A 69165-nucleotide genomic window follows, 5' to 3' on the forward strand; every position below is an offset into this window, starting at 1 on the left:
GTGATGGGAACCAATAGGGGGTGGGTTGGGTGGTGGTGGCTGAGAGGTGGAGCCTGGGTGGGGGTGGTAGTGTGGACTAGGAGGTTGCTGGGGTAGGGGGGTCTTCGCTGGTTGGGGGATCATGGTCATCATCGTCATCACCAACACTCTTGCTGGCAGGATCTCCCACATGGGTAGCGACCATGCATTTGGAGAAGAAGAAAGCCTTCACCTGGTGCACCTCATCATCGAGAGTGAAGTCCTGAGCAAAAGCGACATGGGAGTCGTCAAATTGGAGGATGCTGGTGGCAGTGGCACGATGTGACTTGTAAACTGGTGGTAAACATGGGTGTAGAGCACAAGGAGGCCATATGGGGAGTAGGCTACAAGAGCGCGGTGAACAGAGGGCGAGTAAACGGTGATCCAGCTCTATCGATCCAAGTAGGCGAGGGTGGTAATGGATTTTGATGAGGCGAAGGGGTGCGGACAGAGACCAGGGGGGACGATAAGCTCGATGGAGGTGTCTGTGTTGGTGGCGTGTCCGTATCATAGAAGGTTGGCCCAATTGGATAGGTTGGCACAGTGAGAAGATAAATGAGAAGGCTGAAGAGGATGATGGGGTTATCGAAGGAAAGCTGAGTTTGGAAGAAGAGGGTGACAAGGAGGTAAATGGAGGAGGGAGGGATTTTGGTGATGAGGTAGGAGAGGGTGGAGGTGTTGAGAGGGTCATCAAGGAAGATGTTGTGTTGTATGAGGTTGAGATGGAGTGCTCGAAAGTGGAGCTCCAGGAGGGGTAGGGTTTTGGGGGTGGAAGGGAGAGGTCGTGCAGCTTGATGGCAGCATCCATCAAAGCATCAACTTTGTGTTTTGTGGTGATGGATGTCTACCTTGGAGCTGTGTGTTGCACTTGAGTCACGCGTTCCTTGGTCACCCACAGCTACAAATATCTTTTCCTGAGTGTTTGCTTCATGACGTTCTTGTAGGCTTCGAAGGAGGTGCGGATTTGGTTACAACCATCTTGGGTGGTTTGGGCTAATCGTGCATATCATGGGCTTTGTACTTAGCTAGGGAGCATTTGTTATGGGCGACCTTGGTGTCCTCATGTGCTGTGTGGAGATGCGCCTGTAGTAGCTGGGTGACGGTGTACATGGCTTCAGCGATGTTACGCTCCTGGTCCTCTAGGGAGGCTTGCAATTGGGTGTTGGCAACAAGGAGAGCGGCTTGGAGATCTTGTTGGCTCTGCACATGAAATCCATGTGGGCCAGGAGCATGGTCGACTTGGAGGATGTGTCCTGCTCATACTGCTGTTGCATGTAGTTGGTCATGGAGGTAAGGAGCTCCTTGGTGAGGTTAGAGAAACCTTCAGCAAAATTGGGGAGGGTGCCATGGGATGACTTGATTTCTTTGGAGAAATCTTGTTGGGAGCGAAAGTAGTTGGCCTGCACCCAGTGGAAGGTATCCATTGTGTGGCACTGAGAGGTGGGGGTGAGGCAGACGGCCCTTCATCGAGGTGAGCTGGTGAGGGAGAGGGGAGAGGCTGGCCACTAGGGGTGTTGGGTGTAGGGTCTCTTCAAGGAACTGCAAAGTTTGGTGAATCTCCTCTTCCTCGATTCCTTTGTGGTGTGCCTCCTCCTCCTAAAGGTCGGAATGGTGGTGCTTGGAGGGGGGCATGGTAGAGGAAGGCTATGGCTCATGGATAGGGGGAGGGATGGTGGTGTTTCCCTATATAGATGGGCAAGTGGAGGAAACTCCTCCCCCAGCCGACTGCATGGTATAGGACCTTGGTGAGGAGGGACAAGGGCACCATCTTTCCCTATGGGTTGGACTTGACGGCATGGAGTTCTTTGTGGAGGTATTCACCTAGTTCAAAGGCACACCTTGATGGATGCGCGTGAGGATGGAGAGGTTACACTTGTTGAAGCGGTTCGCCTAGCCTGTGGTGGTGAGGAGGAATGAGAGGGCTCCAGCAGGCATCACCAACTCCTGTTTGGTAATGTTTTGCCACTCCATGCCATCTTTGGTCATAGGACCCTGGAAGATATCGCGCACATGGCGCATGATGTGGCTATGGCGCACATAGGGATACTCGAGTCAGGAAACTGGAGCGTGTCTCGGACCAAGTCAAGGCTTAGGTGCACTGTAAGGGGAGCGCCTTTTGAATCCAGCACCTACCCTATAGCATAGCTGGCATAGTACATCTCGATGAAGTAGAGACAATTTTTAGGAGGTTGGGTCCCTAGGGTTGCATGGTGGGCAAATTGCCCAAGCCCAATTTTCTCCAAGTGGGCGATGACTGTGCCGACTTAGCGATGGCATGGTAGCAGGGCTCGATGTAGTAGAGAAACGTGTCTCCACTGGTGTTCTTCATAAGACTGTGAATGGCATAGCTTCATCAATGGCTCGCCTAGATGGGAGAGCTAGGTAGGGTGCTTGCCATACTCCTTGAAGCAGTGGCCTGTGTGCCTTCTCTTCTTCTAGGAAGTGTGAGCAGCAACAACCTCGAGAGAGGAGTCACAATGCTCGGGAGTGGCCATCTAAGGTGGCAAGATGGCAAGGGGGTAGGAGATTGTGAAAAATCTCAAGAAAAAATAGCAAGAGTTTGGCTAGGGAGCAAGAAGAAAAGTGAGAAAAATGAATGATGGTGGGCTCTTATATAGATTTGCCTGGGAGGTACGACTGTGGCTTTATAGAGGAATGATCATGGCTCTACAGAGAGGAATGGCCGTGGATTCATGAAAGGGAATGGCCACGACTTGGGGTAAGTGTGAACGGTCATGGCTGCATTTAGAAAACGAGCGTAGCTTGGCAGACGAACGGCTGTAGATGGTGATGGGTCGTGGCTTGTTGGCAAGAGTGAACGACGGCCATGGCTTGGCAGGAGTGAATGTCCGTTCACTTGCCCTTAGAGAGATTTTATTTTTTATTTTTTAGTTTTTGTTTGGGGTGCCCTATTAATAGGTTTTGTACCCTTGGACTATGTGGTTAACACCCCATTGCAAGTTTTGTACTAACTTCTTGCCCAATTTAGCAATGGCGAGAAGTCGGGTCCAATTGGGTTTGGGCTAGGTTGGAAACTCTTCTATAAAACATGAGAGTTGTATGATAAGGGTAAGGGAATGGCTAAGGTTGAGGGAATGTCAATCATGGAAATAGTTGGTGTGGAGGCTCCTTGGCTCCCTCCTAGCCTCACCTAGCCTCACCTAGCCTCATAGTAACCTTGTACGATGAGGACCTTTTTGGGTACCCAAGAGTGGGTATTAGGGTGGGTCGCCGGGTGGAAGAGGTGGGAGACAGTTCCTACGCAGTTAGTGGTGTTAGCAGTGTTTCTAGGTTAGCAGGCAGCGTTGGCGAGGTTTGACATGCTGTGGAGTTTGTCGGCTCTGATGAGGCTTTGTTGGATGGGGGATATTTGTAAAGAAGAGGCCTCTTTTTGGGTGTCACAGTCAAGCGAGCATGCATATACACAAGCTCACTGCCATAGCCACAAGAGAGAAAGAGGGAGAGAGGAGAAGACTCAATTGTGATAATGGGATTGTGTATCCTTTTGATATTTCGGAAGTCACTTATATACATGAGCTCTCTTTCTACAATGGTGGGCCGGCTGGCTTATTGCTCATGGCTAGCATTACACTTATCATAAGCTCGGTCATCCCATATCTTTTACATGAAACGCTTAGTGTGGTTTTGCATAAAAATGAATTATTATGAAGCGTAACCACGCTTAAAATAATGTTAACCATTGTGGTTAATAGTTTTAGTGATAGAAATTGGATAAGGTTTGGTATCTACTTACTCTACATGCTGTTAGAGGCTTTTATTCATTGAAATCTCATACTTGTCCTAAGAAGGAATCCAATTGTCTATTTTAGATAATTGTTTTTCATCAAACATTAAAAAAATATTTTTTATTTTTAGTAGCTTACACATGTTCAAATGACTCATGCTCTTATACTAGGCTTCTCTATTTTTATTAGATCCTATCTCCAAGATTTTGTATTGGCCACTAAAAGGGGGTCTTTATAAATCCTAATCAAACACTCTAATTTTATGTGAGGTCCTTTACAATGTTATGCATAACAAGAGACAGGGGCTCCTCTTGTTAAGGAATTAATGTCCTTTCCATGGTTCAATATGCTACTATGCTCATCAAAGATATGTAAATTCATATGATGCCACCACGGCCTAGAGGAGTGATAAAATATTTAGGTGTATCTGAACTCTTAACATGTGACTCATAAGAATAGTCATTTATAAAAGCCTCTGAGGTACTTTCCTCTTCCACTCCTACTTGATGAATTAGGGTTACTCTCAATGGTGCCAGTTGAGGGGGGAAAATAGGTGGTTGGTTTGGTCCCTCCTCCTGTAACTACTAGACCTTGAGTTCCACAATTGGTGGTGCTCGTAAAGAAAGCAGCCTTTGTTGAAATATGCAGCAAAATACTCATGTATTTAGCCTAGGGGATAATGGTCCAAAGGTTACTTATATTCATTGGCTCAGTGGAATATCATTTACTAGAGAGTCTCTACTTTTGCAAGTGGTCAAACTCGCCAATCAGCCCACCTTGTATCTAGGAAAGCTAGAATCATAGGAGAGAGAATAGCGAAGTGTGGAGAGATTCAAGGAGGAATCTATGGAAGAGAACCATGGAGAGATTTGTAGATCTAATTAGTAGCTAATCTTGATCAACTCATTGTAATCACTTTTCTACTTGCCTATTTAAAGAGGCACACTAATGCAATAGATACGCTCTCATTCTCCATCATTACCTTGTCATCATGCTAAATCTCATGTGTTTAAGCTAATCTCATTTCACATAACACTAATCTCTCATCATTATGCTTAAGCATAATGATGAGAGATTAGTGTTTAAGCTAATCTCATTTCACATAACACTAATCTCTCATCATTATGCTTAAGCATGTTGTTCATTGATCATTATGAGCCATCGCTGTCATCGTGAATGCTAACATTTGGTATCAGAGCATGGTTTGTTGCACTGCTCCTATCTACTACTCTCACCCAGTCACCTGTATTTAGTGCTATGCAACACTTCACATAGTTTTCCTCATCAGCTATACTATAGCTACGCAAAGCTCATAGCTGTCTGTGAGCCATCTCTTCCTGTATTTAGTGCTATGCAACACTTCACATAGTTTTCCTCATAAGCTATACTATAGCTACGCAAAGCTCATAGCTGTCTGTGAGCCATCTCTTCCTCCACCTACTAATTCGGCACTTCATCTTCTAAGTCGTCTATCTACATCAGCTCCACGCGCAATTCCATCTTTTTACATTAGCTTCACATGCACCTCGGCCTGTGAACATTAGCTTTGCGTGCCACCTGTATGTCTACATTAGCTTTGCATGCCACTTTTGATCGGTGCACTACTAGAATTTGTCTATTTTTCCATATTCTCTACCTATGTTGTTGCATGTACCTACTGCTGCTCTGCTGACATCTACTCTGCTGATGTCCAATGACATGCTCTACTAACAGTCCGATCACTTGTTGTTGACATTCGATGACTTGTTATTGCTGATAGTCAATGACCTGCTGACTGCTAGTGACCTGCTACTATTGATTGCCAATCACCTACTGACTTTCTTTTTCGGGTTTACTAACTTAACCGGGTTTACTTTTTCGGCCAAGTTTATTAAATCAACCGCCGGTGAGATCAAAATGCTAAATCCACTATTTGAATCATCTATCTAGTTGAATCAATTCTCGAAGTCAGCTATCTACATCAGCTAGCTGAATCAGTTCTCGGATTCAGCTATCTACATCAGTTGGCTAAATCAGTTCTCGGAGTCAGCTATCTACATCAGCTGACTAGATCAGTTTATCAGAGTTAAAGTCTCAGAGTTAGCTATCTGAGTCAACTCTCAAACTTAGATGTCTAAGTTAACTATCTAAATCAGCTGTCTAAGTCAGCTCTATCAGACTGAGCTAGCTGCATCAGTTGTTTGAGTCTGTATCGAACTCAAATGTCTGAATTAGTTGTCTGCATCAATTGTTGAAATCAGTTTTTGTTCCACATTTTTGGAATTTGTTCCACATTTATTCTCATGCATATCTAATTCTAGGATGGCTCATTACTTAAATCATTTAGGATTAATCTTTACATTAATTAATTATTTTCTTGGAAAGGGACTAGACACTGCCTCTCTAAGGTAAGGCCTTCTCTAATGGCTACCAAGATAGATAAATTTGAAGGAACAAGCTTTCATACATGGCAGACTAAGATCAAATTTGCATTAATGAGAAAGGGGTTGTAGAACATTGCTAATGGTGGGAAGGAGAAAAAGCCTAACACTAGGGAGGGAAAAGCATTGTGGGTTAGTAAGGATGAAAAAGCTCTTGCCATCATAGCTTTGGACTTAAGTGATCAATTAATCTGTCACATAGATGGAAGAAGCACTTCAAATGAAGCTTGGGAAGAGTTGGACACATTGTTTGGTGCTCAAGCTAAGAGCTCAAAGATCAGCCTTCTAATTAAATTCTTGCCTCTCACCTAAATCTCATGAGAAGCCTAACCATACAGCTTGCAAGGATTAACTTAAATATGGAAGAAGATGTATGCATTGCATTATTGTTAAAAAGTTTGCCCCATGAGGACTATGGTAGTAACACCCTCACCAACTCGTCTTCTCCAACACTAGTTGACATCACTATAGCTCTTTTGGAGAGGAAAAGAAGATGAAAAAGCAAAACACCTTGTCTACATTCCAAGATGAATCCTACTTCAGTGGTTCATTCAAGAAAAAGGGTTCTTTCAAAGGACCATAGAAATGACCCACGAACAAGGAATTTCCAAAGAAATCATGTGATTTCTTTGGAAAACCTAGAAAGATTATTTTTTACAGGAACAAGGCTCAAAAATCCTATCTTGTAGTAGAAGGAGATTCAAATGAAGAAGAAGTTAAGCAAGAAGAGGTCTCATATGAGGTCAACTATGTTGAAGATGATTGGGCCTTATAGATCAACAAGGGCTAGCCCTACTTGTTGGCTACTCCCGTATTCTAAGCATAAATGTATACATTGTAAGCATAAATAGTCACTCACATGGTCATACCAGCATGGTCATTGTGTTGTAACTAGCATTGTAAACCCAAAGAGGTCATCAACTAGCATCATAAACCTAACTGGGACTTCCTAACGGGTCTAGAATTACCATCATAACATCATCATTGCCATGACTATTTTGTTTAGAGAGGGTGTTGAAATATGCACCAAAATACTCATGTATTTAGCCTTAGGGGATAATGGGGCATATGGTCCAGACTTGATCAAAGGTTACTTATATTCACTCACTCAGTAGAATGTCATTTACTAGAGAATCTCTACTTTTGCAAGTGGTCAAACTCATTGTTAGCAAATCTATGGACCTTGTATCTAGGAAAGTTAGAATCATGGGAGAGAGAATAGTGGAGTGTGGAGAGATTCAAGGAGGAATCTATGGGAGAGAATCATGGAGAGATTTGTGGATCTAATCAGTAGTAGCTAATCTTGATTAGCTCATTGTAATCACTTTTGTACTTGTCTATTTAAAGAGGCACACTAATGCAAGAGATACACTCTCATTCTCCATCATTACCTTGTCACAGTATGCTAAACCTCATTTGTTTAAGCTAATCTCATTTTACTTAACACTAATCTCTCATCATTATGCTTAACCATGTTGTGCATTGATCATTATTATGAGCCACCATAAATGCCAACATTTAGTATCAGAGCATGGTTTGTTGTTGCTCCCATCTACTACTCTCACCTAGTCATCTGTATTTGTTGTTACGCAACACTTCATGCCATTTTCTTCATTAGCTACATCTACAGCTATGAAAATCTCATAGTTATTGCTGGCAAGCCGTCCCTTCTACAGCCAACTAATCCACCCACTTCATCTTCTAGAAGCTATATGTCTACATCATCTCCACACGCAACTCTATCTATCTACATTAACTTCACGCGCACCTCGGCCTGCCAACATCAACTTCGCGTGTCACTTTGTGTGTCTACATCATCTCCACACACCACTTCCAATCGTGCACTGCTAGAAGTCATCTATTTTGCTACCTTCTCCACCTATGTTGTTGCATGTATCTGTCTACACATCAGCTTCATGCGCACCTCGGCCTGTCAATATCAGCTTCGCACGTCACTCCATGTGTGTACATCAGCTTTGCATGCCACTTCCAATCAGGATACTACTAGAAGTCATCTATTTTTCTTCCTTCTCCACATGTACTGTTGCAAGTACTTGTTATGTTAACATCTACTGATGTCCAATGACCTACTCGCAGTCCGACGACTTGCTGACATCTAACAATCAATGACCTACCTCTACTCCACACCCTGGCCACACTATCACTATCGTTGCTTCACATTCTGTTTACCTGCTACTGTGAGAGGACAATGCACGAAGAAATCCTCCTAGGAAAAGGATGCTTGGGCCACAACCAATGCCATAGTGATTGGGAGGCAAGGACAGCAACACTACAACTAGCCTTAGGGCAAGTTAGTGTCCTCATGATAGACAAAGAGCCAGAGTCGCCGATCTCACCTCCATAAGGTGTAAAACCCTCTTCACCAACCCCATGAGTCCCTCGATCACCACAAGAAATTGATTGTATGTGTGTGCTTGTAGGTGATGCTCCCTTTCTTGCCTCTTCTCCTTCTTCTTGCTCTCTCACTCTTGCACACACCAAGGCATTAATATAGGAGTTGAGCTTTCCATAGCCCCTTCTCTCATTTCTTCCTACCTAGTTTAAGGAAAGCTCCACTTGAGTGACACAAGTGGTGATGGAGTGAACCCCTAGCAGTTTCACATCAAGGAGTTAACCCTCATTAGGGTTGGCTAAGTGCATGTTCCTGAACTTACCCTTGCATTGTCTCTTTTTTCTTCTCTTCTTCCCCTCTCATGCAAGGATTATGCTCATCTAGGTGAACATCTTTGGCACCACTGTTGGGGATAGCACTTAGCTTAGGGTCCTCTGGAGTCTTGATTTACCCATATAGAATGCAAATCTACCAGTAGGGGTTGGTTATGAGATGTTTGTTTGATTTGTGTTATTTTTTTTTCTTTATACAATGGAGTGCCATGGAGAATTGGGAGCATGAGGAGCTTCGGAGGCTACACCAAAAGCAGAAGCTACAAGTAAGTGCCCGAATTTCGCTATTAATTCCATTAACTTTGGTTTTTTCTTTAAGTAGTTAGAAAATTACATGTTAGCTTAATCCCTCTATTAATCATAGGATATTAGAATTAATTGGACATTCCTTGCATCATTAGGTAGCTTGAGAATAGCCTAAGTCCATAAAAACAAAACCTTAAAAAATCATAATTGCGGGGGAGAAATCGGTGAAAGACCAGGAAAAATTTGGGCGTAGTTCAGTCGCGGGGTTGCATCTTCTCAAGTGAACGGCCGTTCACTTGAGAGAGAGAGGTATGACCATACCTTGTTTAGCCACACCCATTCAAAAAATCTCTCCAAACCTATCTCATAAATGAGAGCAAAGGGCATTAAAAGAGCATAAATGTGCATAAAAGAGTTACAACTAAATTGTTAGGAGAATATTTGAAGGCAGTTGTTAAAGGATATGCCGTTTTGATGCAGTTAAGATACTTGCCCCAGTCAGTCTGTGAGCTTACATCCATACCTTCATAGACGTATGTCCGTTCCTTCACTCACGAGTATACGTCCGTACCTTCACAAACGTATGTCTGCTGCTTCATGAGTGAACAACCATATCTTCATGAGTGAACAGTTGTATCTTCACAAGTGAGCACCCATTTCTCCCCATTGGTCAAAGTCTTTGCTGACACAAGATAAAACGTGTGAACAACTGTTCCTCAATCGAGGAATGCCTGTTCTTCTATCTATCCACCACGGCCATACCCTGCTGATGTAGGAACTCTTGTTCCTCCACAAGGGAATGCTGTGAACGAATGGCTATTACTAAGCTTCCATATACGATAAAAATTTCCCTTTCTAGAGCATGACTCTACACAATCACTCCACACATTCATGCACCTACATTGAGGGAAATTGGTGTGAAAAAACCCCTTATTTGACGACGTTAAACCATCCTATGCATAATCTTTTGCTAGATACGATTCCATGATGCTTGAACACATGTGCAAGATATATTTTAGCCATATTCTCAGCTTTTATGGTCTTCTTGATTGGCAAGAAGTGAGCTTGCTTGCTAAACCTATCCACAATTGTCCAAATAGCATCATTACCCGGTTGGGTCCATGGCAAGTCCGTAATGAGATCCATTCTAATACTTTCCCATAGGCAATGAATGATGCAAATTTGGTGCCTTTTGCCTATCAAATTTCATCTTTTGACAGGTGACACATGCATGTACATGTGCCTCTATGTCCTTCCACATACCTGGCTAAAAGAAATACTGCTCAATCATGTGTGTAGGCATTATGCCTCTATGACTAGCATATGAAGGAGCATGGCACTCATCTAAAACCTTTTGCCTCATGTTGGACACCACATAGGCAATTATATTTCATAAGATAACCCTTTTTTTATCACATATGAGGCATGTACATGACTAGCCAATCAAATCACCCAAATAGTGGCAAAATCAGCATCTGTATAATACAAATCGTGCATGGCAGACCAAGATAGCTGTTACATATAGCTTTCATATGACAATGCAATTGCCACTACGTTCTTCTTTCATGGGGTGTGCAAAATCTGAAAATGAAACATAGAGAGTGATTTGGCCATTCTCGTATGCTTCTCTCACAATTTAGTTTGGGGAAGAAAATTCCTCAAACTCTGGTGATCTATCTTCACAATGAAATCATCCCCAAGAAGGTAATGTTTCCATATGGTAAGTGCATGAATTATAGCCAAGAGCTCTTTCTCATAAATGCCAAGGGAGAGCTATGCATCATCCAATCTACGACTCTCATAAGCCACATCATGTCCCTCTTGATTTAGGATAGTTTGTATGCAATTCCCAGATGCATCACATTCCACACTCAATGACTTTTGCAAATCTAGAATGATCAATAGTGAACCATGTATAGTTTACATCTTTCAATTTGAGGAATGCATCTCTCTCTACATCATGTGACCTACCTTCCACATTTTATTCCTAATCCTCCGGCAGCACCAACCACTATTGCATCGGCTTCAATTTGAGGAATGCATCTCTCTCTACATCAGGTGACCTACCTTCCACCTTTTATTCCTAATCCTCTTGCACCAGCCACTATGGCACAGCCCCCATTAACCGTCCTACTTGCCCCACCCTCTCCTAATGGGAATATGGTCACTACCAAAGCCGATTGTAAGATTCCTCTCTCCAATTTTTGAGATGTAAAGATGTAAGAACCTCCCCTTCAGTCTCTTGTAATCATCCCCCCCTTCAAAATGAGAAAAAGATCTTGTTTGACCCTGTTTTGATCTAGAGAGAGAAAATATTCTAGAGAGAGATAATACAGTTTTGAAATATTTTTAGATAAATATTTTCTTCCATACAATAGGAAGTGATCTCCTAAAACAGAATTTCAGTCTAAAATTCCTAAGTTGCATTGGATTTGGACGATGGGTGAACCAAGGAGTCCCCCAAGTTCAAAGTTCTAAGCTTTATTAAATTCTTTTAGAATTAAAAATGTGATATCCTTATTCATTTAGGTTGGAGAATAAAAATAAAAGAAAAATGGAAAAGTTTGGAGATATCTACAAGAAAATAATAAAGAAAGACTCACATAAGGTGAAGGTTCCTCAATTATAAATTTTCAGATATTTTAGAAGACTTTTTGGAGGTTTTCCATCAAGGAGGCGCCTAGAAATCACATCAAGGAGGAATTTTTTTAATTCAAAAATATCATAAAGTGGCTAGATATTTCATCTCTCCTGTTCCAAACTAGATCAAAAAGTGGGCAAAACTAGACTAAAACTTGTCCAAAATGGATCAAACTGAAGCTGGAAGCCTCTAAATCCCAGTTGGGCTTGGTTGGTGGCCTCCCTCACCTATAAATAGACCCCCATTCATTTGTATTTTCATATTGGAGTAACCTTTTCTTCTCTTGGAGATTACCCTCTCCTTCTTGGTGGCCAAGTTTCTTCTTGTGGGCTTCACTTCTCTCTAAAGAATCAAACCAAAAACCAAGGGTAAGCAAAAAGCAATGGTGTTTTACTCTCTTCTTCAATGGTAATCTTCTTCCCAACCTCTCTAATGCTTGGGAAGCATTTTAATCCATGGTTTCTTCTTAAAACCATGCTTTTATTGATTTATATTGTTTAAATGGATTAATGTTAATCTTTTATGCTTAAATGTAATATTTTTGATTTGTAAATCTCTCTTTTTGTAAGAATACTTATCTTTATGGATTAATCCTTCTTAGAAGGATAGTCTTAATCTCATTCTCTTAATCAAAACTCTAAGCCTAACAAGCTAGAGATAGAGATTAAGTATTTTTATGATTTTTAATTTAATTAAAATGAGGATTAATTCATTTAAGCTTGTTTTATGTTAAAAAATTCATATTTATTTATTTTAAGTTTAAAGAAGATTTATGCATAATAAATTTTATTCTAAAAGTGTAATTTTAACCATTCTCATTTCATAGAAAATATGGGGAAACTATAGCAAAACTTTTATCATTAAAAAATGAAGGTTTATTCATAAATTCAATTTTATGCTAAAAGTGTAATTTTGGGCATTCTCATTTCATAGAAAATGTGGGGAAGTTATGACAAAATTTTATTATTAGAAAATAAAGGTTTATGCTTAATAAATTTTATTCTAAAAGTGTAATTTTAAGCATTCTCATTTCATAGAAAATGCGGGGAATCTATGGCAGAATTTTATTATTTAAAAAATAAATTTTATGCATAATTAATTTTTATGCTAAAAGTAGAGTTTTAAGCATTCTCAATTTATAGATAATGTGGGGAAGCTATGGCAAAATTTATATCATTAGAAAATAAATTTATGCATAATAATTTTTATGCTAAAAGTGGAATTTTAAGCATTATCATTTCATAGAAAATGCAAAAAAGCTATGGTAAATTTTTTATCATTAGGAAATGAATTTATGCATAATAAATTTTATGCTAAAAGTGGAGTTTTGAGCATTATTCATTTGCCAAAAAAATAAAGAAGGTTATGCATACATTTTTAGAGAGAATTATGGAAAGGATTATGAATATATTTCATTTAGATAAAAAAATGAATTAGTATGTGTGCATAAATATTTTATGATAAAAGAGGAGTTTTCATGATATTTTATTTTGAGAAAACTGAGAAGAGAATGTGAAAATAATTCATTGGGGTGCATCGAGAAATCATGGATAAATTTTAATCAAAAAGAGGAATCACGGACATAATTAACCTTTAGAATTATGAAGAATACGTCTAGATTCTCAAGAAATAGAATCTTGGGTACATTCTAAACGGGAAAAGAATTTCCCAGAGAAAAGACCAAAAACACGCGTAGTTGGATGAACATAAACATTGTGACTGACTTATTCCTAGATTCCCTGGGAAAGGAATATGGAATTCTTGAAAGGATCGAGGATCCAAAAGTGAATGAAAATTTAGACTTAATTAAATTGAGCCGAGAAAAAGTTTCCTTTAAGTAAGCCAAGTAATGGTCGAGATTTAGAAGTTCTGTCAGTATGAAAAGCAGAGTAACTGTACTTTTAATCTGGTTGATTGTGGGATAAAAATTTTGATAATAACTAGATGAAGTAAAGTTAATAATCAAACCTGATTTGCTCAAAGCGAAAAGAGACTATCCTGTTTGTAGAAATTTGATTGAAGTGGATTGATAAGGATGATGTGGGCGATGTGTGAAATCATGTGGATTGATGTGTAGAATGATGTGAAGTGATGTGGAGTGATGTGGAAATAATATGGGATGAATGTGGAAATGATATGGGATGATGTGAATGAATGTGGAAATGATGTGGGGTGATGTGAATGAATGTGGGAATGATGTGGATGATGTGAATGGATGTGAATTGATGTGGGATGATGTGAATGAATGTGAATTGATGTGGGATAATGTGAATGGATGCGAATTGATGTGAAATGATGTGATGTGAATGGATGTAAAAAAATGTCAAATAATGATAAATGGCGTGGAATGATATGAAATGATGAGAGACGATGAGGAATGATGTGAAAGGATGTGGAATGATGAAAATTTTGCTTGAAAACTGTACTTGTATGTAAAACCTATTTTAAAGATTGTTTTACGTCAAGAATGCTGGGGGAAGCATTTTGAGACTATCTTATGTAATGAGGTCGTGGAGACCTAAGTGGATAATGTTGCAACAGCTGACGGAGAGTCAAAGAAGGACGTCTCGCATGGCAAGGTCGGTCGAGGTCTTGACCAACCTCGGTTCGATTAAAATGGTGAGCTTTCGGTACGGTGGATGAGGGACCAAGGAAGCGGCCTATGAGTGAAGTGCTAGGTGACCTGCGAAGGAGCCTAGAGGGTGCTGACCATACGGTGCTCGGGCTCTGGGTCACCCAGGATACCCATGCATGCGACGAGGAAGAAAATGAGTTAGAGTTATTTTCTGAACACGCGCATGGATCTGGTTGATTGGCCTTGTTGGTCTTCAATAGATGAGTTCATGGCTCTTTTACATGGATTTTGTTGATTGACTGAGCTGATCTTCAATGGAGAGTCCATATGGATTTTATGTGATTATACTCCTAGGTACTATGGGCTAAGAACTATTGAAAAGGCCCCTGAGTAAGCAGGTGGTGAGTGTTCTGGTTGCCAATGATGCCATAGGTACGCTGAGGAAGGAATGATTGAAATTGGATTTTATGGTTGGAAAGTGAAAAAGTTGGAAATTGGACCTGGAAATGGAATACTGAGAATTAGGATGGAAACAGTGTGGTTTTATTGCAATACTGTTTTAGAAATAGTTAAATCTAAGAAAAGATAATTTCATATTGGGTGCATAAGTGGTGTGTCTATTTAAATTTTGCATGAGTGCCGGCTAGGGGACCTGGGACAAAACATTACCAAATTTTCATAATGGATCCTATTAATACAATGGTTGGGCGGTTAGCTAACCCATGGGATTGGATGGGGTTAGGCTGGATCGATGGATTCCTATAATAAAATTCAATTTTGTTCAAGTTACGATAGTTGAAGTAAGTCACAGGATAATCCTTGTTCTATGAAAAAGAATCAACGGCTATGCCTCTTTTGATGGGGGAAAAAGCGTTGGTCTCCTATGAACCAAGTGCAAGTTCCTCCTTTGATTCGGCCATGTGACCCGTGGGTTTGGTCAGAATACAAAGGATAGATAAGGCCTTGACAACGTTAGAATATTTTCCTGAAGGAATCGCCTATGCTTTTTGGGCAAGGGATTTTTTTTCGGGTTCGATTTTGGAAGAACCGCCGGATTAGTCTCTTGTCCAGACATTTGTGGTGGGCAAGGCCTCGAGTGGGAAGCTCTGCCCTGCGTGCAAGGATGCTACGTCCGCTCTGCCAGCACTCCAAAGATGATGCACAGAGGGGGCATGGATCTCACATTGATTCCCCCTTCTTGAGGAGCTCCACTGTGTGTAGGTACTATCTAGAATCCAAGGATCATAAACCTTGGGATTACCCCAAGTAAAGGGCATCCACTTCATCCAACTTCACATTGCCACCAGCCCTGACCACCCACTTGGTCTCAATAGGACATCCACCATCCACTTGCTCCCTTTTCACTCACAAAGCTTTGGGCTTATTTCCATTTGGAGATTGATCAATGATATGATCCTTGTGCATGTTTACATCATCACTACAAGAGGGTTTTATAGCCATTATATAGTAGTGATGTGTGGATGAAGGCTAATAATGAGCTAGGGAACTTTTTCTCTCTTTCATAGTTTTTTTCCCTGAGCATGTGTACACACTCTTATGAGTATGTGTAAGTAACCTTACCATGTCACTTTACTTGTACTTCACTTGACATGATAAGGTTACTTGCACACACTCTTATGAGTGTGCTTAAGTGACCTTATCATGTCACTTCACTTCTACTTCACTCGTTTTCTCATCAATTTACTTTGAGATTAATGTGTCTCTCTATCTCTTTACTAGATCATCTGTGTGTGTGTGTGTGTTGCTACCTTTATCTTCACTCTAACAAAATTGGAGTAGGGGCTCGTGTAGAGAAAACAAAATTGAAGCCTGGGGTTTATGTAGAAATCTACTTTGAGTGTTGTGATTCTCTCTATCTCTTCTGACTTGATGCATCATGTTTGTGTTTGTGTGTGTGTGTGTGTGTGTGTGCATTGCTACCTTTATCTCCACTCTAACAAAATTGAAGCAGGAGCTCGTGTAGAGAAAACTAAGCTAAGATAAAATGGAGTGTACATAACTAAGACCAAAGCCATTCCCCTCAACTTTGAACATGAGTGGTGCATTTTTTGGCGAGCAATTACATGCGAGCAGTTTTGTGGAATTGGCGAGCGGTTGAAATCATACCATTACTCTCTCTCTCTCTCTCTCTCGGGTTATTGACACATGCACTTACCAATGCACATGAGATATTGATAAAAGCCACTTCCATACATGAGACATTGAATACAAAATCCATGGAAAATATCAAAAAGTGATCTTGGTAACCAATGACATGGTCATCTCCATGACTCATGTTCCATCTGGGGCACCAGCACTACTTGACATTGCATGATCTTACTGTTTAGTGTTGGGATGTGGAGGTCCCTCCCAAGATATGGGTTGGTCATGTTAAGCTATGGTATACAATAAGGGTATTATGGCATCATTGCTTGTGTCATTTCTACTCCAAGTGGTGGTAAATAATAAGCAAGTTGCCAGGTTGTATTAGTAGCTCCAGGTGGTGGATGATAGGCTTTCAGCGTCAACATGGACTGAGCGTGGAGGGAGGTGGTGAGTTCAACGCATCCAGACAAGAGCCACCTAAGTGGGGCAGTGTCTTGAAGGTTGCTTTTTGCATGCCCTGCAAATGACGAACCCATCGCTTACCAGCCAATCGACTCAGAACACGGAGCAGGAGCTCATCACTAAGGCTTCTTGTTATATTTATAGGAGCGGCTGCGAGACAGCAGCAAACGGAGCCCTTGCTGGGATCAATCTTGTTGCCGCGACCTGCTTTCAGCCGCATCCTTTGCTGCACTCAACGCCGAGAACAAAGCAGTGAAGCGCCCATTTTTGAAGAGACGTTATATATATTGTCAAGAGTCTGCCATGTAACTGCGACCTGTAGAGAGAAGTTTTCAACGTGTCTTAATGAATGACATCATCGAGAGCGGTCGAATGGAGAGGAAGTAGAGGGGCGGGGTTCGAAAATGAAGACGCTGACCTCCCTAATGGGAGGACGGCAGCCTCACAGCCAATATGACGTGGAGTGCTACATCATATTACCAAGGTGTTGGACATGGCTGTTATTTGCCACATCAACCACCACCATAGCTAAGGCCGTGTTCAGATAAGGCGGCAGCCAAGCTGCCGCCAGCCTGCGCTCCAATTATTGAGCGCCCCATGGCACTAATGGTTCATACTGGGCGGTGGAAATCCACCCCCCCTTGCCACGTATAGGAAGAAGAATTCTGATGTTGTGCCGACCCCCCCCCTCGCCCAAACCATGCTCCACCCTCCACCTCGACTTTTTTGCAGGAGGAGCCCACCTTTCCCAACGTCCCAATTCCCAACGTCCAAATTTCCAACGTCCCAATTCCCAACGTTCCAATTTCGAACGTACAAACCCCCCCCCCCCCCCTCACACCCTTCAATTTCCTATAAATTAAAGGGTTTAGGGTGAGATTTTGTACCCTCTAGAATTTCCAGAGAACAGAGAACAAACATAAGCTTCACAAGTTCCATTCTCCAAGGTGCTTTTGCATGCACTTCAATCACGCTTTCTTTTTATCCACCCATTTACCTTTCTTTTAATGTTTTTGTGGTACACTTGCCATGCCTTTGACATTGTGTGCTTATGGTTTTCTTTTAGGGGTGTGCGAAAAGCGCGGGAGGCAACGTGAAGCGAGCGCATAAAGTGACCCCTCACAAACCGCATTGCCATTATCATGACTTATCTATGTGTTTTTAATTTATGTGGTGCTAATATTCTCTTCGTGTTTGATGTAGGTACTATGGATTCCAACACGAGCCATGAATTTGATTCATCGCAACAACGAGGCGACGATGATCCTATTTTCTCCCAAACTTCTCCCCCGCACTCTAATTTCTATTCATTTCCCCATCCTCCTTTTCATGTGCCACCTCATGGCTTCCAAGCCATGCTCAATTCTCCTTCCTTTTCTCCAAACTCTCCCTTCATGTTTCGCCCCCCCCATTCACCTATGGTAGCGCAACCTCCTAATCGATCATCCCCCCTAGGTATCCCAAACATGGGTTCCATTCCCAATTCCCCAGGAAGCCAACCATCACCCAACTCGCTCAATAACCCCCCTTTATCTTCTCAACCAAAGCGAGGTCGTGGCATGAGGAAGGAGCCTAGCGATGAGGAGATTGTGCCAGAGACCCAACCTGCGCCAAAGAAACCCAGGAACTCCAAAAAGAAGGTGGTGGTGGACTTGGGGGAAGATGACGACAACGACAATAAGAAAAGCAAGTGGCAAGACTTTTGGGTTGACCAACTCATTCATGTCAGGGGGGGGCATGAGTGAGGAGTTCAACAATCCTGGGAAACAAGGGGTCAACTTGTGGGCAAAGGTGGCCACAAAGCTAGCCGGCATTTACCCTGATCTCGATAAGGATAGTGAAAGTTGTCGCAAGAAGTGGCAAGCGGTGCTAGCAAAATATAGAGTGGACAAAGCTCACAACTCGGTATCTGGCAATGACAGGAGGCACACATGTAAATGGTTCGATGTGGTGGATGAGTATTACCACGATAGAGCCACGGTCACTCCTCTTAGCCACGCTTCTTCATCAACAATGGATGATGCTACTTTCCCCGGCGGTGACAAGGATGAAGTAACTATAGCACTAGATGATGAGAAGCCACAAGCACCCATGTCCTCAAGTCGTCGAGTGACTCCCAAGTATGAGGGACCTTTGGCCACAATGGCCGATACTGGGAAACATCTATTGGACCATCTCAAGGAGACCTCTAGCCAAAATGTTGCCTTGGAGAGGGAGCGACTGAAGATATTGGCAGGATTGCATGCCACAATGAGTGAATTCCTTAAGGAAGGAAGGGGGGGCAACAAGTAGCCTTGGCGGAGGAAATTCTTGTTATTATTCTTGTATGAGTTTTTAAAGTTTGGGATCTCGACGTTGCTTTGTTCCTATGCGTTGTATGGATTTATGAATGTTTCTAAGCTCCTAAGAAGCCATATAAGCTGAGAATTGAATATGTATCAACTTGTTTTGGATTTGCAGGTGACAATGGGCATGTCCAAAGACATTGCACTCTATTGTGCGTGGTTGTGTTCTATAGCGATCTATGAATTGCTTAAAGAACCAAGCATGCACAATGATGAGTGCATAGTGCAGACTTGGTTGCATGTTACCGAATGCATGGCACGATCTGTGAGGTTGAGGAAGATTGCGAACCGTAGGAGGGGTCATGAACACAGACAAGCGTGGGCATATCCACGGCCTCAAGGCTTTGTAAAATGCTATCTCCTAAGTGCTTATAGTGCTAGCATGTTCAAGCGGCGTCTTAGGGTTAGCAAAGAAACCTTTCATTACCTTTGTGGGAGTCTAGCACCATTCATGCAAAAGAAAACCACAAACTTCCGTGTGCCTGTGTCTATTCAAGATAGGGTAGCCATTGCTCTAAGCAGACTTGCTACAGGAGATGGACTCTTGGGCCTTGGTGACACCTATGGTTGCGCTAAGAGCACATGTTGTGAAATAATCCTTGCATTTTCCAAGGCAATTGTGAAATCGGGTCTCCGGAATATGTACATAAGATGGCCTTCAAGATCTCGGCTTGCAACTTTAGCACGAGAGTTTGAGGCACTTAGGGGAATTCCCTACATCGTTGGTGCGATAGATGGTTCTCACATCTCCATCATTGCACCCCGAGACAACCATGTTGACTACTTCAATTGGAAAGGGTTCCACTCTATTTTGCTACAACTAACAGTAGCCGCCAATTGCTAAGTATGGAATTATGACGTCGGTTGGGCCGGATCAGCGCATGACTCCTTGAACTTCTCCAGAAGTGATATAGGGCAAGCATGTGCAAGGGGCGAGCTGGGTAACTATTGTTTGGTTGGTGACTGTGCTTACCCCACACGGCCATACATGTTAGTGCCTTTCAAAGGATGCAAGGAAGGGTTGACACGTCTTAAGTACCATTGGAATTTCATTCAATCGAGCACAAGGATGCCAGTTGAGAGAGCGTTTGGTATGCTCAAGGCAAGGTTTCGCATCTTGCTAAAAAGATGTGACATGAATCTACGTCATGTCCCAGATCTTGTTGCGGCTTGTCTTGTGCTACACAACATTTGTATCCAACATGGAGAGTCTTTTGATATGGAGTGGGTACGTGAGGCGGAAGCAGAATTGTCAGCATGCTCTGGACGTGTAGAAGAGGATCGAAGAGCAATAGCTACCTCCATGAGGGAGCTTCAAGCAATACGTGAAGTTGACATAGAGGATGCAATGGAGCGCACTCAAGGAGGCAATGAAGGGGGTGCGAGTGACCTTGGAGTTGGCTCAGAGCGGCGAGATAGTCTTGCCCGAACAATGTATAGAGAGCAAGCAAGGATGAATGTCCTACAAGTTTTTGGAAGGGCAGCTTTAGAGGAGCTGGACTCACCTACCAACTCCGATTAAGCCTTTGTAATACAAGTCTTTTGTCTGGTTTATTGTGGTTTGTAGTGTGGCTTCTTTATTTTATGTAGTTACACTATGCTTTGTGGACATAATATAGCTTTGTTCTATGGTTTTTGGTATGGTGTTTACTCTTTCTTCCGCCGCCCCCCAGTGTTCACAGTGGGCGGCGGAAGAAGTCAGGCTCCCTTTTACTTCCCCCTCCCTATGTGAACAGTTGGACGGCGGAAGTGTGCATTTTGTAAGAGTTCCACCTGGAAAAGTGTGTTTGAGAGTATGTTTTCCGCCGCTCCAATGTGAACCCAGCCTAAGTCACGACCCTCTAAATTTATCAGTGAGCCGCCAAATTTAGAGAAATGCGTAAGTTGATGGTGGTTGCCATCTTGCTCATTCATGATTTTGCATGTACTGGGATAACAAAGTTTTCTCCTCTTTTTTTATGTTTTTACAGGGGTGAAGACAACAAAGCCTACTTCTTCATCTCAACAGCCAAATTGATAGTCCCCCTTGCTACTTGCTTTGCCCCTCTCCTTGCTTCTTCTTGCACTACGCATACCTACATACTCATGCGGTGTTGTACCTATTGGAAGCCCTCTTCCCACTCAAGGATTTTTCTAACCACCAATACTATCATGGCATGTCATGAGTGCTGCCAATGATATAGTGTTTTCTTTTCAAGTCCCTTCAAAGGCCTTTCTGGCCCATATGCACTCTGCCCACCAACACTTATTTACATCTAGATGCAGCTGGGGCGTGCAACTTGAGATGCCAAACGTACTAACTTGTGGGTGCCGTAAGGTTGAATATATGTGAGAATGGGAGCAGATACATGCAATAATAACAATAACCTCTCAAAAAAATTCTTTCTAAAGCTAGTAAGCTAACAAAAGCTCGCGAATCTTATTGGATCATAGTGCACCCACACTGTGTCTTATTTTTTTTCGTTTTGATTACATACCTCACCAATCCACATGGTAAGTTCAATTCCATATCCTATATATCACATAATCACACACCAATGTGTGAGTGAATGACAATAGCATGGTGCCTAGGTACCTAGTTACTAGTGAGAGTGAGCACTAAGACCAAATTCCTATGCATCACCAAAGCGAATGGTTGCTTGGATCCACATTTCCAATCATCCAGTGTGTTGCAATGCTCTATGCTTAAGATTTGATTTTTGAGCGCATGGAATTAGACGTGAGTGATGCCGAATTTCCATGCATCACCAAAGCATATCACTCATCGGATCTAATCATTCATGGTGTTGCTTAGTCAATGCATAAGAATTGAGAGCTAATCCAAGTTCCAAGAACACGACAAAAACTTAAAGTACATCTATATCTTTACAAAGTACATCCAACTCCTTCTGATGATAATTTTTTTTTTCCATTTCTTAATGAAATTTGGTCCAACTTCTTGTGGATACCTAATTTTCCGTGAAATTTACCAACCTCAAGGAAAAACAAGGTAGAAATTTTAGCTTTCTAATCGGACACCTTCTTTTTTCTTTTTCTTTTTTTAATAGTGAGGAGTGAATTATGTTATGAAAACAAGCTCATTCAAAGGGCAAATGCAAACATTCCAAGCCCAGCACAAGTTGTAAGGACAATAAAGAGCACCACTGTAGGTACACCCATGTACAAGGCCCCAACTCCTTTAGCAAGTGATCGAGAAACAGCCCGACACAAGAGATGACAATCTAATGTAATTGATGTTGATGATGGTGCTAGTCATAATGTGCACGTGCGAGATAGGAAATCTATTGGATGTCATAGGAAAATACATTTTATCGAGATGAAGATGTGGACACAAAATATGAATCGAGTGACAAAATCATAATGGAAGCACCCATACACAAGACATTTTGGGCAATTAGGAGAACTCCAATGGGAAGCCGAGTAAAGTGCTTGGTTCATATAGGGAATAGTAAGTGTAGTCGCATAATTGTAGGATTTTCAAAAGGAGTACCTACACCATCATTTTTTTCGACAAGGTCCCATGCTGCTAGGAAGATTAGTCAAATGATTTGGTTTTGCAATAATGACATCATGCATGCATGGGTTGTGGATAAGAACATTGACCATCCCCCACATAGTGTGTCTACTATATGGCTAGTGGTGGTTGAAGGCACTAACCTGACTGTTGAGGAGGTCAATGCATTGGTGCTTTGAAGGCTATAACTCATAGAGTAAGACATTAGAAAGGGAGAAACAAAGTCCTATGAGCTCAAGTCAACCAAAAATGCCTAGAGAAGAGGCAAACACATTTAGAAATGATATGCCATGAGATGGCCATCAAGATATATAACATGCATTTTAGAAGAAGTTGCATCAACAAGAAAGCACTAGATATTAATGCACAAGTTACACAACTGTAAGTGTTTCAATCTTCCAAACATGAGGCTTTCACCATTGAGACATTTGGAGAAGGTTATCATGCGAGAAGTTATGATGTGCACATAAAAATGCATCCATCATGCTCATGTCTAGATTTCTTGGGAAGGGTCAGAAAGTGAAAACCCTACTTAACATGCAAGCACTTGTACTTTGTGTACATGAGAGTCATGGGATTTAGCCAAAATGAAAATATGTTTATCCACCAACCAATTTTGATAGAAAGGGAGGTAACTGAATGTCTACGCAAAGAATGGACTTACCTTGAATTGGTTTAGTGGACAATTCATGATATATATATGTAAATATATGTATACATACATACATATATATATATATATATATATATATATAGCAAAAAAAACCCTGATTATTTTAAAACTGCTCCCCATTTTTAAAAAATCACTCGCATGCAATTGCTCACCAAAAAAATCCCCTGAACATGAGAAAGAAGTGATAGAACCACTTTGGTTGGAATTCTCAACTCCAACAAAAATCATGCAATCCCTAGTAGGTCTAGTAGACACTAATGCAGGCATTATCCTACATGAAACATGGGAAAGCCTAGGAAAACCTGAAATTTAAAAGATAAACTTAGTGTGGTAACCCTTTAATAACGGACTACACATCAATACGACACAATCATAGTGGCCAACATCCAAAAATGCCTACACATCTCCTATACCCCTATGGGAAGAAAATGAATCCCTCAGTGAGGAATACAATGGCAACAAGTGGGTTACCAAGAAGGATCTTAAGTTTCTAGCCTACCCAAGAGACAATAGATAGTTTTGGGTAGGCACATGTGCATAATCTCACCACAAATGTTAAGTGGAATCTTTTGGCCATATCAAAGCTAAGACAAATCGTGTGAAACAATCAGAAAGGCCAAGAAGAGGAAGGCCAACTGGAGGAAAGCAAGAGTTTTCTACCAATAAAAGTTGAATTGTAAAGAAGTTGAAAAAACTCTTGTAGTCTATGCTCAATTTCATGGAAACCTATAGAGGTTGATTTAGAGACCTTGTTGAATTGTAAAGAAGTTGAAAAAACTCTTGTAGTCTATGCTCAATTTCATGGAAACCTATAGAGGTTGATTTAGAGACCTTATGCACGCATACGTAAAGCAAACAATAGTTAAAATCAATGCCCAGAATAAGCAAAGTTAACAAGAGAATTGGGATAACAAGAACCAGGCCAGTTGTAGCAGCCAAAAGATACAATTGGGAAGCAAAAGCTCAAAAATTAACTCCCTTGGTAATAACCACTGTGAAGCTACGTGGCTCCCCACATCCAAATGATAGGGAGAGAACAAATGTCCACTCAAGTTCCAAGGGAAAGGAAGTCATCGCATAGGTATTATCACCATATACGTAAATGCAAATCATTGATGACCTCATTCGAGCACTAACCTCAACTTAGGTAGTAAACTAAGTAATGAAAAGATAGAAATCTAAAGGACTGGTATGCTTTCAAGGATTGGAGCACCAATATTCCATAAAAGACACCTCACTATTCAAAAACCTGCTCCTCCTCAAGGAGGCACAGTCACATATGCAAACAACTTCGGATAAGTAATAATGAATCTTGATTCTATAATTTCTTGAGTAAATGTATCTTGATGAAATCCTAGGCTTGATAGATTTAATGGGTACCTAAGATTAGTATCTATAATATGAGCAGGAGGATGTATTTGTCTATAAGAATCTATTTGAGAAGATAAATTTATTTTAGTTTTTTAAATTCTGTAGTTCTAGTTCCAAATTGGTACTCTAACCATATAGTCAGGTGATCGACCCCTTGCCTTTGTGCATAAGTTCTATTGTTGAAGTAGCTAAAACACGTCGAGCTGGCACAGAGGTCAAAATCTGGATGGACAATCTTGATCCAGAAAAAGATATGAATCATCCATTAGCTGATAGGCGGATGGTATGCAAGAGGTATAACTTCTTTGCTAAAATGTGCTACTACATCTTGCACAGTGCTCCAGCTCGATGGAATGGGCAAGTTACCCACATCTCTTTCTAGCACATGAATAGAACTTTTTAGTTCCTTGGCATGTGTCTTCAAAGCTTTCCTCTACTTTCCATTAAACTCACGTATTCTTCATGATTAGCCTATAAGTTCCTAATTTTCTCTTTATACTCCAGCTTATCTATAGCTGCTTTTAATTCCCTAGATCCAGCATCTTTCTTCTTAAGTTGGTTGATTCTCCAAAGATCCTAGGCATGCTGATCTTCTAGTTCATCATTTCTCTTCTCAATCTCTTGGTTGACCAGTTTTAAAGTTGTTACTTCATTATTTAGCCATTCCACATTGTGAAGATAAGCTTTAGCCTGGTCCTTATAAATAACGCATTCTCTCTAAACATGGCTAAGTTGTTCATCATGCTCAATAAGCACTTTTTTTATTGTCTTTTTTATTTCTAGCTTCAGTAGATGTCTAGTCCTTGAAGTCTTTGTGGGTACCCCTGTAGAACTTCCTGCCAACAGCTAATGTCAAAATCTTGACTAGCCCTTTGGAACCATCTCCTCCTGATCTGCTTGCTTCAAATGTGTCATCTAGATTTTTGCTTATTAAGGCATTATGCCGATAGGTAGGATCAATAAAAAATTAATTCCTCTATGTCACTAGTATATAATTTTTCCATCAACTACTTGATGTGAGCTTGAATGTTAGTTGTGAGCTCATAGACCTCCAGATCTTTAGAATGCATCCATTGCATCAACCCAACTCTGCAAGATCTAGATTCTTTTTTTATCATCTTTAGAGGCAGCTTCATGTTGATTCATTGCAAATAAATGTTGTGTCATAAGATTTTGACACTTTAATTCTGCACTTGTGTATTTCTATTGAAAATCTAGGATCTCATCTTCTTTGAGCACCTCCACAATCTACTTCAAGGCCACCTTTTTCTGTTTCTAAGGCTCTACCAGCTTGTTCCGAATTGTAGACAGTTTTGCCAATTCAAATCCAAACTTTGTGAACTTAGCTCTAGACAAATTCAAGGTGTTTTTGCCTCTTTTGGGCTCTTAATGATGTAAATGCACCAGTTACTTTTGTGGCACAACTGGAGATATGCTTACAAGAAGCTTATAATAAAACTATGTCTACTACTTCTAATTCATCTGGAAAGATCAAAGAAATTGAGCTACTTCCTAGCACATCTAGAATCTCCGAAGTTGTTTGCACAACTCCAGCCCTACCAACTCTGCAGATTCCCTAAGTGCCTCTATTTGTGCCTGCGTTCTCTTCCACCTCTTATTCCTTCTCCTATTGGGATGCCTCTCCCATCTCCTTGCCTTGGAACTTCTCCTATTGGGATGCCTCTCCCACCTCTTATTCCTTCTCCTATTGGGATGCCTCTCCCATCTCCTTGCCTTGGAACTTCTTCACTTTCTTCTAAAAGTGGGGTGTTCCCTGTGCTCCTAAAGCACTTGTATTAGGTTTTGTACTACATGGAGATCCCCTAACGAAGAAAATGTAAACATTGCCTATTTGAGACCAAATAGTAATGAAAAAGAAGTGTGACCTGCTGCCATTTTATAAGATGTTCGAAATGCTAAGAGTGCTGAATATAACTTTCGGTTCTAATGTATGTGATTTTGATTAATAATCTTCTTTAAGATTTTTTGTAGCACTTGATTTATGGATTCAGCCTAACCATTTTCTTGTGGATAATAAATTGTGAACTATTTATGAATTATCATGTTAGACTCTTGATGAGCCTCATTTAAGATGAGTCCACCTTGATAACTATGGATAGCTTAACCTGGTCATTATCATTTCATATAAGAATTTTGCTACTAATGTAGCCTTGTTATCTCTAAGAGCTTTGGCTTCAACCCACTTTGTGTAGTAAATCTGTAGCCACCACCAGAATATATTTATTGAATTGTGGGTGTGAAAGGTCCTACAAAGTCCAGTCCCTATTTTAAAAATGCTTCCAGTATCAATATCAGATTATGCGACATTCTATCCGCAACATTCGATTGACATAATTGCTGGCATAAGTCACAAGCCTTGGAAAATTTCTAGGCATCTTTTAAAACTATGGGCCACTGTAACTCTACCTGAAATATCTTCCGGCCTATAATTTATCTAGAAATTTGTCCATCACCTGACACCTTGATGTGCTTCTATAATCACTGTAACTTTCTCATGATCTTGCCACCCCCATTTTGTACAACTGGCCTGCTATAACTGTAAAAGTTCTACCATATGGAGTGCCAGCCTTGTCTAGTGATCTCTCGACATAGCCTCTAAAAATGCTCCATTTGATAAGAACATTAGCATTTCATCATACCACATGTTTGGTGAAACATGTGGTATGAACAATTTGGGAAAATTGATCTCGTACTCCATTTGGTGGTTCTCTAGACTCTATCTACCAGGATAATAAGTTTACCACTGCATGCTCATTTCCAGACATATGTTCTATGGTAAAGTCGAACTCCTGTAATAACAACATCTATCTTGCTAGCTTACCAGTGGTTATCAACATGGTTATCAACATCTATCTTGCTAGCTTACTAGTGGTTATCAACATGGAAAACAAAATGATTTCCCAGAAGATAATCCCTGTAATAACATCTATCTTGCCAGCTTACCAGTGGTTATCAACATGGAAAACAACACGATTTCCCAGAAGATAATGCCTAAATAAACCATGCCCAAGGCTTCTTTCTCTCTTGTGGAGTAATTCTTTTCTTTAGTAGATAGCATCCATCTTGCATAATAAATTTGGTGATACCATCTTCCCATGCACTTTCGATTGCAACATCCAGTGCATCCGTAAAAACATGGAATAAACTCTCCCAATCCAGAGGTTGGAATGCATGCTCACATTTTTCATTCCATATGTACTGAGCATTCTTCTTTGTAAGTATATCCAATGGATGTGCCACATGCGCCAAATAATGAAGGAAACTTGTGTGCCATTTGATTTGCCTAAGAAACTTTCCCAATTCTTTGACGTTATGTGGAGCTTGAAGACTCACTATAAACAATCACCTTTTAAGGATCCACTGCAAATCCTTCCTTTGAGAATCTATATCTGAGCAATGCTTCAGTGCTCATGTTAGAAATACACCAAAATATCATGTGACATTGGGGATACGAGCATCCGGTCATTACGTTTATAGCCAACTTGGTGTGAACACTCTAGGTGTGAATAACCTCTTAGTTAGAGTCAAAAGATATGGTTTAATGCCTATAAAAGTGTATTGTACCTAGTGGTTATATCTCATTCTCATTCATAATCGACAAATCGACACTAAATCTATGTGTTGCCTCAGTTGGCTAAATCAACGTGCTGCCTCAGTCGTATCGCTTGGTGCATAACCTTAATGCAACATTACCCTAGTATTCGTTAAGAAAAGGTCATTACCATGCAATAAAGAGCTCGTAGAGTGCCTGCGAGCCCCTTATCGCATGGTACTGACCTAAAAACAAACACTTATTTTGAAGAAGTAAAAAAATCATAAAATACCTGCAGAAGCGATGGATGTAGAGGCGATGGCGATGTCTGAGTTTTGGGGGGGAGGTGTTGATGAGGAGTAGTCGAGGCAAAGACAATAGGGCACTACGATAACATTTACAAAAAGAAATCAAACAAATGCAGGACACGAGAGAAGTGAGAGTACCTAGCATATTGACGTGTCATTCATGTGTAAGACCTTATAAATGATACATATGATCATCAGTACACACCATGGGAGTGGTGCTACGACCACATGGTACGGGACCACATTGGTCTTTAACGGCCCGTATCTCCCTCGGGAGCTTCATTCATTCACGTTGAGTTCCTTAAAATCGCCCTTTGCGTCACCCCTCTGCATTGCCATCACCCCTTCTTCTTCTTCTATCTCCACAAACAAACTGAGGTTTTTAATCAAATCTGCAGGCATGCTTTTCTCTTTATCTCTCTCTCTCTCTCTAATTAAACACTCTCAATATTCATTCTAAACAAACACACACACATAGAAAGAAAAAAAACTCTGCTCCATCTCCAACAACCTTACAAGGGGATATTGAAAAATTCACCCTTAAATTTTTCGGTGGCCTTATATATGAAGGGTAAAATGGCTTATAAATGCATGAGACCTTATAATGCCACTTATGAATAGGACACACCACATACGTGGTGCTAAGACAACCACTTGTGTCTAAAATGGCCCGAATCTCCTTGGGGACATCATGCTTTCTATCCATCCTAAACCCTTGGCGTTGAGCTCTTTGCCCTTTGTGTCGTCCCTCTACATCACCATCGCCATCGTCTAACCTGTGCCTTGCCATTGTCATGGTGTCAAGCTCCCTTGCCCCGCCATCATCATCGCATTCACCAAAGCAGGTATCCTTGTAGTGCCTTATAGCTTGTTCTTACTAACCCCCTTTACTTTAATTTTGTTATCTGGGTCATTATTACAAAGCGGGGGCCCGCGAACATCGCGTAATCCCCCTACCACTTGGTACTGACCCCATGATCCATATGGCCTCGTGTTTTCCCCCATGTCTATCCTTTTGTATAGAAGGGGTTAGTACCAAGCGATAGGAAACTCACAGGCATCGCATAAGCCCCTAGTCGCTTGATACTGACCCTCTTTTGTTTTTTTTTCTTTTGGGATCTTCCATTTTTTTTATCTGTGTCTGTATGAAGCAGTAAGGGGCTCACGGACATCGCGTAATCCCCCTACTGCTTGGTATTGACCCCATGATCCGTATGGCCTCATGTTTTCCCCCATATCTAACCTTTTGCACGAAAGGGGTCAGTACCAAGCAGTAGGGAACTCGCAGGCATCGCGTAAGCCCCTAATCGCTTGATATTGACCCTCTTGTTTTTTTTTTCTTTTGGGATCTTCCATTTTGTTATCTGGGTTAGTACGAAGCGGTAAGGGGCTCACGGACATCGTGCAATCCCCCTATCGCTTGGTACTGACCCCATGATCCATATGGCCTTGTGTTTCCCCCCATGTCTATCAGAAGGGGTCAGTACCAAGCGGTAGGGAACTCGCAGGCATCACTCACGTAAGCCCCTAATCGCTTGATATTAACCCTCTTTTGTTTTTGGGAACTTCCATTTTGTTATCTATGTCAGTACAAAGCGGTAAGGGGCTCGCGGACATCGCGAAATCTCCCTATCGCTTGGTATTGACCCCATAATCCATATGGCCTCATGTTTACCCCCATGTCTATCCTTTTATATAGAAGGGGTCAGTACCAAGCGCTAGGGAGCTCGCATGCATCGTAGTATCCCCCCTAATCGCTTGATATTGACCCCTTTTGTATCCTTTTGATTTATGGTCAGTATCACAAGCGCGACAAGGTACTCGCATGCATCGCCTAGGTACTCGCATCGCTTGGTACTGGCCCCTTGTATATTAAGCGTGCTCTTCCTAATCAACTGAAATGTTTCTTTAGGCATGTCGGATCCTGAGATGGACATTCTCTTGGAATCTAGTGATGAGGCGGAAGAGTCTTGTGCAAAAAGTTGTATATGTTCCTATACAATGCACATGCCCACCACCGTGCTCCTGAATTGACTGTAATGTTCAATGCAAAATTTCCTTTTTTTGAGAACATTATCAAGATTTCTAGGATTGTTCCCGGTGATTGGGAGAGCAAGAATATGAACAGATAGTTTCTAGCAACATCGTGACGTCCGATGGGTGGTGAATGATATGTTCATCCATGTAATTTTGCAAGACAAAGTCATGAAAAGAAGGCTCAACCGCTGTCTCAAAAAGATACCCAGCTGCAGTAGTAGAGTAGAGGAGAAATGCCCATTACACTCAAAGAAGTGTCGCCTTCTCCAATACAGTTATGGATTTCTTTGTTTTTTGCATCTCCTTAATGAAGACTCTGAGCCCCAGACAATGGATTTACCAAGCAGTCAAGTGCCAATTAAGGATGATGTAGTTGAAGAAGAGGCGGCTATCGATCCAGTAGAGGAGAGGGTAGAGGCCGAAAAGGAAACATTTCCCACTAGTACATCCCTTGTTGGTGTCGATGTAGCAGCACCCATGAGCATAATCTCATTGGAAGCCAGTCCACCTAATGAGAACGAACAGGGGGACTTGTCACTTCCTTCTTTGCCTAGCTTTACCATGGCAGACCAGTGTGATTATATATTATTGACACAAATTATGCATCATTTTAATATTCGTGAAGACTATTGCTTGGCTACTTTAGCAAATTATAGTGAAGCAGACATGGGGTGGGTAGAGGAAGGAGTTGACAAACACCTCCTAGTTGATTCTATAGTCAAGGACTCTGAGTATCTAGGATATATTAAGGGACGTGTTCAATGAAGCTAGGGCATATGAAAGCCAATTGACTTCCGAGGAGGAGGCTGCAGTAATTGCAGACCGTCTTGGTTTGGCAAATACGGGCAAATATATAGCAGCAACCGTACATGAAGACAGTAAATCTACGATCCCTTTGTGGACTAGCAAAATGCTTGAAGGTGATGAAAATCAATAGGTAACAGCACCAAAAACTTCTTAAGCTATTAGTATTCATTTTACGTGTATTTTGTCGATTAAACGTATTACATTGCTTGTAGGTTTTTGTATATAATGATGATTTCTTGAAGAGAGCAGGAGGCTCAAGATCATCCGGTGCTAGCAATTCAAAATCAACAGGTCATTGAAAGGATGCTGGTCTCACTGAATATATAAGACATTTGAATCATCAAAAGGTGCGTACATTTTATGACACTTGCTTATAATTGATAGTAAGTTGACTTGAATCATGATGCTTACAATTTTGATGTGCAGATCATTATATTTCATAAAGAACTCTCAAAATACAATGCGAAATTTCCTTTATTCTCATTGAAAGTACTCTCTAGGTTTTGTAGTGGACATGATGTGTCATTGAATGTTGAGAAAGTGGTGCTGGTGTGGAGAAACAGTTTGCTTTGCGGGTGTTTGGTCAGGGGCATGGGTGTCAAGTGCTAAGATGCCCCTACTTCGTGTCATACACAGCCCAGGATCTTGCGGCAGGAATAAATGAACCAGACTCATTGCCTCCTCATGGTAAAAGATATCTAATGAGGACAAGAAAGAGCCGCTGTGTTCCTCCAGAACTGTTGCCTCCAGAGGTGCAACTACCAAGAATATATCTCCCAACAGATGACATTCAAGAAGAAGACAAAGGAGAAGAAATACCACAGAAGAAGATGAAGCCCACCTCCTCATGAAGCCCACTTCCTTCCAACGCATATCAACTATAAAGTATGGTGTATGATTACACAATATATGATGCAATCATAAACAGAACAAAATCGGATGTATGTATAAATTAGACTCGAAGTATTGAGATTCTTTTAAGTCATCTTCTTCTTCTTTGTGTGTCATTTCTACTACTGTTATTGACTACTTAAGTGTATCCATGTGTCGATGTTGTATTAGTTGGAATCCCCAATTAAGGATTAATTTTCTCATTTGCAAAGCAAGTGTTCTCTGCTTTTTTTAACAATATCGAGTTGAAAAGGGAATTAGCACGATCAGTATAAGGACATTTTTTTAAACAAACCCCCACGGGTGTGAAATTCTTTTTGGTAAATGGATCATTAAAGCTTCTATGCATAACTACCTCAAATCATCAAAATCTTAATTTTGACAAGGTTTACGTGCATCCAATCAAATATTCACGATAATTAAATCATCGACGAAGCTACATAATACATAGTCCCCGAGCACTAAATTTCATGAGCATAGATAGAAACATGTCAAGTATGCACACAATTGGATGGCATACTGTTTTACACAGCTTTGTATCTAGTAAGTATGCTAAAAATTGAATGGCATACTATGTACACAGCTTTGTTTTACACAGTTTTGTATCTAGTAAGTATGCTAAAAATTGAATGGCATAATATGTACACAGCTTCATGTATCTCAGGGAATAGAACAAACAGATTTTGTTAACTAGGTGTAGGTCTATTGGAAATCTGATTGCTCGTACAAGATGTGTCGCTATCAAGGCCTCCGACTTGTAATCCCACGACTCGTAGGTTTGCTCATCTTTAGGTGCATAGAAGAAACCTTTCACAGTAAAACAATCTCATGCAATGGCATTCCCCCATCCGTCCTTTGTAGGTTTCTTGCAAAGCTCTTTCTCCTTTATGCATTTGATCATGTATAAGTCTGCATTATCTGAATTTCCTTTTTCAGCTGGTCACATGAAATTGTCTCCAACAAGAAAAGGACACCACTAAGGGTATCATTGAATTTCTTCTTCAACATCAATGTCAACATTGTCTTCTTCAGTGCCATCTACCAATGGTTCAAGGGCAACGTAGTCCCAGCTATGAATATGAGACTGATTGCTACACCTATGCCATAAGTGTTCCATACAATTACCGCAATAACATGATAACCAACACACCCTCAATGCTGTTCCAGGGATCGTGCTGAGAGTATGCAGAGACTGAATGTAGGGATCTTGTGTTTGTTACAGCCTTGACATTCCATGCCTCATCTCTATCTATATCACCCAACTTTCTCCCAAAAGACTCTACTAACATACCGAGCTTGTGATTCATATGTGGACTTGTTGGCTCCAGTGGTGGTGATCGTTTCTTGCAAAAACTTTACGACATCAGCTGCACATTGGAGCTTAGCACCATTAGGCGCTTGAGTTGTTCATGAGTTAGTGCTCTCTATCTTCGAGAAAATTGGACAGGCATTCTTTGTATTGCTCATCGTGCCACCTGTACACAAAATTATGTTTGATAAACTTTCCGAGCTGGTAGTTGAACATTGGATTCAGTGCCTTGCATGACATTTCCTTGTGTATTAACTCTTTCCTCTTCTTTGTCTTGCCATCATCAGTGGTTCCACAGTCTATGTCCTGAAAGATCTTCAATGGTGACAAGTCAACCAACATATGCAGATTTAGCTGGACAAATTGCTATGTTTCAAGGACCACAGATAGTGCAACTCCCCATCAGACACTTCAACGCATAGAAAATAGTACCTTTAGCTTTGGGACATAGGATGGACTCCCATGCGCTTGTGATGATCTTGTAGGACTTCTCTACAGAGCCTTGCACCCACTTGGCTGAGAACCCACATTACAAATGACACAATTACATTGACATGCTTTGCCATGCAACCCAAAAGTAGATCCTCTAATTTGGTTCAACGCATCGTTTAGGAATGACATCTGAATGTGTGTTATGCAACAACAAGTGTATCATCCTTAAGCTTGCGCATAAAGTATGGCTTTAATTTCTCAAAATCTCGTTGATGAGCTGGTGCCTGTGGATGCATCTCCTTAAACAATAAATATAGTTCAACCTGCAATACAAAACCATCTTAGCAAGTTAAACATTTGGTTTGAAATTGGTTTATAGTTATAGGTTCCTATAGGTGTATGCCGCTGGTTCACCAACCGGTATCTTATTGGTTTAACACCGGTATCATATTGTTTCAAAACTCATGTTGTCTAAAGCAAAGAGCTGGTCTATAAAACACTGGTATCATATGGCCATCCCAAGTTCTCCTTCCAGACTTTACCCGGTATCATACCAGTGTTCAACCGGTATAATACCAGTTATTAAATTTGCTATACAGAGTACATTAGAGGATACCATGCTCTTAAGCCAGTATGATAGCAGTGTTTAACAGTTAGTATTTTCCCTATCAGTAGTGTTAGTTGTATACAACTATCATTCCCCACAACTGATATCATATTGGTTTGGGAGCGGTGTGATACTGGTGAAAAGCCTCAGTAATGTTTGTTTTTGCTATAGCCTAAGTGTATAAAGGTTGTTTTCAATCAGGTATCTTATTAGTTTAACACCAATCTCTTATCGGTTTTCTTGGTTTTGTTTATTACTGCCCCAAGTTGAAAACCGTTTTGAACCATGCCCTGCCTTGTGAGGGAGGATGGTTTCTTTTTATTTGCTAGATTTTCCAGTACTTAACTTCCCCAAGTAGTCCAAGATCTATAGGTTAACTGATTGGAAATTTTAGAGTCAGACATAGTACACATAGACGCGTGATAAAAGAAGGAAACAACGCACATACAAGGATGATAGAATCATAGAATAGAGAATTTGGCATTTGTTTGTATACCAGTTGGAAACATCTAATCTAGTATCTGAATCTATACTAAAGGAATATGGAATGTATAAAAGCACACAAAATCAGCACAGGTGTTGGGAGCACGGGTTGTTGCTGTTACTTGAGATTGATCGAGAAGGTGTGCCAGATGCTTAACATAAGATTTTCTACCAAGGCGCTTGCGACATACATCCTTTTTGTTGAAACAAGCTCTTTCACCTCATCATCACACTCACTATTATGCCTACTGCACGGGCTTGCCGATGGTATGAAGATAATGGCAAAATACCATCAGCAGAGGTTTGCAAACGCTCTCTAGCTGCATAGAAATTACGTATATGTATGTTCAACTGCCTTAAACCATCTGCAATATTAAGAGAGGATGTATTTGTGGGTTGGCCAATCTGATCTCGGCCTTCGTCGGTTCTCCAATGTTGAGTCATCTGCTGCATTAGTTCAGCAGCCAACTACTCAACTTGTTGTCCAAATCTGGACTCTCTACTCTTTCCACTGGATTTTATGCTAGTGGTCTTGAATGAGGCTTCTGATATACCCTCATGAAGTTCTTGGGAACGTGTTCCCTTGAAGTTGTCCTTAAAGACCATAGCACTCCTGTAGCATTTCTCAAAAGAGTTATGGGCCAAGGCATACAATGAATTATGTAAGGGTACGTCATCCAGACCTTCCAAAAATCTCCCTATTAATCTCTCATCATCAGAGAACTTATCTCTGGCACTGCAACGAGAGTGGAGATATCTGACTCTATTGATATAGTCTCGGATGGTTTCACCATCCCTTTGTCTGACGTTGTGCAGCTACTCCATCGAACTTCATCTGGTACCTTGACAAGAATATCCTACCTTGAAGGCCTCTTTCAAGGCTTCAAAGTTGGCCTTGTCCTCAGCTTTTCAAGGACCTAAACCATTGGCCTACTTTACCGTCTAGGGTGAGGCCAAAGGCACTCACCTTAACTTGATCTTCCATGTGGCCAAAGGCTTCATAGATTTGGTTGAACATCTCCAAATGTGGGATGGGATCTCCATTCCCATCTAATTTAGTGATTAGCTTTGAGATGTTTGTGGGTTTATGCCACTTTATTCTGGGTATACGGGTGGACTGGGCTGATGAGACTGGGCCGGGTAGGCCTTTTCTCTATGGTATGATGTTTTCGGTCCTTGGGAAGATGGACCTAGCCCTAGGTTTTGTATGGGTCTTTGGGCCTTGTATGAATCAGCCACTCCTAAGATAGGCATGGCTCTCCAGACTGACGGTTGGATCTGGGTTTGATGGCTTTGCCTCTGCCCTACTATCCACTCTAGGATCTAGAGACGGCGTGGGCTCACTTTTTTATTGATGTTCCATACCTCTCGCCCTGGGCTCCGGCTTTTTTGACTGTGTGTTTCCCTAGATAAAGTTGCGGAGCCTCGAAGGCTTCTCTATGAATGTGTGGGAGAGGTAGGATCTTGCTCTTAGTAGACAGGTGGTCTGTCCATACACTGAGCTTCGGGTTCTCCTGTCTCGAGGTCAGAAGTTTCTCGTCCTATGCTGGGATGGTCTTCGCTCTCGCTAGTGCTGTCAAAGACAAGCACTGTTTGGCTCCACGCGATATTGACCGATAGGTTTGACCTTATGATGAGTGAGGGAGCTTCGAAAGAGTTTACATCGTTAAAAAGAGGGTTGTTTTGAACCAATTTACCCGAACGTAGGTGCACGGAAGTGTGGAACTATTGTGCAGAACCCCCCTGTGAACGATCTTTTTTTTTTTAGAATGGTACGGTCGTATGCTTGGAGATGGTACAAGCGTACGCTTTGGAAGGAAACGGGGGTACTCTTCTCAGAGAGAATATGGCACAAGCGTACACCTCCTGAAAGACATGGGCGTGGCTTCAAGAAGGAACGGGCATGCATTTTTGGATGGAGAAGGTACGGGCATGGCAAGTTTTGCACCAATTTACCCGAACGTAGGTGCACGGAAGTGTGGAACTATTGTGCAGAACCCCCCTGTGAAAAATCCTTTTTTTTTGAATGGTACGGTCGTACACTTGGAGATGGTACAAACGTACGCTTCGGAAGGAAATGGGGGTACTCTTCTCAGAGAGAATATGGCACGAGCGTACACCTCCTGAAAGACATGGGCGTGGCTTCAAGAAGGAATGGGCATGCATTTTGGATGGAGAAGGTACGGGCATGGCAAGTTTACCACGGGCATACACTTTAGATGCGACAACTGGTACGGGTGTGGCACAAGTGAAACGACCATACGCTTTCTGGAGCTGGGAAAAAAGAGAATGGCACGGGCATGGCAAAACTGATACGGACGTGGTAGTTGAAGGGAATACTTGAAACAGGCGTACGCCTTGCGAAGGAATGACCGTGGCACAACTGAAACAACCGTGGCACAAATGGAATGACCGTGGCATTGTAAGATTTTTCCAGAGAATTTAAGGCTGCAAGTCTAACTACCACCTAAATATTGCCTAAGAGTGCAACTGTACCGCCTTGGTTAAATGCAATTTATTTGCAAATATTATATTTTTAATGCTAACTGTCACATTCAAGGCTGGAGATTTCCCAAGATTTGGCTAGAGAGAGAATGGTATGGGCGTGGCACTTATGCCACGACCGTGGCTTATGAATGGAACGTCCGTTCGCTTCTCAAAAAAGTCTCCAGAATGGAATTTTTGCCTTGTTTCCTCCTTTGATTTTTACAATTTTAGGTATCTTCTGAATGTTTTTTGGATTTTTTATTTGATAGGGAGCTAGATCTAGTTTCTAGCTACCTATTAATGCCTCGAATGCTTAATTAAACCTAACAAATTGAGATTAATTTAAAAATTAAGCTATGGTGCAAACTTAATGAAAGATAAATCAAAAATAAAAAATTTGCATAAATGTCAAGGGTAAAGATTGAACACTTACTTGTTTCTCCTGCACTCGGTGAAGACCTCAATGCTCCAATGCTTCAGTTCACCTTCATAGCTCCATAGAATCACCATCAAATAAGCAAAAACAAACTCAACTAACACAAGGAAACAACTAGTGGTTTTGCACTCCAACCAGGCCAAATGAGGACTCTAGCAAATGAAATAAGTGGAGAACCCCAAGCTAAACGCAATTCCCACCAAAGATGTTAATCCTAACATACTACCTTACACACAAGAGAGAGGGAGAAAAGAAGAGAAGAAACAACATACAAAGGTCGAGTTTGGAGATGTGTACTTAGCCAACCCTAATGAGAGTAACTCCTTGATGTGAAGCCGCTAGGGGTTCACTCCACCTCCACTTATGTCACCCAAGTGGAGATTCAAGAGCTAGGTAGAGAGCAAGAAGGAGGGAGCACTCTGTGCCACATGCATGCAAGAAGGACCTTAGTATAGAGCAAAGAGAGGGGAAAGGAGAGGAGAAGCTAGATCATCACCATCCCTACAAGCATAAATAACAACATGCTTAAACAACAACAATCAAGCATGTAAGCAAACAACAAGCAAGCATGCATCCACAAGCTCATAAGAGTAAGAGAGAGAGAGAGAGAGGCAAAACTCAAATGAGACTAATGGGATTGTCTCTTTTCATATTTCATAAAATGTCTTATATACAAGAGGTCTTAGTTTACAATGGCTGACAGTCCATTTACAATTGGAGGCCCAAAACTAGTCTTCCTAGCTCTATGTACAACTCTTTCTTATGACCGAAATTACACAAGCCGTAAGCTCGGTCATCCCATGTCTCTTTTATCTCATTAAGCGCTTTGCGCGATTACAAAAGATAAGTTACAATGAGAGGGTAGCCACGCTTGAAAAGTAATGTTAACCAGAGTGGTTAACAGACAGTTGCCTATCATGAGGCAGCTGCAGCTTCAAAGCCATGACTGTTGTGTGGGCAACTTTGGCGACAAGTAAGGAGAATAGGTGACATTGATTACCATTCAGCAAGCTGGAAGGCGAGTCAAGTCTACTGGCAAGTTGTCCGTTTGTGCGACTCTCTACGCTTATGTGCTAAAACCTACTTATGGCAGCTTCTTTGCAATGCTCCTTGTTTTGGCAATGAGAATAAAGGTCTTGGTTGGCACTTCACAGCTTCACACTAGGCGCTTCTCTCCAAAAAGACTTGTTGTTTCTTTCTTCCTTCTTTCTCTATATGCAAGCACTTTTCAATTTTCCTCAAGCTGGATGTGTTGATGTTGTGGCCTTTCTCTTCTTTGCTTCTATACAACAAACACTCTTTCTCTCTTACTAATGAAACCCTAAATATAGAGAAAGGAACAAAAATTCAAAAACCCTAACTAGCTAAGAAAGTAACCCTAATCACTTAAGCTAATGGAGAGCCTCACCCTAGCTCTAATACCATGTTGAGAATCATGGATCGAGCTCTCCTAATGACAAGACATCTACCTAATGATAAACTAATCCTTTACTAATCACAATACTAAACTAAGGTGGATAGAAATGAAGAAAACTCATAATGAGAGTGTGCTAATTAAGATGCACTCAAGTACAATTAGACACCAAGATGAATTAACTTGGATACATAAAGAGACTTGAGATACATAAAGAAACTAATCTTACACTAATCACAATGTTAAACTAAGGTGAACAGAAATAAAGAAAACTCATAATGAGAGTGCTAATTAAGATGCACTCAAGTACATTAGACAACAAGATGAATTAGCTTGGATACATAAAGAGACTTGAGATAAGTGCTAGTTTTATATTTCATTGCTTGAAATGGCTCCCTTTTATATAAGGAGAGTACATGTTGGCTTTTCTTGCTCATGTGGGATAACTTTAACTAGGTGACTTGACACTCTAGCATCACTCATTTCAACAAATCATGTGGTGCAAGATAATGGCTATGAGAAACCAAAATTCCGGGGATTCATGGCGGACAAGGCCAATGCAAATTGCGTTGCAGTTTGTGCTGTTTACTTTGGAAGAGAAAATAAAAGGGTGCCAGAGAAGGAAAGAACTTGCATTTTTCACTGAGAGCATAGCATGGTGCGCATACCCAAAAATGTATACGTCCCCCATCCCATGAGGATCATAAGTCTTTGTCTCAGAGATGGAGAAATTCACAGTCTGAGGTAGCGGCTGAGAATTGCAAAAATGAAATAAAAAAATTTGGTGATCATGGCATGCAATACAAGGAGAGATTCCCGCATTGGAGACATGGTTAGCTTGGTGGGATATCTAGGCATTCCATTGGGGATCTTGGTTTGTAACTTAGGATAAGTCTTGTGTTTTGCTTTCCACAACTAACCTTTCGGAGGCTACACATGCAAGCATGAGAGCAAGTGTCGATTACAAGAGCAAGCTTTCACTCTATGAGACAACAGGTGCAAACATGGCAATGGCAATTCTATAGAGTGTTAAATACAATACATACTTGAAAGGAATACACACAATAAATGAACCAAAGATACAAGAAATGGCAAAGAGATTTCACAATCGAGGAATGGATACTTCTACAAGTAAAAGACTAGTTGATCTAGTACACTCATCAATGCAAGAGATGGGGATAAATTCTCCAGAGATGCAACGTGGAAATATAAATCGATGTAGTGTTCACAAAAATTGTTGGTGCATAAAGATCCAGGTATCATTTGAAGAAGACAGCCATAGGCCTAAATATGTGACTGCTACAGTGAACAAGCGGCAAGGTGCACCAAAAGGTACACAAGGAAGAGAAACACATGAATAATTCGAGACAAAAGTACCTAAAACAATGTGGGCCTATTTGAAGGACAGAGACAGACAAAAAAATGACTTACTTTTGGCATTTACTAGGACAGAGTGGAAGATACATCAATGAGGGAGATGGAGACAAACATGATGGAGTGCTAGTACCATGCTTTTGGGATCAACGGAAATACTATGGTAGTGTTGTGGGGAGGTTGTATGGTTTTGTAACTCGGCTCCCACACACTCTTGGAATGTTGATGGTCAATAGTGTCAATAGCAGACTTTCTGCGGTGCACGTGTGAATGTTTTCAAAAACAAGAGGGCAAACACCTGGCATACATACCATGCAAGTACTCGTACTTCGTTTACTTTTTGCAGGTTTTGGGATTGAATTCAATAGCTCACTTCATGCACCAAGTAGCACTAACTAAGGTGGAGTTGTTTCAGGCACTTAGTGGCAGACGATGCCATGTGCCAACATGACACTCGGATGTTGTTGATGTTGCTTTTTGATGGCTTGTATGCTTTGTCCTTTTTGTTATTAACCTTGAATTAGGCGCACTTCGATCGTTCGAATATAGTATCTTTCAAGTTCCTTGTTTTGTGGTGGGTGGTGTCGTTTGTTTAAATGCTTTTTTAAAAAACTAGAACGCAATTTCGTGCTGGCAAGTGCATGTTTGTAAAGTGATGCTATTCTATTCTATTATATTCTATCTGAGGGTTGTTTGGTGGGTTTCGCTCAACTTTTTCTTTTGCTCGAAATAACTCGCTTGGGAAAGATATTTCCCAGGTGGCACACTAGGTGGGCAATACAGACACCCTTTATGCCAATCGTAGATCAAAATCCTTAACACCATACAACAAGGATGGAATGCCAACTGATAAGTACGGAATCACGCACAAGCATCCATCCGATAGCCGCCAGTAGCCCGAAGGAGTTACACCCATAACTCCTAGAGACCCAACCCTAGCCTTGAGGATGGGCAGTATAGAAAATGTGCAAACCATGCATATCATGTTGATGGGTCAGTAACCTCTTGAAGGCCCACAACAAGGTCACTACTTCATAATGAAACCTAGCACAAGTACTACAACTCTTATAGAGACGATGCCAATCATCTAGAGGCTAGACAAGACCCAACTCTAGGGTTCTAATCCCAAGGAAACAATCGTAGGCCATAAGTAGCCCTTTACCTAGCCATGACCTCAATGAATTTTGTTGGGTACATGAAAGTGCCAAAGCTTCCGTCACCGTCGCTATTTCGTTTGCCACCTTGAGCACAGTATGCGGGCTACCATCTTGAGTGTGGAGGATGTTGCTTATGCAACATCCGTGTTGTTGTGGTGGTGAACAGAAATACGATTAAAGGGTGGCAACGTGGCCCCTTATCTCTATAGTGATTATAAATTATTTACATTAACTGAAAATACGATGGTCTCAGTAAAAATAACTTATTTATATGGACTAAAATAAGATGTTATCAGTAAAAATTACTTATTTACATGGACTAAAATAAGATGGTGCCAAAACTAATGTCAGACATATTTGGAAGATAAGGAACTTACTGACACCAACTTGCTGTGAGACCTCCAATTCATGCGCTGAAAGTTTTCGAATAAGAATAAACATCAGCTTGGATAAGGCAAATGCATTGGTGTATCTATTAATGCATTACATCAAGCATGTACAAGGAATGAATTAAAGGATGCTGAGACATTATTGATCAACATTGAAAAACAGGATCCAAAGTCACCTGGATCCCCCACTGCCTTGATTGTCATAGAGACTAATATGGGGCTAGACCGTTGTGGAATGCTTTTTAAGCATAAATATTATCACGCAACCAGATATTGCATGGTTCAATGTAGATATGGTTTATTCCAAAAAGAATAATCCTCTCCTCTCTCTCTCTCTCTCTCTCGCATTAGTCAGTTTTCTCATGCTTTTCCTTATTCCTTTACTTAGTGTGCTATTGTCTCACGTAAACCTGAAAAGAGCCCAGCTACTTAGGATGCCGTTGACCGTGAGCCAGAGAACCGTACTTCTGGAGCAGAGAAGAAGCAACTCCCAAGCCAGCCCGAGAAAGCACATGAGACTCTAGTAATACTCAACCAGAAATCAAGCTCCCCAGATTCAAGCTATTATAGCCACCCTGACAAGGCAAGGAGACTAACCTCTCCAACGTTCTACAGTTGCACTTCAGATACCACTAGTCCACACATACACTTCTTCTAATCCACGGATTTGGACATGATGTACCGGTGTCCCCTTGTATGTATTACTCAAGGCATAATCCCCAACTTCTTATTGTGCCTACTTAACACATCTTTCTTTGCATCATCAGAAATGTCCTGTGATACCCAATGCAAACTTGGGGCATACCCTCTCTCTCTCATTCTGGGGGAGAGATCTCCTAGCTTTGTATCAATACTTTTGCTTTAATGTCTTTCCTCCCTAATCAAAATGAAAGAACAATTCTGGCAGAAATCTCTGTCCAGTGACAAAGTTCTGGCATCTTCCATGCTTGTTTTTCCACTCTCATTGCTTCAATCTTGTTTGGGCGTCAGCACATGCAAAGATGTGAGACATTAAGACGTAAGCTGCAGCATCCTTTTCATCCAAACGCAGTGCATGTTCAAAGGCCTTTTTTCCAAGCTCCACATTTCCCCAATTTCTACAAGCACCCAACACAATATGCCACACTGCATGATTAGGATAGAATGGCATCTTCTTGATCATTGCTACTGCCTTGTCTAATTGGCCAGCTTGGCTGAAGAGATCAACCATGCAAGTGTGGTGCTCAAGTGTTGGAATGATGCCATAGTCTTTGCTCATGGCCTCAAAGTACATCTGGCTCTTATTCAATAGACCTCTCCGACTGCATGCATTGAGAACAATAATGAAGGTGACCCGGACTGGCTTTACACCTTCTTCTAGCATTTTGTCAAAGGTATGGAAAACGTTTTCACTTTCTCCAAGCTGGGCATATCCTGTGATTAGTGAATTCCACGAGACTATGTTTTGAACTGGAAGCTTGTCAAACACTTGCTGTGCTATGGGAAGGGAGCCACACTTGGCATACATATCAATCAAGGTGTTGCCAACAACAACGTCTCTTTCCAGTAACCCCTTTCTGGCAATATCAGCATGTATTTCTTGACCCTTGTCTGGGCCTCCAATGCTGACACAAGCTTTCAAGCTGCAAACGTACGTGGCAGCATCTGGAGAGATACCCTCGAGTTGCATCTGTTCGAAACACTTGAGTGCTTCCTGAACATGGCCATGCTCAGCATATCCTGTGATTAGTGCATTCCATGAGAATACATCCCGAACTGGAAGCTTGTCAAACACTTGCTGTGCTTTGGCAAGCATTCCACATTTGGCATACATATCAACCAATGTGTTGCCAACAACAAGATCTTTTCCCAACAACCCCTTTCTTTTAATCTCAGCATGTATTTCTTGGCCCTTTTCTGTGGCTCCTATGCTGCCACAAGCTTTCAAGCAGCATACAAATGTGAGGGCATCTGCAGACACACCCTCAAGTTGCATCTGCTCAAAACACTGAAGTGCTTTGTCACCATGCCCATGTTCAACGTATCCTGCGATTAGTGCAGTCCATGAGACCACATTTCGAACTGGAATCTTGTCAATCACTTGCTGTGCTTTGGTAAGCAAGCCACATTTGGCATACATATCGACCAAGGTGTTGCAGACAACAAGTTCTCTTTCCAACAAACCCTTTCTTTCAATCTCAGCATGTATTTCTTGGCCCTTTTCTGTGGCTCCTGTGCTGCTACAAGCTTTCAAGCTGCAAACAAACGTTACAACATCTGGAGAGACACCATCGAGCTGCATCAGTTCAAAACACTTGAGTGCTTCCTCGCCCTGTCCATGTTCAGCATACCCAGCAATTAGTGCGGTCCATGAGACAAGGTTTCGAACTGGAAGATTGTCAAATACTTGTTGTGCTTTGTCAAGCAAGCCACATTTTGCATACATATCTACCAAGGTGTTCCCAACAGCATGGTCCCTTTCCACTAACCCTTTTCTTTCAATCTCAGCATGTATTTCTTGACCCTTGTCTGTGGCTCCTATGCTGCCACAAGCCTTCAAGCTGCAAACAAACGTGAGAGCATCTGCAGATATACCCTCGAGTTGCATCTGTTCAAAACACTCGAGTGCTTCCTCACCATGCCCATGTTCAGCATATCCTGCTATTAGTGAATTCCACGAGACTATGTCTCGCACTGGAAGCTTGTCAAACACTTGTGCTGCTTTGTCCAGTAAGCCACAATTGGCATACATATCAATCAAGGTGTTGCCAATAACAAGGTCTCTTTCCAGCAACCCCTTTCTTTCAATCTCAGCATGTATTTCTTGGCCTTTGTCTGTGGCCCCTATGCAGCCACAAGCTTTCAAACTGCAAACAAACGTTACAGCATCTGGAGAGACACCCTCAAGTTGCATCTGTTCAAAACATTTGAGTGCTTTCTCACCATGCCCCTGTCCAGTGTATCCTGTAATTAGTGCGGTCCAAGAGACAAGGTTTCGTACTGGAAGTCTGTCAAACACCTGTTGTGCTTTGTCAAGCAAGCCACATTTGGCATACATATCTACCAAGGTGTTGCCAACAACAAGGTCTGTATTCACTAGCCCCTTTCTTTCAATCTCAGCATGTATTTTTCGACCCTTGTCTGCAGCTCCTATGCTGCCACAAGCTTTCAAGCTGCAAACAAACGTGAAAGCATCTGCAGAGATACCCTCAAGTTGCATATGTTCAAAATACTTGAGTGCTTCCTCACCATGTCCATGTTCAGCATATCCTCCAATTAGTGAATTCCACGAGACTACATCTCGAACTGAAAGCTTGTCAAACACTTGCTGTGCTTTGTCCAGTGCACCACATTTGGCATACATGTCAACCAAAGTGTTGCAAACAACAAGATCTCTTTCCAACAACCCCTTTCTTTCAATCTCAGCATGTATGTCTTGGCCCTTGTCGATAGCTCCTATGGTGCCACAAGCTTTCAAGCTGCAAACAAATGTAGCAGCATCAGGAGAGACACCCTCGAGTCTCATCTGTTCAAAACACTTGAGTGCTTCCTCACCATGTCCATGTTCAGTATATCGGGCAATAAGTGTCGTCCAAGAGACAACATTTCGAACTGGAAGTTTGTCAAAGACTTCTCGCGCTTTGGCAAGTGAGCCACACTTGGCATACATATCAACCAAGCTGTTGCCAACAAGGTCTCTTGACAACAAGCCGTTTCTTTCAAGCTCAGCGTGTATTTCTTGGCCCTTGTCTGTGGCTCCTATGCTGCCACAAGCTTTCAAGCTGCAAACAAACGTGACAGCATTCGGGGAGATGCCCTCAAGTTGCATCTGTTCAAAATACTTGAGTGCCTCCTCACCATACCCATGTTCAGTATATCCTGCAATTAGTGCTGTCCACAAGACAACATTTCGAACTGGGAATTTGTCAAACACTTCTTGTGCCTTTTCAAGCCAGCCACATTTAGCATACATATCGACCAAGGCGCTGCTGATAAAAAGGTTTCCTTCCAACAACCCCTTGCTTTCAACCTCGGCATGTATTTCTTGGCCCTTGTCTGTGGCTCTTATGGCGCCACAAGCTTTCAAGCTGCAAATGAATGTGGCAGCATCTGGAGAGACACCCTCAACTTGCATTTGTTTAAAACACTTGAGAGCTTGCTCACCGTGTCCTTGTTTAGCATATGCTGCCATAAGGACGTTCCACGAGACTACATTTCGAACTTGAAGCTTGTCAAACACTTGCTGTGCTTTAACAAGTGAGCCACATTTGGCATACATATCAACCAAGGTGCTTCCAACAAAAAGGTCTCTATCGAGCAACCCCATTCTGACAATCTCAGCATGTATTTCAAGGCCTCTTTCCAGATCTTTCAGCTTCGCACAAGCCTTCAGTAAGGCCACAAAAGTATGCCCACTGGGATGTGCAGAATCATCATTTTGCATTTTCAGATAAAGGGTGAGAGCATGTTGTGGCTTCCCATGATTAATATACCCTGTGATGAGGGAATTCCAGGACCACTCATTCCGATCGACCAATCTTTCAAAAACCTGCTCGGCGTCACGCATGCTTCCAACTTCCACCAACATTGAGACGAGATAGTTCCCCAGTGATCTATGAGCTTCCAGCCCACATTTGCGTATGTAGGCATGCAAGCGCAGTGCATGCACTTGGTCTCTCTCCTTCCTGCACTTGTGCAAGATGCATGCAAAGTCCTCGACAGAAGGCTGGGGCATTACCCCTTCTTCCATGAAGGGCAATGCCTCCTCTAAACTAAGCATATGTTCTTCACTTCTTCTTTTACTTGGGTGCATTTCTTCAATTGCATAATTTGCTCGAAATTTAGCTTGTTTTTGGCCCCCATCTTGGATTGGGCCACCCGTCCATCCATAGCGACTTTTCTTTAAGCTTATGCTTGGAATCTGGGACCATTGGATTTGTCTGTAGAACACACACGCCTCACTCGTAAGCGGGCCCCGATCTAAACTAATCATCACTTACTCAAAAAAACGAAAGGGAAGACCACATACTTTGCTCTTTCGGCTGTCCCTCCGGCGGGAGAGATCCCTGGAGTGGTCCTTCCACAAGCGCTCCAGCCCTGCTCGTGATGCCTCCATCGTATCCCGCTACACATTAGCGGGAGGAGGACAGCGTGAAGTACCCAAACTCACACGTGTCGAAATTTGTAATTGAGGGTGGATTCAGACGGGGCGCCCGAAAGGGAGCAACGGAGCACAAAACATTTTTCCTAACAATTCAAAAAACCTTAACCTCAAATTTCTGTAGGTTTTTTCCTAATTTTAAAAGGTTTTTTAGCAAAATTATAACTAAAATCTCTTAAAATCTGTAAGTTTTTGTGAATTGTTATTTTGAAATTTGAAGGTTATTTTTCAAAATTTCTCATTCACTTGACAATAAACCTCGGTTTTTCGTGAACACTGAACAACGGAACTCCCTCGCAGTTCACACACTTTTCAAACAAGTAGTACCTTCATCAAATGGGCATAGTTACAAGCCTAGGAGGTCTACACCCCATGAACTCTAGCCCGCAATTATCCTCTTCATCGCCCAATCAACCCCTCAAGTACAAGGAAAGAGAGCATCACGTCCTCGAGAGTAGATGGATTGCAGCCACTAATTGTGTAGTCAGTTGGGTCACATAACACAGGTTTAGTTTCAATCTAAAACTATCTCAAAACAACTGATGGTTATGGCTTGGGGGTTGTTCATTGCAATAAGGGTAGTTGCAAATGGTGTGAGGGGTGGGTGGCCCCCTTTTCTTGTACTTCCTCTTTTCTCACCTAAACCTTTTTATTTGAAGAATTTAAAACCATAAATAAAGCAAAATCAACAAAAAACACACCATAGACAACTATAACCACTCCAGTTAACATGGTTTCACCCAACATCTTAACTGCATGTAACAAAGTATATCCTTTTTGTAACAGGATGTTGAACTTTATGAACCAGCCTTATCCAGTGCTTAATGACAAATAGGGAAGTCACAAACTTCATGTATATACTTACTTAACATTAGAAAGAGTGGCCATGGATCATTTTTTAATTTTTAAGTTTTGTCCCACCAAGTGTGAACACTAGCCATTCAATTTTGACATTCATCCACACACATTCATTCCCTTGCAACACTAGTCAATTGTATATAAGTCAATTTTGACATTAAATAGCACACATTCATTCTCTTGCAATAGAATACACTAGCCGTTTGTATATAAGTTAATTTGGACATTAAGCATCACACATTCATTCCCTTGCAATAGAATCTCCCTCTTCTATACTATCTTGCTTGATTGTGTTCTATGCAGAGCTTGATGGTTGCTTGCATGGATAGGTTTGAGTATAGGCTTCTCCCCCTCGTGAGTGATGAGCTTCTCTTCGACCCACCTCTTGTTTTCTTCATAGCTTGATGGTTTCTTGCATGGATAGGTTTGAGTGTATGTTTCTCTCTCTTATGAGCATCTCTTTGACCCACCTCTCGTGAGAACCACTGTGAAGGTAACTTCTCTCTTGTGGGGTGAGAACCACTCTAAAGGTAACTTCTCGTTGACCCATCTCTTGTGGGTGAGAACCATCATGAAGAAAACCCTCCATCTAGGCGGCTAGAGTAGGCGAATAGAGTTCTTCCTTCAATCCCATAGCCATGGAAGATTTTCGGGGTGATAACATAGAGAATGTGAAAGACAAGCTAGCGCACCCAAACGGGAAGTTTCTTCTTGTGCTCTGCATTACCCACCACACATATGCAAGGTAATCTCTAGTCTTTAAAAAAAATATTTGGCACTATCCCCAAGATACAAGCTCCAATTTTTGTGGATGTGGAAGTTAGTAGTTTCTTTTTGTTGTTCATGCATTGCTTTCAATTGGTAACATTAGGGTAGGGTTGGAGACGTAAGCACATAGTCGCATGGGAATTAGATGTAACATGAGCCAAATAAAAAATGATGTGAGCAAAACTAGGCCCAAACAGCTCTCAAGTTATTGGAGATGTGAGCACATATAGTCATGTATAAATCAAACGTGACATAAGCCAAATCATACATGACGTGAGTAAAAAATCACCCATAATGTGAGCCTAGTTTGAGGCATGGCTATTGGCTAGCTCATCTTGATATGGCCCCCATTATGAGGAGTAGCCATGGTTGAGCAGTTGGGGCGACCTGACACCCATCGGCATCCTCGTATTCATGTTGAGTAGCTCGAGTGTGACTGGACACCCATTTGCATCCCCGTACTCACATGGGAAAGTGACCTAGGAAGCTAGATGGTTTAAAGATGACTTGGATTAGATTTGGAACACTGACAAATAGATTATCCTTAGGTCATAATGGTCCACACATGGGTTAGGTAGAGTTTACACTTGGACCCTCCCTATCCTAATATTGAGGGCCTTGAATGGGGCCCAAGATGGTCATGGGAAGTGGGGTGACTACGTGGCATATTCTAGTTCATCTTTATAGACCCAGTCTACACCACTGGTGAGGATGATGGCACCAACTCTAGCAGACCTGAGCATTCATGTCATGCCTATATAAATGTTGAGTCCCATCTCCACACAATTCACGTGAGTTTACTACCTAGATTCTACTAGCATACAACCTCTACCTTAGCATTTTTAGATCATAGAAGCTCCCTTCATAGGAGCACATGGGTGTGGGGCTTTGCCATCTATTGTATCATCACTTTAGTAGTAATATAGTATTCTTCTCTATCTTTATTATTGTGTAATCTGAGTTATTAAGTTTTATGTTGTGAAAGATCCTGCTCCTTGTGAGTGTTCTCTTATATTTATCACATGTTGTATATTCTTTTACATGGTATCAGAGCTTTGGCTCCTCTCGATATACCAAACTTCTTTAATGTTGACCCCGCCCACCATTATTTGGTGATGAAAAGCTTAACAGTCCCAATTATCATTTGTGGAAGTTCAAGCTTAAGTCCACTTATGAGCTCGGGGACATAGTCTTTAGTGTTGATGTTGACCCCGCCCACCATTATTTGGTGATGAAAAGCTTAACAGTCTCCCAATTATCATTTGTGGAAGTTCAAGCTTAAGTCCACTTATGAGCTCGAGGACACAGTCTTTAGTGTTGAGCTCGAGGACACAATCTTTAGTGTTGATATTCAACCCACCATGAACAAAAGGGATGCAGACGACAACCCTTGCGACCTTGTCCAAGCTTGGAGATGAAGGAATGAAAATGCTCTCTACACCATCATCACTAGTGTGGAAGATAGCATGCTAACAATGATGTGGCATGCAACATAGAAGCATGGGCTTTATTGGCAAAGCTAGTACTAGACCATGAATTCTTGAAAGATTTAGAATCTTAAAAATAAACTTCAACAAGACAAGCCCAATGAAAGTGTATCTCCTCGGATCTTGCTTGAGGGTATTGCCACCTAAATATGATAGTTTTGTTATATCTTGGTGTCAAGTTGTACATAGGCCATCCCTAAGTCCCTTGGGCTAAGGTATCCATAGACCCTTGTCCCAAGGCCTAGACATAGGACTTCCCATCATGTGACCACACTGGTAGGATAAAAAACAATACAGTAGTCCACATAAGAGGCTTAGCCCACTTATATAGCCTCATTCGACCTATAAATCGTTGTTGACTTATAAATAGATATACTTATGGTACAGAACTAATAAACCTTAACCAAGTAATCACAACTTGTTGCACTAATCCTCAGGGTCCCCTAACCCCAAATTAGGACCAACTAACCATGTGGTTAGCATCAAGTATGTTCAAGTCAAGAGCTTACCTTAGCTTTATCGAAGCATGTGTCATCGGGCCTTGCCTTCGAGCCAATGCAACTTCCCATTATGGGTGTGCTAGCTCATCCATCGTTTCCTCACTCCATTTTGTCACACTCGAATCCTCCTTGACAAATAGCTGAAGGGAGATCTCTTAATGCCTAGATGGAGGCAAGAAGACATGGTCCTTTGCGATGGTCCAGTCTCACAAAGGGGGAAGAAGAAGAAGCTATTACAAGAAGAAAACCTACAATCAAATCTATCTAGAATGCATCCATCAAGCGTGCAAGATTCAAAAACATACAAGTAAGCAAGAAGAGGGAAGAAGGAGAGATCTCACAAGAAAACTATTACAAGGGAATAATTGTGTATTGGTTACTATCGAAAATGACTTATATACAAGTGACTAATTTTCACATTAGGCCGGCCAAACTTAAAAATTATTCGGCCTCTATTACTAGTCTTAAGCAAGTATGTACACTAAGTCCGTAGACTTTGACATTAAGCTCATGTGTACACTAAGTCCGTAGACTTTGACATTAAGGCTACTTTATATGTTTCAGCACCATTTTACAAAAGTTAAGTACATGTTCCTGTGGGTAAGATGGGCAAAGCATCTTACGATAGGTCAAGCGGGTCAAACCATGTTAACCAATATAGTGGCTAACATACCCCCCTTCCTAATGGTGATGACCGCATCCTCGCATCACTACCTAATTTGGTGGTGAAGCTATTGTCGGGAAGTGGTCCATGATACACCATGTAGTTTGGCGCGAGCGAGGTTAAGTGGTATAGTTTGGGACTGATCCATCAACCACTAGGTCAATTGTGACTTTGCAATTGGGACAATCCTTATAAGCATGCTTTACTCCACACTTGTAGCATGTGCTACCATAAGGAATGACATTGGGTTTGGTAAGGGATTCGGAGTGCTTGGAGAATCGATGGGGGGGCTTGGTACAAGATCCTTTTGTGATAACATTTTGCAATGCAATGTGGGACTTTGCATCAAAAGTATTGCATTGTGGTGGGCTTATATACCATATTGTTGAGATTTCTCGCTCTTTTCTTTGTATAAGGAGACATACTCTATGGCTAGAGCCTGTTCTAGGTATCCATATGGATTGTATTGCTCGTATGGATCATGTTCCCTAAAAGACTCATATAGCTCTCATGTTTTGGATTTTTTCACATGTAGGTAGAGTCATCGAGTACCATTATACTGGTGTGGTTAGTGGAGGAACCAGTTTTTGGCATGGTCATGTTGGAGGTAGATATAGAAACTATGGCAATCTATACATACCTCTTGGTAAGGGGTTATGGTAGGCAGTGGGGCACTAGAGCTTGTGCTGGTTAAGGAGTGGCGACTAGCTTATGGTTTCCTTGGCATTAGAGCTTATGCCGATTAAGGAGGAGTGGCAACTAGCTAATGGTTTCCTTGGAACTGGGAGCATCTATTATGGTGCTAAGTTGTGGTGTTGGAGGTGTTATCAAGTTTTCTTGGTACCAATAATGAGTCGTGTCATGGTTCTTCTATACAAAAGTAGTGATGAGAATAAATGTCTCACAGACTCCATACTTGTATGGTTTCGGTGAAAAATTATGCACCAAACCATATCTCTATGTGGAAATAAGTGAGGGTGCTTAGCTTTGAGACTAGCCTTGTTGACCTAATTGATTAAACCAAATTGTCTACCCAACTCATCCAAGCTCATTTGCTTAACTAGGATCCTTTGTGGACCGATTGATGGGTTGGTGAGCTTGCATGTTCCCCTGGTGGTGCAACAAAAGGGACATGTCCTGATGCCATAAGGAAATTAATGAGACTCCTTGGCATAGGCCCTGCTGAAGACATTCCCAACTCGGGTCATTGATAAAGGGTTTATAAAAGTGTGATGTCTGACATAGATTGAGTATTCTCTCGACTTGATTGGGATGAACCTTGATGGCCATGGTCCTACTCTTGCTCCTTCTAACTGGAGCTTTACCCATGCCACACCCTTTTTACAAAATTCATTGGCAACTGAGTCTATTAAACGAATTTAGGTGACAAATTTAGTATTTAGAGGACTAAGGAGTCTCCCATTTCTAGGGGTCCTGTGTTTCCTCCATCCATATTTGCGTTTATTTGGCTCATTGTTCCCAATATTCCTCACTTAAGCTAGACCTGAAGAAGTCTTGACTTCTTAATAAGGAAGCACTCTACTAAGTGCTAGTTGTTTGGGGACCTAAAGGCTAGGTGGTTTTGTTGGTGCACTATGGTTTGATGCCCTATAGTCAACTGGATTATCATTTCCAACAATCAGCTTTGACTAAGTTTGCATCAAACAAAGAGTTTCTCTTAGGTGAAACTCTCAAGCGAATCTATCTCTAGCGCTCCCTAAAGTAGGTTTGAATGGATTAAGACACCACGCATACTGCAAAGAATGGGTTTTTTAAATTTTTACTGGGTCTTTATTTTTTATTTTTTATTTGTTTCATGCAAACTTTGCTCACATTACGTCTGGTGGATCATGTCACATCTGGGTAGACTCTCATGCCTGAATGGTCTCACACATAATGATCTTACACATGGTGGCCTCATGTGTGGATGGTCTCACGTATGAAGGTCTTACACATGGTGGTCTCATGCATGGTGGCTCCTCACGCATGGTGATCCCACATTTAGTGGCTCATGTCTAGGTGCCTACATATGGTGGTCTTGTCCCTAGTGGGGCTCATGTTTAGGTCGCATGTCTAGATGCTCACATCACGTCTGGTGGTTCACCCTGGTGGTCTCACATCACATCTGGTAGCTCATGTTTGGGTTCATGTTTGGTGGCTCACATTTGGGTTCATGTATGGTGGCTCACTTGTGGCTTCACTTGTGGTGGCCGCCCTCACATTGCATCTAGTGGCTCACGTCACATCTCGATAGACTCACACTACTTGGATAATGTCTCATGTATGGTGGTTCACATCTAGTGGCCCATGTTTGGTGGCATGATGTCTGGTGACTCATATGTTTTTGGATGAAGTAGGGTCTGGTGGAGTTAGGTGGCAAAAAACCAATTAAAAAGGATAAGATTTTTTCTTGGAATTTAAAGCTAGTATGAAGTTTAAGATAGAAACTTTTTAGGACATCAACCTTACAAGTCTTCAAAAAGCGATTTGGTACAATATTAGGTACAACTATCCTTAGGTTCACATCATTATAAGAGGATACAATGTGCAGTGTATACAAGAAAAAACTCATAAGAAGTAGATTTTTTCACATCACAAAACCTAAAAACTTAAATTACATAATAATAGAGATACAACGTGAAGTGCATGCATAAGAAGTAGAATCTTTCATAACACAAAACTCACAAACTTAAATTTCACAATAATATAAATAGAGAAGAGTATCATGTTGATGAAATAATGATGCAATAGATGACAAAGCCCCATGCTCTTGTGAAAGGATCACATGGGTAATCTGGAATTGTGTTAATAAAATAACGATACAATAGATGACCAAGCCCCACACCCATGTGCTCCTATGAAAGAAGCTTGCTGATTTGGAGTTGCTAAGACGGGGGTTGTATGCTAGTAGAATCTATGGAATAAACTCACAATGATGACTTGATGAATTATGTGGAGAAGGGGCTAGCTGTATATCTATATAGGCATATATATGCATGAGGTGACCATGGCATAACTGCGTAGGTTTGTCTACATAGTCGCCTACATATTCAGTGCCACTATTTGAGGTGTAGACTTGGCCCATAGAGATGAACTAAAAATTCCTATACATTTACCCCAATTTCCACCCACTACTACAGCTCATCTAGGACACCATAAGGCCCCACAATGTCAGGACAAGAGGGTGTCCAAGAGTAAATTTTACCTACTCCATGTGTGTGCATAATAGTCCAATGTAGCATGTAGTGTATTTGGCAGTGTGTCAAATCTAATTTAAGCCATCTCTAAAACACCTAGCCTCCTATGCCACCTTCTCATGTAAATACGAGGGGATGCTGACAAGCACGTGTGTTTCTTAACCATGGCTACTCCTCATAATGGGAGGCATGCAAAGATGAGCTAGCCGGTTCTTGGATAATATAACTCATTGGTCTATTTAAACTCCTTTAATTTTTCTCATGTCTTAATTCCAATCAATGCAAGCCATTCTTTAAAATTTCCAAAAACTTGAGATTTCTCCTTAAGAAAATACACCTGAATCTTCTTACTACAATCATTTACTACTATCAATGTGAATAAATAGGAAGAACCTCCAAGTGCAATATTACTTATCTTTCCACAGTGTATGAGCTAAATACCTCTTGTGAAAAGGGTTTCTAGACTATCAAAAATTGGTGGCAAATGCTCAAGTAGCTTACCTTTCTATATCTCTAAAAGAGTCTACATGCTGAGATGCCCACATCTCTCATGTTAAAGTTTATTGCTACCCAAATTGGCTTGGACCACAAATATTGAAAGCTCATGCAAGTTATTCCTTTGAATTCCCTTTGCAATGACCTTGTCATCATCTCCATCAAGAATGTCTCCACAATTCTTGTCAAAAAGTAATCCCCGTCATGGTGCATGATGGCCAAGACACAAACGAGAGTCCTCCATATCTCAAACATAAAGAACATTTGAAAGACTTTTTGTACAACCTTATATAGACATAAGTGTTATAGTACCTAAAACTTGGATTGGGCACTTTGCATCATTGCCCCACTACCACCATGATGTCATCTACAACTGGCTTTAGGGAGGAATACAAATCCTTATGAATGTGCCTAGAAGCCCCACTCGATGAGATTTGAGAAATATCATCTGTTGTAACATTAGCTATCTCATTACACACATTTCACGACATCTTCATGTGCTACAACATTAGCTATCTCATTGCACACACTTCGTGGCATCTTCATGTGCTGCAACGTTAGCTATATCAATGGAAACTTCAATGGAGACAAACGGTTAAGAGTGCCATTCTTGGCATATGCTACCTTCTTTTCTTGTATTCTTTTGCTATGTGCCCTTTCTTGTTTTACAATAAAAGCTCTCTTTCTTGTTTTACAATAAAAGCTTTCTTGGCATCTGTCAACTTTTTCTTGTATTCTTTAGCTATGTGTCCTCTCTTGTTATAGTAAAAGAATTATTGGCATTTGCCTACTTTTTTCTGTATTCTTTGGCTATGTGCCCTACAAGATTTTAACCTTTTTCTTATTATATTTGAAGATATAGAATCCTTACTCTTTTTCTCTATGCTGGTGGAGAAAGCCTGGTCATCATCACCACCATTGTGACTCCCTGGCTTGAAATATGCCCAAATCACCTCCAAACATGTAAAACTTTAGTTAACAAAGTTAACCAAAATAGGGTATTATGCCTGTATCTCTCATACCTACCCAAATATGTTGCTCCAAAATTAAAGAGGGAATGAGATGGAATTACCCTTACCCGTGTACCTCTAGAGTCCTTTGCTTGCCTCTGAGTAAATTGGTGCTCTGTTTACCATGAGAATAATGCAGGGGAGAGGGAGATCTTAAATTCTTTGCAAGAAAACACACACACACAAGAGTAGATAAGCACACAAAAGAGATGGATGGGTGAATTTTCTTCTATTCTCTTCTCTTCTCTTCTCTTCTCTACAACCATAACATAAAGAGATAAGAGTACGTACTATATGGGAAAGTACACTCCTAATATCACTATGGATCCAACTATTTGAGTTGGTGCTATAACTATGCCAATAACTCTAGTAAAGTAGAGTGGTTGTCACACTACCTGCAAAACATTGGTGGCATATTGCCCATAATCTCACCAACCTAGTCAGTGGCATAAGTATAGAAGCTATCACCTAGCATGTCATTAATGTTCGTAGCATTCGTTGAGCTTAATATCTAAACATGTCCCCCTAACATACCTAACATAGACTCGTTGAGCCATGGTACACTTGGAAGAAATTTACTAAAACACAATGAAATACCATAGTGTATGCCAAAACAACGTATGAGAACCACCATTTACTAATAAGTTACAACATTGTAGGATTTGAGATTTAGTGAGTTGGAGGGTCATATTACTAAAATTGAATTAGAACGTACAAGTACTAAAAATAAGGATTTTTGGTCCTCATGTAATCCCAATGAAAATTCTCATACAAATCTCTCTCTCTCTCTCTCTCTCTCTCTCTCTCTCTCTCTCTCTCTCTCTCTCTCTCTCTTTGAGTTCATGCATAAATTTCCATTAGATTTTATGGATAGACTTTGGTATAAGTGCTACAAATGGGTTCTTTTTTGGTTTGGGCTAGATAAACTCTAGCATGAGTGCTACTAATGGGTTCTTTATTAGTTTAGGCTAGATAAACTCTAACTAATAGGTACTTTATTTGGATTAGGTTTCATTGAATTGGGCATCATTTAGAAGTGCTATATTGATGGGGTAAACATGATTCCTTTGCATGTCTACACCAATTATATGTATTAAATTTTGGTTTTTTAGCAAGGCCTTGGAACCAAATATCATCATGCAAACCCATCCTAGGTGGGTTGGAGCTCCAGTGGGAGCAATGCCATTATTAGTGGTGGCTCCTTTAATGGAATTATGATTAAAATGTTGTTCATTGAATACACCAAAATTTTCATTGTTTTGTGTTGTAGATTACTGTAAATGGCTAAGCTGAGTAAGGCAAAGAAACCCATTGTTTAACTGATATTTCAAGATTTATTATGGGCTCTCAGGTTCTTCATGTGAGTGAAATTTTTTGTTGAGTATGGATTGGTCCATTTAAGTCGTGAACTCAAAATGTAAACCCTAGGATATATTTGATATCAGGAAGGCCCATCACCAAGGGGGAGTGTTGGAAATGTGGTGATGCCATTGGAGGGATTCTTGTTTCTAAGGTTGTTTATAAAATTTTGAAGTAGATGTGGAAGAGGTGATTAAATATCTCTATGGGGAAAAATTTATGGTCATCATTGGGACACTTTTGTGCCACTTGTTTGACCAACCATTGGAGCTTCATGGAGGTATAAAAGGTATACTTAATGTATGCTAGGAGGATGAGCTCTATTATTAGAATGATTTAGCTACTTAATGTTAACTTCATCCATTGGCTACCTTGATACTAATTATTAATAATTATCTTATTGAGAAATAATGAATTTAATCATTTTTTTATAAATCACCCTAGCCATGTGAAAATCGAACAGTACCTCCTCCACTTTCCCTTCATTTAGCTTCTCCTATTAAACGTGAGTTTTGAGATTCTCAATCCTTTATGACTTGTGGTCTTGTACTATCTTTGTAGCATAGCCTATGATGTAGATATGGAGACATGAAACCATGGTCAACACACCATCTTCCATACTAGTCTCCTAAGCATAGAGAGCATCACTTTCATCCCTTTGTTTCAAAGCTTGAACAACGTTGATAGTAGGCAGTACATGATTTTCTTGTGCAAAAATGTTGAAATATACAAGTGAATAGGGTGTGTGCAGGAACAAGCCCTTAGCGCAAGAGACTGTAAAAGAGAATCTGTAAATGTAAGAGAAGCTATGAAAAGGTGAGAAGTATCTACTAGGAGAGAATAAAGGGTAGCATGAGGAGATTTAGGAGGTGTGGAGATATTCTGGGAAGAGGTGGAGAGAATCAAGCAAAAGAGGTGGAGTGAATTAAGGAGAAATCAATGGGATTAGATGCTTGGATGTAAACCCTATAAATTGAGGCTTGGCCTAATGAGAATTTGCTGTTGATTCTAGCATTTGATCCACCATAGCTCATCACATTGCTGCAAATTTAACAAAAAACACCAAAGATGAACAACATGAAATACAATATTCAAAAGTTTATAGGAGGCCAAGATAGCCTAAGCTTGAACTTCCATAAAGGATACTTGGTGCAACTGAGCTTTCCATTAGCATAGAGAAGAGCGGGGTGTTAAGAAGAAATTTCCATTAGATAGTAACTAGCAAATATGTTTTTTTACCAAGCCGGAGCTTTGATACCATTAAAAGTGACGTATGAAAAAACACAAGAACATGTATGATAAACACACAAAACAACAACATGTATGATAAAATGTAACATGTATGAAACACTCACAAGAACATGTATGATAAACTGTAACATGTATGAAAGAAACACTCACAAGAAGTAGGACATTTTATGGCATAAAATTTTAAACTTGAATGCATAATATTAAAAATGGTGGACAATAGTGTATTACTTGATTTGATACATTACATGACTACACCCCACACATGTGTGAATGCATAATATTAAAAATGGTGGACAATAGTGTATTACTTGATTTGATACATTACATGGCTACACCCCACACATGTGTGCTATTTTGAAAGGAGTTTTACTTGATTTGATACATTACATGGCTACACCCCACACATGTGTGCTATTTTGAAAGGAGTTTTACTTAATTTTATACGTTATGTGGCTACACCCCACACGTGTGCTATTTTACTTGCTTATCTCAAATTATTGAGATGGAGGTTGTATGTTGATAGAAGCGAGGGCATAGGCTTAGAAATTGTATAGAGAAGGGGTTGGTGGTGTCTGGATAGAACATGGAGATGTAAGGAAGCTATGATCTATGTTGAGCATAGATTATACCACCATCCTGAGTGTCAATCTATCCCATAAAGAACTAGTAAAATATCTATGTAGATTCTAGACATTACATGCCCATAAAGAACTAGTAGAATTTCTATATAGATTCTACACATTACATGCTATAATGAAGCATAAGCTAAGGTCCAAAACATGTAAATAATGGGCCATGGGCAAGGCTACTATAAATAGGGCATTGGGTTCATGTAGGGGGTTTTTAGTCATTCATATCTTGGACACTTACTTGTACTCTTGGCTCCTTTCTTGAAGATGGCCTTTCATGGTCTAGGGCTCATGGCAAGCTTGATAGCCATCCTCATGGTGAAAGGTTAAATCACTTAGGCCTTATACACATACCTTCTTTGCTACATGTGCATATGGATTCTATTTTCATCATAATCACATGTATTTCTCATATGTGTTTGATGCCTATCAAATGGATGCTAGATTTGGACTTTATGTGTTGATTTCTTGATCTTTGGTCTAGATCCATTTCAATTGGTATCAGAGCTTTGATTTTGATCCTCTTTCTTGAATTTTCTTGAAAATCTTTTCTTGATTTTCTTGATCAAGAAGATGGTTATAGGGAATTTGGATGATTGAATCTCTTTGTCTTTGTTTGTTTCTAAGTTTTTGGGGCCATGGGCTTGATTAGGACCAAATTCTAGGGGATCCGCACCAAAAATTTGAATGCCTGGACCAAAATTAGGGGAAATTTTACTAATCCTTATTAGTGTCCTTAAAATCAAAATGTTTTCCTCTTCTTGCTTGATCTTGGAATGATTTGATGCCTCAATCCTCTGCTAAAACCTGGCCATAGCTTAGGGTTTTAACTTAGCATGTCCTAAGCATCATCAAGAACCCTTCAAGTGAGATTTTCGTGGTTGATTTCTACCTTGTGAGGATGCTAACAGTTGCGAGCTTCTCTCTCATTTCTTGGAGCAAAACCCTACCATTGGAGCTTGATATTCACCACAATTGAAGCTTGGTATGGCTTAGGGAAGACATTTAGCATTGGAATGATACTTAATGGTTGACGATTTGCAACCTCACGGCTATTGTGCATAGCGCCTCCTCCTGAAAGCTTTCTTTAGAGCCATCAATCATGGTATTTGAGTCTTAAGATCTTATATAACAAGTTTATGCAAGTTTACTTAAGATCTAGGCTCACAAATAGGGGAGGAAATGGCTGCATTTTCTTTGTCTAAGCTTCCATGGATATGAGACTCCATAATAAAGATTAATTAGTATTAGTAAGCTCTTAATAAAGATTAATTAGTATCAGTAAGCTCTTAATCAAGCCTCTACATTAGCTAATTTCTCTACATTAGCTATTTCCTCAATCTCTCCATTTCTCAAGTGTTGCATTTAGGGCTTTCATAACATAAACCCTAATTTCATCTAATTGGCAATTCCTCATGCCATTGGTGGAGAGGCCAAGGGGAGAATGTCTTGAATCCAGCGTGCCATGATTGCCTTGGAAAAATGGTACATCAGAGGATTAGGTACATGGAGTGAAGGCATGGCCTCAACTCTTGCCATCGGATTTTAAACTTTGGTGTAAGGGGGTGAGAAGGCTTGGCTGGGAGATTGGCAAGCAAGAGCTCTCCATCGACTTGCTACATCGAATCAAATGCAATTGACAATCAATGGGATTTTGCAAGGATGCATAGTTATTTGCCACATTGGTATTCATACAAAGATTGAGATTGGCTCCTAATTGCACCAAGGTCATGCTAAAAATTTACCAAAATTTGGTCAAAATGCCTTGATTGGATGCATATTTATGCCTTGGATATGCTAGGATGCAAGCATGCATTGATTTGCAACTTGGTTGCTTGTGATTGACAATTTGACATAAGTAGCGGTTTTTAGAAAAGTGTGATTCAGTATAAGGGGTTTTGGAATCAACCTAATTGAAAATTGGGGTTATTCCACATCATTAGGGCTTCCCATAGAACCCTCAACCACCCCGTTTGGTTTTCGGGTTAAGGAGTTACACCCATTTCTCTACCGCATATCCTGTTTGGATAGAATTTGAACCAAGTCTCGGATCATAAATTTAGCTTCACCATTGTATTCTCCATTTGAAAAATACCTTAACCACCAAGTTTCAACTCATTTGGAGCATTGGATTGCAAGCGGTGGGCCAAACTATCACCATTTGATTTGTGGGCAAAAGTTAAAACAGAGGTATACAGAGGGTTGACTGAACCAAAAGTGACATCATAGGCTTACTCCTTATCCTAATACCTTTCTATAGAGCCCTAGAACACCCAAATCCGACACTCCTACATCATCCTATTGTAGATTTGCCAAAACAGTCCTACTATGGCCGGTAAGTCAAGAGGTAGACCTAGAAAGCTTTTATTGGCCAGAGAATATGGAAGGGGAGGAGTTGATGGAATAGAGCACTATGGATACAATCAAGGAGATTGAAGAAAAAATGGTTGGGGGAAGCACTCATAGAAATGTCTCTCGGTCCGTGGGTCAAACTTCAAAGGAAATTGAAGCGGATGCTAATGTGGGAAGTGCCCATAAACACACCTCTAAAAGTTTGCAAGCCATTTCAAATGATACACTATTTGAATTGCTTGTGAATAGACTTGATTTTGAGCCACTCATGGATAGATTGGATATCAGTAAAACCAAACCTTGAATTCAAAGTTTGAGTCTATGACTACCAAAATGGGAGCCATTGAAGATCAATTGTTGGGGCAATCTATGAATCAACACCATGAAAAAGCTATTGTGGATGGATTCATGAGGGCAACAAGCCTATGCATGAAGTTCAATATGGTGGTCATAAGGGAGGTAAACAAGCTATGCAAGAGGCTTCCATGAAGGCTCCTTCATTTGGATTTATGTGATGGATGTTAGGAAACCTTTCATAAAGGATTTGAGGCTTCTTCATTTCAACATGGTACTTCTCAACAAGTGAATAGAAATCCACCACAAGATTTATTTAAGCCTATGGATTCATGCTATGGAGATGCCAAGAGGATACTGTCTTATTCAAAAGTAAATTAGTCCATCATGGTAGATGAGGAGATGCTTGGGGATAAGGATGGGGTTGATCATGATTGGGAGCACATGTCTCTTGCACAAAGACAAGTGGAAGCTCATGATAGTTGGATGTAATTGCCTTATTTTATTAAGAAGGAGTACAAAGACTTTGCCCAATTTGTTAATTCTTACATGCAATTATCAATTGATGAGGATATTGATGAAGAGGATGTTGATGCAATGAAAGCAAGGAGCTATTCCTTGTCAATGCTTAATGGTGGAGGAGAAATGAGCACTTGGATGTCCTCTAGGTAAGATTTCTTTGAAACAAGGAGAAAAAGGTCTCAAGCCATCATATTCAAACCACAAGCTTATGGATCTCTTGCCAACACTTCATATGCAAATGAATACATGGCTTTCAAGCTAATTTGCACAACAAGGTGATCAGAGTTGTGGTTCTATTTTTTAGGAAGAAAAATTCACTTCCACCATTGATGCACCAAGAGGGGACAAGTGCATTGAGGATGCCTATGTAACAAGGTGGGACAAATGAGTTTGATATACCTATGTATCAACTTGGTGCACATGATGAGGCACATAGTCAAACACTATTTCCTTCAAAGGAAGTGATTGGAAGGAGATAATGTGCAATGATTGAAACCTCTATAAGTGAAGCCAAGATAAACAAAGGTAATATATGTGAATTGTTGGTTCCTACACTTGGTCTTTCTGTTGCTTGAGTGGGGATAGAAGATGTAATATGCACTCAATGTTGCAATATTTTGGCTTGAGAAAATGCAAAGAGGACTTCCATTCACTATCACATTTGGTCATTGCATAGAGGAGTATGACTATGTGGGTCTTTATGCGTACATTGTGGGTGTTGAAGTGGATTAGACACTTGCTATAATTTATGGATAGCAAGAAGATGAAGATAATTTGTTGCTGAATCTTTCTCGACAAGTCACCAATGTATCTGTGGTTCAAGGGGATACGCAAGTTAAAAATGGGTGTGATTTGATAGCTTTTATAAGTTCTTTGATTGAGGAATTTTCAACTCATGATATGGTACCACGAGATTGTGAGGACATGGTCATTGATGAAATTTTGGATGAGTACTCATTTGTTGATGAAAAATGGGATGATGACTCATTTGTTGGTGATACATGTGATGAACATGCTTTGGATGATCATGCATTAGGTGACACATTGAGTGGTTTGTGGAATATTCATGAGAATGCATTATATGATCCATTTTCAAGTTTGTCTTGGAAGACATATGATTGTCTCTTGTTTGACTAAAGGCTTAGAAGATGTGGATCATGATACATACAAGGGAGAATTGTCTCATGATGATAAGATTGTCCATACATGTGTTGATGATCATGCATATATGGGTAGTACACGTATGACTTTATGCTAGCTAAATAACAATGATATTATCTTGAAAATTACTATGATTTTATGGTTATCGAATAGAAATTGAACTAAATCACAAACCACATCTTCCTAGAATGAGAGGAATTCTCTATACATGATTTTTGTTAATCTTGGAATTGACCACAACAACATCTCCTAGATTGAGAAAGAATAGGAATTGCTAAATTAAGAATAATTGTCTGTATAGAAATCATATAACTTCCCAGATCATAAGCATAATTCCTAGATAGAATTCTTCATATGAGAAATGAAACGCTTCCTAGGTCAAAACCGGATTTCCTACGTAGAGAAATAATTCTCTCCATATAGGAAATGAAACACTTCCTAGCTCAAAACCGAATTTCCTAGATTGAGAAGAAAGAGCTATATAGAGAATGCAGTTCACTAGATATAGGAGGAAAATGTGAAAGAGCTATATAGAGAATGCGATTCACTAGATATAGGAGGAAAATGTTGGCTTCGGAAGTAGGAAATTCTTTCCAGTTCCCTATTTCAAAAGGAAATCTCTATATAGGTGTTGGTCTAAAGCTCTCCTTGTGTTTTGAGTGTATGTGAGATGCTCCAAGAGATCACTAAATCACAAGGGACATAAAGGAGGTACTTTAAGTGAATAAATTTTTGGGCTTACAATTTCATGAAAGAGGGGGGTTGAGTTAGCAAAATAGTAAAGTTTAATTAAAAAAGTTATTTGTATGCATTCACTATGACCACCTTACATGACAGGAAAGGATCCCATGTATATGGTATATTATCATAACATTAAACATGAGAGGAAAGGATCCCATGTATATGATATATATTATCATAACATTATAGCAACGTAAAAAACATAGAAGAAAGATGATGATTTTCTTTGCATAATCATAGGTTACCTGTTGTTTACCAATGTCACAACACGATTGCTTCATTTTCTTTGCATAATCATAGGTTACCAGTACCAATGTCACAGCATGATTTCTTGTACAAGAATTGAGGAGTTGGTACAGGTTTCCTTAGAATGGACATGTTCATCATGGTCAATGTAGATGGCCCCGCCAGTCCTCGCTAGGGAACTCGCAGACTACCGACACAAACACTAGGGTTGGGGGAAAGGGAGTGTAGATCATCTTAAAGAAGTATACCCGCCAAGGATGGGTTGACCTCACTAGCTAGACGTGCAAGACCTATGCTCCACACTGTCTATTGTGCTCTCCAACCACCTCCTAGCACCGTGTATCTCCACAGGCCACTCACTCACACGACACCCACTGACCACTCACTCACATCACACACAAAGAGATAGACAAAACACCACCAAAGCGTAACATCGTATATCAAAATGCCCAAAAATAATGATACAAGAGAGAATTCCCTCCACTGCCAAGAGAGTGCTCCCCTTATCTCCTCCTTGGGTGTCATCCTCCTCGAAGTCATCATGTTGTATAGAGGGAAGATCTTCCATCAGGAAAAGGGAGATGGTGTTCAAAGAAGATCTCACCCTGCCTTAGGAAAGGGAGAGGAGTGTTGCCTCCATGAGTACCTTCAGAGTTGGCCATGCATGTCATAAGTGCCACTAGTAGTCGGAGGACCTGATGGCAGTGATGGCGGTCAGAGGTGATAGTGGGAGGAGTTTCTCTTGGTGGAGTTTTGAGGACCTGGCTTCCTATCCATAGGTCGCCCACTACTACTCAATTCACCGTCCCAGTGAATGCCATAGAAAAAACAGTTGGTTCTCTGGCAAGCGAGACCCCAAGCAAAACATCGAGCAGGTGGGCTCCCAGGCATACCTCATACAATTATCTTCCGAGGCAAACCTTCTGGAGAGATACACAAATAATAAAAATGATTCAATTGGGCTCCTAGGCAACTTCATCCAGCAAGCTATCTGTGGAAAAAAATGATTGAACTGAGCTCCTAGGCAACTTCATCCATCAAGCCATCTCTATCTGTATTACCACTGCAGTTGGTTGCATCCAATAAGCTATCTCTACCTGTATTACAATTGTCCTCGTCGCTCGGGCAAAGCATCTGGCACGAAGGTTACTTTTACGCTAATAGAAGCATAAACCAACTAAACAATAATCACTGGCCACCACTGCGTTCGGGTAAAACTTTCGACACGAAGTCCAGGCATACAAAGTTACAAAATGAAATGTGGCCATGGCCAGTACATGCCCGTAGTTATGTACTGGCTAAATAAAAATATTGAAGACAAATTCAACCATCCTGAGTGGTGTGGGACGAGGCCTCGGCCCCGAGCCCTATGTGGTGGATGTGGGGTGTGGGCAGCCAAAAGAATGACACCACTCGAGGAGGCGCTGGAACTGTACAAGGTTGTCCTTCACGGCGGGGATGAAGCTTGTTGTTGATGAAGATCGGCTAACTCAAGCTTATGTTGCTGACGAAGCTCTGTAAGAGTGCGCGCATGCGCATCTTGCAAGGTGGTGAGCTCTATCCCATGCTCCATAATACAAAGCGCATGCATCTTGGACTCATGCTGGTGCTAGGTCTCCGCTAAATGGAGACTAGAATCAAGGTGGTTTATAAGGAACATGTTCAAGAAGCAAGAAGCACATATACCCTTATCTGAAGTGCTTTCCATGTGCTAGTCTACATCTACTACTTTGTATGTGCCCCTATGAAAGCAAAACAAGCATTTTCTTACCAATCCCATGAAACTTCTCCTACTTCCACCATCTGCAGGCTACTTGGCCCTATTTGCCAGCAGTTACCTTGCTCAGGTCCTTGTCCTCATCCTTTCCACTCTCCACTTTTGTTGCTTGTCCTCTTCTTTACCTCCCTCCCCTTGTTGTTCTACCTCTTTGGGCTACGCGACTCGGTGAGTGAGAGGGGGGTTGGGCTAGGTGCACGAAAGAGAGAGAGGGGGTGAGAGAGAAGGAGAGGGGGGGTAAACGGTGAGCGATAGGGGAGAGAAGAGATAAGGGGGAGGGTGTGTGGTCGGTGAGGTGAGGGAGGGGGAGGGGGGTTAGGCTGGTTGGTGGGCTGAGGTGAGGTGAGGTGAGAGAGGGCGCGAATGAGAGAGGGGATGGTCAATGAGGGACAGAGATAAGGGGGGTGGAGAGAGAGAGAGAGAGAGAGAGAGAGAGAGAGAGAGATAGATTTTTTGGGTTTGTGTTTCTTCTTTTGTTTTCTTTTTTTTGTTTTTTTTTCTTCTTAAAGAAGTGAATACTTAGAGGGGGGGAGTTTTCTTTTTGTTTTTTTTAAACGTGTAAAGGAAAAAATGACTTAGAGAGGGATTTTTTTGGTAATGGAAAAAAAATACTAAAAGGGGGATTTTTGGGGTTTTTTTCTTTTTGTTTTTGGAAAAAAATACTAAGAGGGTTTTTTTTTGTTTTTAGAAAAACATTTACAAAGACAGGGGGTTTGTTTTTTTTTTAAATCGGTGGGAAATGGGTTGGTCGATCAAGGAGGTAAGAGGAGAGAAGTGAGAGGTGAGAGGGTAGGGTGGTCGGTGGAGATGGAAAGCAACGTGAACTAAGAGAAAAAAGAAAAAAGAAAACGAAAAATACTAAGAAGAACAATAAAGTGATAAAAAAGATTTTAAAAAAATATGTACAACCCTTGCCAACACGACCTCGTGCTGGCCTATCACACCTGAGGAGGCCAATACTTCTTCACTCTAGATCCTTCACCAATGGAAGGGAGGAACCTTGGAGAGTTTCTAGTTGCACCCGCCCCTATGGGCAAAATCTCCACCACTATCCAGAAGGGACCTTGCCAAACATACACCAACTTCCGAGCCCTTAAATATTTAGAATTATAGACCAAAGCCAAATCACCTTTAGAAAATTGGGGAAGTCTCAAGCGTTGATCGTGCCACACCTTGCAACGAAGTTGCTCCACCTCTGTGGCCCTCCAAGCAAGCAAGGCACCGTGACCCACTGGGAAGTGGCACTTGAAGAGACCAAATACCTTGCACTTCACAAACACCAGAGTGAGTTGAGGCAGGTGTTCCTCTAGAACCACCACCCTTGGCATGCCCTTTTTCCCACTAAAGTTAGAGAAGTCATCCAAAAAGATGCGTAAGAAATCATTCAAATACTCTTGGTGGCAATCCTCTAGAAGGAGGCTAGGGCACTGCAAAGACCAAAGGGCGTCATCTTGTAGGCATATGTTCCCCATTGTGTCACAAATGCTGTCTTGAGCTAATCCATCTCATCGATCATCGCTACTTGGTTGTAGCCACTGAACCCATCCATGAAGGAATAAAGCACATGGCTAGCCACATCTTCCAAAACCCACTCTATGAAGGGCAAGGGAAACCCATCTTTGATTGTGCACTGATTGAGGGGTCTGAAGTCTACACATATCTTGATCTTGTTGGTCTTCTTTTTGGGAATCACCACTATAGGTGACAACCACTCCGAGTGCTTAATGGGAACAATGATACTACCGACCTCTTCCATCTTGTCCAGCTCTTTCTTCACCACTTCTAAATATTTTAGATTCATGCGGTAGATGCCCTTCTTGATCGACTGACTGCCTTCTTTTAATGGAATTCTGTGAGTGCAAATGATTGGATCTATCCCTGGGAGATCCTTATAGGTCCATGCAAACACATCTTAGTGTTCTCTAAAAAAGTTGGTGATTCTCTGAAGAGTGGAAGGGTCCTCCCAGACCCAAGCTGCCACTAAGATGGGGCGTGGCTCCTCTATTGTGCCCAAGTTCCGCTCTCTCACCTCCTCCTGGGTATGGTGGTTGAAAGAGTTGTGCCTAGTGCTGCTTGATGGAGAGATAAGGGGTCATGGGCTGGGGTGATGTCCAGAGGGAAGTCACCAATGCGTGCTCTATCCAGCCAGGGGGTATCTCTGCTCTGGCAAGGCTTCCTCCCTAGTCTTGAGGTGCTCTGCCTGCCTCTCCTTTTGCACGTGCGTCTAC

At 41.1% G+C, this 69165-nt stretch overlaps 1 protein-coding gene across 1 annotated transcript; it reads right to left on the minus strand.

Annotated features, from left to right (window-relative positions):
* Positions 1 to 42641: 42641 nt before the first annotated feature.
* LOC147624894 (pentatricopeptide repeat-containing protein At2g39620-like) lies at positions 42642 to 47650 on the minus strand. Its single transcript, XM_086818141.1, has 2 exons — positions 47495 to 47650; positions 42642 to 47405 (listed from the first exon to the last, which is right to left on the minus strand). Exons 1-2 carry the CDS (start codon positions 47596 to 47598, stop codon positions 43448 to 43450), a joined length of 4062 nt encoding a protein of 1353 aa, XP_086674267.1. The 5' UTR covers positions 47599 to 47650; the 3' UTR covers positions 42642 to 43447.
* Between the last annotated feature and the right edge of the window lie 21515 nt (positions 47651 to 69165).

This window comes from Cibotium barometz, chromosome 24, assembly GCF_041138505.1.
Source record: "Cibotium barometz isolate CiBa-2024 chromosome 24, ASM4113850v1, whole genome shotgun sequence".
Classification (NCBI taxonomy): domain Eukaryota; kingdom Viridiplantae; phylum Streptophyta; class Polypodiopsida; order Cyatheales; family Cibotiaceae; genus Cibotium; species Cibotium barometz.

What these genes read in the sequence shown, in the direction of transcription:
- LOC147624894 (XM_086818141.1), bottom strand. Translation starts at nt 47,598, where the DNA reads ATGTGTAGCGGGATACGATGGAGGCATCACGAGCAGGGCTGGAGCGCT. An exon ending in GGGACAGCCGAAAGAGCAAA is followed by an intron (nt 47,406 to 47,494) that starts GTATGTGGTCTT and finishes TGTGTTCTACAG; the next exon opens with ACAAATCCAATGGTCCCAGA.